The sequence below is a fragment of the Mesoplodon bidens genome (genome assembly GCF_964165515.1).
Source record: "Mesoplodon bidens genome assembly, chromosome: 2".
NCBI lineage: Eukaryota > Metazoa > Chordata > Mammalia > Artiodactyla > Ziphiidae > Mesoplodon > Mesoplodon bidens.
Genome location: NC_138177.1, coordinates 96714342 through 96775289, shown reverse-complemented (window position 1 = coordinate 96775289; position 60948 = coordinate 96714342). Strand labels below are relative to the sequence as shown.

The 60948-nt window shown below is 36.4% G+C and overlaps 1 protein-coding gene across 2 annotated transcripts; it reads right to left on the bottom strand.

Annotated features, from left to right (window-relative positions):
• Window positions 1-6922: 6922 nt before the first annotated feature.
• On the bottom strand, window positions 6923-43977 carry DPH5 (diphthamide biosynthesis 5). Of its 2 annotated transcripts, none has more exons than XM_081220080.1 (8): window positions 43652-43977; window positions 42734-42891; window positions 35253-35377; window positions 28435-28543; window positions 15608-15728; window positions 10565-10604; window positions 8985-9088; window positions 6923-7492 (listed from the first exon to the last, which is right to left on the bottom strand). In XM_081220080.1, the coding sequence occupies exons 2-8, from the start codon at window positions 42866-42868 to the stop codon at window positions 7269-7271; spliced, it is 858 nt and encodes a 285-aa protein (XP_081076206.1). In that variant the 5' UTR covers window positions 42869-42891; window positions 43652-43977; the 3' UTR covers window positions 6923-7268. The 2 variants fall into 2 exon arrangements, with proteins under 2 accessions (XP_081076206.1, XP_081076205.1); XM_081220079.1 differs by lacking the exon at window positions 43652-43977 and adding an exon at window positions 43114-43291.
• Between the last annotated feature and the right edge of the window lie 16971 nt (window positions 43978-60948).

Sequence of the window (60948 nt, the reverse complement as noted above, 5' to 3'; positions counted from 1 at the left end):
GAAGCTAATTCTAACATTTACATAGAAAGGCAAAAGAACTGAACCAGATGCAATTTTGAAAAAAGAAAAAAACTAGAGGAATTACACTAGCTGTTTTTAAGGTTTACCATAAAACTAAGAAATCAAGACAGTGTAGTATTATAGAAGGGAAAGAGACATAGACTGACAGAATAGCAAAGAGTTCAGAAATAGATTCACACAAATATGGTCAAAACAAATATGGCCAACTGATTTTTGACAACAGGGCAGAAACAATTCAATAGAGATGGTCTTTTTAAACAAATGGTGTTGGAGCAATTGAATATCTATATGCAAAACAAAAACAAACAAAAGATGAACCTTCATCTAAAACTCACACTTCATAAAAAATTAACAAAATGTATTACAGATCTAAATGTAAACTGCAAAACTGTAAAAATTTTAGAAGAAAACATAGGATAAAATCTACATGTCCTTGAGTTTGGTGATAGGTCCTTATACATGGTAACAGCAACATGATCTATACAAAAAAAAGTAATAAACCTGATTTCATCAAAATGAAAAACTTTTGCTTTGCCAAAGACATGGTTAAGGGAATGAAAGGATAAGCCAGAGATTGGGAGGAAATAATTGCAAATCACAATCTGACAAAGAACTTGTATCCAGAATTTATAAAGTACTGAAAACTTGGGACTTCCCTGGTTGCCCAGTGGCTAAGACTCCATGCTCCCAATGGAGGGGGCCTGGGTTCTATCCCCAGTCGGGGAACTAGGATCCCACATACTGCAACTAAGCCGGCACACCGCAACTACTGAGTCCACGTGCTCTAGAGCCCATGCTGTAACTAGAGAAAGCCCGCACACTGCAACGAAGAGCCCATGTGCTGTGATGAAGACCCAACGCAGCCTAAAGCAAGAAAGAACACTCAAACCCTAACCATAAGAAAACAATTCAAAGTGGGCAGAAGGCATGAACAGATGCTTCATTAAATAGGATATAAAATGGTAAATAAGCACATGAAAAGATGTTCAACATCATTAGCCATTAGGAAAATGCAAATTAAAACTAAGATGACATACCACAACACACCTATCAGAATAGCTAAAATAAAAATATTGCCAATATGAAGTGCTGACAAAAATACAGAGCAATGGGCACTCTTACACTGCTTGCAGCAATGCAAAATGACACAGCCACTCTGGAAATCATTTTGGCAGTTTCTTATAAACTTAAATGTACATTTACCATATGACCCAGCAATTGCACTCCTGCCTATCTTCTCTAGAGAAATAAAAACTTAACGTTCACACAAAAGCCTGTATGTGAATATTTTAACAACTCTATATGTAATTACTAAAAATTGGAAAAACCCAAATCTCGTTCAAATAGTGAATGGATAAACAAACTACAGTGTATCTATACATGAGACTACTACTTAGCAATAAAAAAGAATTAACTTTTGATACATGCAATAACTTGGATGAATTTTAAAAGCATTTTGTTTTGAAAGAAGCCAGTTTCATTTATATGCCATGCTCAAAAAGACAAAACGATAGAGAAAGATCAGCTCAATGGTTACAAGGGATTATAGGGGGGTAGAGGGGTGAATATGAAGGGATAGGGTGAGGGAGTTTTTCTGGGTGATAGAACTATTCTGTGTCTGGATTATGAGAGTGATTTCACTGTATGATAGTTTAAAATAGCATTAAAAATAATAGTATTAATAGTATTAAAGGGCTAACAACTATTAAACAAACAAATGAATGTAGTGTTTAGGTGTTTCAACTTAAATGGCCAAAACACTGGGATTCCACAATAGCAGACCAAAACCAATATCATTCATCCTTTTTCTGCTGATAAATAGTGCATATTTTTCATTTTACAATTACATTTAAATTGAGGTTAAATTACATACAGATTAGAGTTACCAGATTTAGCAAATAAAAACACAGGCACTCAATTCAATTTCAATTTCAAATAAATATCTTTTTTTTAGTATAAATGTGTCCCAAATATTGAATGGGACATATTTGTATTTAAAATAATTATTCATTGTTTATCTGAAATTCAATTTAAATGCATACCCTGTGTTAACTGGTAATCCTAACACAGAAAAATTCACAGATCCTAAATCTATATAACTGAGTGAATTTTGATAAATGTTTATACCCATACAACCAAAAACCCTATCAAGATACAGAAACTTTTCATGACCCTGGTTTCTTTCTGTCCCCTTCCAGTCACTCTTCACTCTCTCCATAAGTAACCACTGTTTTCTTTTAATTAGTTTTGCCTGTTGCTGTACTTCATATAAATGGAAGTGTACAGTACTATTTTGTATCTGGTTTCTTTCACCTAACATGTTTTTGAAATTCACTCATGTCTGTGTGTGAGTCAATAGCTCATTCTGTTTTATGGCCAAGTAATATTCCATCGTAAAACACACAATTTGTAAATGCATTCTCTTGTAATGGACACATGGCTTGGTTCCAGTTTGGGGCTATAAATGAATAAATATACAAAGTTATAAACATTCACAGACTATTTTTTGCCAGTATGTTTTCATTTCTTTTGAGTCAATACGTAGGACTGGTTTTGCTAGTTCAGGGGGCAGTTGTATGTTTAATTTATAAGAAACTGCCAGTTATTTTCCAAAGTAGTTGTGCCGATTTATATTCCTACCAATACTGAGATTTTCAGTTACTCCATATCCTGGTAGCTTTTACTACTGTTAGCCTTTAAAAATTCTGACATTCTATTGGCTTTAATTTTCTTTACTGTTTGTCCGTTTCCTATTTCACCAATTTCTGCTCTTATGTTCAGTATTTGCTTCCTTCTAGTTAGTGCTTAATACGCTTTTCTTTTTCTAGCTTTCTAAAATGAAAACAGATCGTTGATTTTAAAACTTTTCTATTCTAACGCAATAAATTTCTAAGCACTGCATCTGCATAAATTTCTAAGGTCTGCATCCCACAAATTTTCACATTTTATGTTTCTGTCTTTATTCAGTTAAAAATAAATATTGTTTTATTTCCAAATATTTGGGACTTTTACAGACATCTTTTGGTCAGCAATTTAAAATTTAATTCCATTGTGGTCAATGGCCAAGCATATGGTCTACTTTGGTGAATGTTTCATATGTGCTTGAAAATAACGTCTAGTCTACGACTGTTAGCTGTAGTGATCAGTTTGACCCAAATTGTTGGTGTTGTCCAATCAATATTTTTACTGGTTTTGTTTACTTCTATCAGTTGCTGAGACAAGATTGTTAAAATCCCCAACTTTGTAGATTTGTCTATATCGTCCTTCAGTTTTGTCAATTTTTGCCTCATGTATTTTCAAGCTGGTATTCAATGCATACACATTTAGGATATGTCTTCTTCATGAACTGCCCCTTTCCTCTTTATGAAAAGTCTTTCTTTATCTCCAGTATACTCCTTCTTTTGAAGTCCATTTTGTTTTATGTTAATAGAGCCCCTTGTTTTCTTATGCTTACTGTTTGTATGGTCTATTTTTTCCCCATTCTACTTTCATCCTGTCTTTATATTTAAAGTTTAATGCTTAGAGACATTTAGTTGAGCCTTTTAAAAAAAAATCTAGTTCTTTTCATCAGACTACCTAATTTACATTTAAGCAATTATTGGTTTGTTTGAATTTAACTCTACCATTCTACTATGTGTTTTCTCTTTGCCCTATGTTTTTTGACCTTTATTTCCTCCTTTCCTGCCCTCTTTTTGTTAACCATGTATCTTTCAGTATTCAATTTTAATTCCTTAATTTTTTTTTACCTCTGCCATGTGTTTTTTTGATAGTAGTTGACAAGGGATTACAATACATACCCTTATCAGTCTACTTACAGTTAGTATTCTACTACTTCAAATAAAATGTAACCACCTGCATAACTATAATTATGCAACTGTATAATTCCCTTTACCCCCTGCAACTTGTGTTATTATTTGCATATATTTTACAGCTACATATATGCCACAATGCTATGTTAGATTGTCAGTTGTCTTTTAAAAACATGAAGCAAAGAAAACCTGATAGTCATTTATACTTACATACTTATTATTTCCTTCCTTCTAGCTGATGTCATTTACCTTCAGCCCCAAAATTCTCCCTCGGCTTTCCTCGCAGTGCAGGTCTGCTAGTGACAAATTCTGTTTTCATGAAGATTGCTTTATTTTGCCTTTATTTTTGAAGGGTATTTTTACTGGATCTAGAACACTGGATTGATAAGAGTTTTGTTTTGTTTTTGAATTTGTGTAGATTTTGTCTTTCCATTGTCTTATGACCTCCACTATTTCTGATGAGAAGTAGTCAATTTTTGTTATTCCCTGGTGGGTTCCCCAATACCACTTTTGGTGGCTTTTAAGATTCTCTCTTATCTTTGGTTTTCATCAGTTTTAACTATGTGTTAGGTGTGGTTTTCTCTACATTTATTCTGCTTTGAGTTCACTAAATTTATTGGATCTGTATATTCATAGTTTCACCAAACTTGGGTAAATTTTGGCCTTTACCTACTCGTATTTTTTCTACCCTATTTCCTTTCTGTTCTTCTTCTGGGGATCCAGTTACATCTTTGTTGGACTGCTTGATATTGTCCCACATGGCACTGAGGTTCTGTGCTTTTTTTTTTTTCTTCCCTCTAACCTTTTTTCTTTATTCCTCAGATAGATATCAATAATTTCTATTCATCTATCATCTGCACTCTGTTGCTAAGTCCCACCGTTCGGGGTTTTTTGTTTGTTTCCAATTCTCTGCTGAGAGTACCATTTATATTAATTCATTACAACCACTTTTCCTTTTCATCCTCATAGTTCTAATAGATGCTTTGAAATCCTTGTCTGCGAATTCCAATATCTGGATTATGTTGGGATCTCGTTCTACTGTGTGCTTTTCTCTTTTTGACCATAAGTCATATTTTCCTGTTTCATTGCATGCCTCATAATATTTTATAGTATTCTAGGCATTGTTGATAGATTGATTCATTTTGTTATGCTCCGGAAGAAATAAGCTTTGTTCTAGCAGGCAGTTAAATTATTGGCTAATCACCTTGATTTTATGGAAGCTTGATTTTACATTATGTTAAAGATTTTGTCTTTAGTTTTAGCACAAATCCTTAGTGCTGGGCACAGCCTTTTCTGATAATACACAACCATTCTGGGGATTTGAGGGAAAGTCTAAGGTACTTACCAAGCCTTCTAGCTTGTTGGGATTCAAACTCTGTTTTCTCTTGCAACTGAGAGCAACAATCTCTGCTCAGCTTTTTCAGCCTTCCAGCTATGGCTTTCCACCTGGTTCACTAGAATCTTCCCTGCACATGCACAATGCAGGAGTTAGTCAAAGACTTAAGAGGAAATCATATGCAGATTGGAAGTCTCCTCCATCAGTGCCACCTTCATTTCTAGAATTTCCTCCTTCAATTTACAGCTCCTCAAGCAGCCCCCAATTCCTCCAATACCTCAAGTCATTAAGACTGCAACTTTCTCTTCAGTTCCAGCCACCCCCTCACCAGACAGACTGGTGAATGCCCTGAGGGAAAAGTCATATAAGCATAGTTCTCAGGCTGCTTCTGGTCACTCCCCAGTGCCTTTAGACAGTTATTTATTATATTTTTCCAGAGTTTATAATTGGGAGGGTTTGTACATTACAACTATTCCACCACTACCAACACCAGAAGGCCTTCACTTTATAATTCTTCATTGTTTAATTTAACACCTTAGAAAAAAACAATACAGAACTGGTACTTAAATGCCCGTCTCTCTCCTTTTTCATCCAACATAGTGAAAACAGAATGTTTCACATATATTAAAATATCTTTTATCTCAAATGAAATGAAACAACTCAAAATAATCTCTTCTTAATTGATGCTTCCAGAAAGTAGGCAAGTAGTTGCTCAACTTCCTATGGATCTACTGAACAAAGAGTTCAGATAAGTTGATTAGGCCATGAAAACACAGTTGATTGACCTTGAACAAGGTCGGGGTTAGGGACACTGACCCTCCATGCAGTTGAAAACATCTCTGGTTCCACATCCATGGATTCAACCATCTGAGGATTCAACCAACCATGGATTGTGTAGTACTGTAGTATGTATTTAGTGAAAAAAATCTGCGTATATGCAGACCTACACAGTTCAAGCCTGTGTTGTTCAAGGGTCAACTGTACTCAGAGTTAGACCAACTAAACTAACATGTAGCAAAGCTATTTCTGTTATAAACTGACAAAGTATGAGACTTCATAGTCACAAAACATAATAAATGGAGTGTGATTTACAACTAGGAAGAAGAATGTGGCTACTTGCATACATACAGAGGCATATTAACTGTTAACTGATACGATAAATCTTGACCAATCCATTGTTGTTTTCAAACTTAAATATTTTAAAATTTTATTTTGTAGTCAGCAAGTTTTCCATTTTTCAGCTTGGATGTGAAGGATGCTATTTAAAACCAAATAGCAACTGTACATGGCTGGCTGAACATTTATAATTCAACAATTATATAACCTCCAAAATACAGCAGAATATGAGGCACATAATTAGGACGTCAGCTAAACAAGACAAGGCAATTCAAAAGGATGTCACATTGTGGCATGTGCTCAGCTGAGCTTTAAGTAAGTAGGACTGTTGGGTGGGGACTTATTCTTCCCACCTCTGTTTATATGCATTAATACCAAATGTTGTCAGGACAACTTATCTTGCAGTCAGGACATCTGACTTTTTTTTTTTTTTTTTTTTTTTGCTGTACGCGGGCCTCTCACTGCTGTGGCCTCTCCTGTTGCGGAGCACAGGCTCCGGACACACAGGCTCCACGGCCATGGCTCGCGGGCCCAGCCGCTGCGCGGCATGTGGGATCTTCCGGGATAGGGGCACGAACCCGTGTCCCCTGCATCGGCAGGCGGACTCTCAACCACTGCGCCACCAGGGAAGCCCCATCTGACTTTTTAAGAAAGAAGAAAGCTCCACCTTGTATAAACTGATTTCATAAACAAAAATTGCTTTTAAATGACTCTGTCGATGGATGTCTATCTGTAAGTTTTCCAGCATGGTCTGCTCCATGTATGTACATCCTGAAAAACTGCCAAAATAGCAGCAAAAACTGATGATATCATAGGGAAAAAACTCATTGCCAAAGGAAACCAAGCATTGTTGAGTCAGCATCTTTCTTCTTGGTCACTCGTTTTATACTTCTTAGGTAAACCAAAAGACCTGTTTGATTTGTTATACAAATATGTGTATTGCATATATAACTGAAATTAACATCTAACAATAGAAATGCCTATGTTCAGAGTCCATCAATGCTTTGGGATTCTGAGCTATTTTCTGGTATGGAAAACAGACTTAGCATCTCCACCTCCAGTGGATGCAAGCTGCCTCCTGTGATAATCAAGGAATGTAATGGTCCTCCCAAGTCCACAGTACACATTTGCTGCAAAGTGCCTGCTGCAATTTTCTGGTCTTCAGCTCCAACCCTGGCTAAGCCAACACAGAGTGTCTCCTCGGTGACTGCTATTAAAAAAAAAAAAAAGATACCACCATTCAATTCAGCAAATGCATTATCCTGAATCCATTCAAACTAACACTAGTACCAAAGTACATTCAAAGAAGACCCAAATATATTACATCTCCTTAGTCACTCATTATGGACACACTATCTACTGATTTATCTAAGGCTTTTCTAAATTATTTGCACTACCTGACATATAAAGTAAAGTAGTACTTCCTAACTTTATCCTTTCAGAATTCCAAAGACTTACCTTAGTTTAAATTTTTAGGACTTGAATAATTCCTGTATCCATACTCTATTGCATAGCATTTGTCTTTAAGTAGATTCCGAGTGGACAATGTTTATTACATGCTTATATTTTAAATAAAATGTTTGAGATATATTCACATTGGCCAAGATATACTGGAAAAACCAGGGGATTATGAGCTAAATACACAGATTTGAGTCTGTGCTTGGCCACCTAGCTATGTGACAAACTTCAGTTTTTTCATTTTTTTTTTTAGTGGAATACCATCTGTCATAAATGGTGGTTTAAGGGCTAAGATAATAGATATGAAAGTACTTAGTAAACTACATAGCCCTTAACAAATAATAGGCATTATGACATTCCTTATGCTTTTAAGTTCAAAATAACCAATATTAGTGAACTTTAGTATTATTCACTCTGGCCTGACAGCTGAAGGGCTGACCCTCTTGTGGTTTTGTTTAGTTGGGAAAGCTGTCCTGATTGAAAAATGGTCAAAATGGGGCACATCATTTCTACAAGGACAAGCAGGCACGTAAGGAACTCTGTGCAAAGGTATGGATACAGAGCACCCTTGCAGATTATTTGTTTCATGACTTTAACAAGGCCTACTGAGGCCAATGTTATTCAAGAATCTATTCATGTATCTTTTCTATCAAGAAATAGGTGCTCAAAGCCAGTCAGCACCTAACAACAGAATATAATGACAGATTCATTTAAGAATGTCTCAATAAAAACCTACTGACAGTGAACATTTTATTATATACCACATCTATTAATACTATGTCTAGATATTAGGAATATAAGGATAAATTCTCTTGTCTTTATCCTGAAGAAAACTATACCTGGTCTAATTGCTGAGAATGAGAAAAAGTAGAATAAGTATACTTTTACAGGACAGAGTTTACCATAGATTTGGGCTAAAATGGAAGTTCTGTATTTTACCAAAATATTTATATGTTAACATTTACATAAAAGCTGATATATAGTTAATTTGTAAAAAATCCTTACTTTCTAGAATGATATTAATTTTACTAGAGGGAACTCCATTATTTTTCTTTCAGTAGAACATTCAGCTTATGAGATTTAAGGTAATGTTGAAAAAAAGTGACATGGAAAAATACAATGCAAACACACTGACTCTCACTTCAGTGGTGCTGGTATATATATGTGTGTGTATGTCAGACGTTACATACACATCTCAGTGTAACAGTAGGGGAATACGAGAGCCCTTTTAAGGTTCTTCATACCTGGTTCTTCTCCTCGTATTCGCTGATTCTGAACAATCTCCAGAAGTTGCTGGGCTGCTTGGTTTACACTCATATAACGAGGAGGTTCATAGATCTTTCTTCCCCTGTAAGTGTAAAACTAGATGCCACTGTTCTTAGCCATGAAATTACACAATATATTTTTAACACAGTTACTCCCCCAGGTATACTCAATTACCATAGTCTACATTATGTTTGAAGCGGTCACTTGTTACCCACTTTAAGTATACATTAAAGCACGGATACAGTGATCATTTATCTTAAGTTTCTTAACCTTTTTTCATTGTTCTACTTCAAATGCCCTCTCATCTCACTGAAATGCTGGCAGAAATAAAAGTCCAACAACTTAAAAGATAAATGTTTAAATCAAAGTTACTTTTATTCGAAGTGATACTTCAGGCAAAAATAATTCAAAATAAGCAATTTGTTCTATACCTTAGTTTAATCAGGTTCTATAGTGTTCATTTTTATTACCATGTTTAAACCACATATCCCTCTTTTCACATCTTCCTCTAAAAAAAGTAAACTAAAGCGATAAATATCTCAAAATCTTGGAGGATAAGATGTTTACTTCCATATGCCTCAAAAGCCTATCACATTTGCCCAATGATCAAAATAAAAACACTGCTTTTGCAGTTTACAAAACAGTTCATATAGATTATTTTACTGACTCTCAAAACAATTCTGTAAGTCAGCACTCTCCAAGAGGAATATAGTGCAAACAGTAAACATAATTTTAAATTTTCTATAGTCTCTACATTAATAAAAGTAAAAAAAAGAGAAAAAAATAACTTTAGTATGTTTATTTAACCCAATAGATCCAGAATGTTATATTTCAACATTTATTCCTATAAAAATTATCAAAGATTGTTTTTGTACTAAGTCTTTGAAATCTGGAATGTATTTTATATTTTAGCACATCTTAATTCAAATGTTAAATTTTCATTGGAAATACTTGATCTGTATTTAGATTTCATAAAATTCATGGTTGTAAAAGTAGATTTACATACTGAATTGTTCTAAATATACTTAAGTGTTTTCTATTAACTAAGTTGAGTATGTTTTAATTTAATTAAAATTAAATTATAAATTCAGTTCCTCAGTTACATTAGCCATACATATTTAAAGTGCTCATTAGTTACATGTGGGTAGCAGCTACTGTATTGGACACTGCACCTATAAGCAAAAGGGGTTAGTACTTCCATTATACAAATGAAGAAAATACAGCTCAGAAATGGAAGTAACTTGCCCAAGAGCACATAACCAGAGGCCAACTCAAGACTCAAACCCGTGTCTTCTGACTCCCAATTAACTCATTCCATAAATACTTACTGAGTGCCTATCAGGTGCCAACCACTGTTCTCAGTACTGACCCAAGAAATCTATTGCTATTTCTACTCTATCTATCACACTGCTTATCATTTCATAAGATTGAAAGTATTTAATTTTGCACTGTTACTGAAAACTGATTTTCAACAATCTTTAGAACCCATGTTACTTAAGTAGAACTTATTGTTCACGGAATTAAAGTAGATGTAAGCATTCTCAGAATAAGAACTTACTTGATTAGATTTTCCAAAGACTGCTCCTTTACTTTGATGTCTGTAGGAAGTAAAAAATAGTTCTCTTTTAATTAACTACTTTATCCAAAATCCTACGTGTAAACTTCAACTGAGTCACCTAAGTTTGTGGTAGACATTATTTCTCAAGTCTCCAAAATGCTAATTTGATTGAGTCTATGACAATCGTTCCTCACACTTGTATCTGGCCACTTTTTAAAGGAAATATGAAGAAGGGAAGCTTGTGGTTGTGTAAAGGTCATTAGTTAGAAAACAAACATGAAGTTGGCCCTGAGACCATCCTGAAAGGATCAAATTTCCTCTTGGAAAAGAAGACACAGGAAAGAGTTAGATAAATATTGGCATATACACTACCAAACAGCTAATCAAAATTTTTGTGTTCATTTCTATTAGGTGGTAACTTCATAGAACCAACTGAAAAGTCTTGTTATGTTCCTCTTCTTACCTATTTTTCAGGCACTAGAATATAAGCTTCAATGCATGTAACATAAATAAAAGAAAATTCCTACCACATTTTGAAAAGAGACTTTTGCTTTCTTGTGAATGGTAAGACATGCCTAATAACTTATGAATACTTTAATACCAAGTATTCATAGTTTAATTGGGATTTCCTGAGCACTGACTGGTAGCCAGGTACAGGGCTACCACAGCGGCCAAAACCCACGTAGTCTTTGCTCTAATAAAGCTTGACAATGCAAGCATCACAAAGATTTGATCCTTTACACTTTTTAATCACTGATGCTCAGCTAAACAATTCGGTAGAAGGTAAAAAAGCAGAATCACTCTACATCCTCACAGGAACTCAGCACACAACAGCAAGAGCGACAGCTGCTTCCTGTTCTACATGCTGAAAACAAATGGTTCAGTCAAAGTTTGTTTTTGCAAAAATAAATATAGTGTAACTGAGGGGTCTTTCTGATAGACTTCTACAGCTTTCCCAAGTGATTATAAAAGTTTTTCTCATAAAGGATACTAAGTATTTGCTTGGAAAATACTCCAGAGATAATCCCTTACATGTATTTCTAAATGTTCTTGGAACCAGCAGTGAATATATTTTTCAGGTTCGAAATATCATTAATTATTTAATATTGCCACTTGTCTGGCACATATAGAAAAAAAATGCGTATCTATTGTTGAAATATGGCCTGCAATACAATTAATTATATATGTCAACTTTGAGCTCCTTTACACAACAGTTGTAATATATTTTTTTAATTAAACACATTTATTAATGTATTCACCTTGAGCTTCTGAAATGTTGTCATACTTAAGTTTTTAATTTAATATCTTCAATATTTTTACTTCTTTACTGATATGCCCTACAGAATTTGATTTTAAAAATTAAGAGGGTTGGGGAGAATTTTTACAGGCAAATGCTTTTTAATTGAACATAAGACTGCATTAGTGAATTAATCTCAAGACAGACCTATCTTGATACTTTTCCCTTGTCTTCACACAGGCCATAATTATTCCTTTCTACTTCTACTTGCTAGAATGTAAGTTTCTCCTATTCATCTTAGTACCAGCACCTAGCATAATGCAAGTACCTAGTAGATACTCCATAAATTCTACTGAATAAATTTGTTCACATGGCTCTACTACCACCAGCCCATCTTAAATTATCTACCCTTTAAGTAGAGTAAAAGTCCCAGCTCTTTCAGAAAGCCTTTACTGACTTCCTCTTAAATGCTCTTCGTACTCTGAAATATCCAACCAATTAATGCTATATTTTATTAATCTCTAATTACATTATATGTATCAGTCTTATCCTTCCAAGTAAATTTTAAATTCTCTATGGTTTCTTACCATGACATAGTCTCACTAATCCCTACAGGGCATGGCCCATAGCAGGCATTCAATAAATACGTACTAATTTGAATAATGAGAATTCCAGGTGATTAAATGATGAGATCTATGGTTTGAGAATTTGGAATCATGATATCTTATACTTTACACCTTGTTCCTGTTTTTGTTAATGGAGCAAGGAAAATATATTGTTTAACCTTGTTTGTTTTTTCCCAGGAAAGCCAAGAAAAGAGGCAGCTCTTAGAGAAAGTTCAAGAGCCAAAGTTCTGGTTTGTCCTTCCTGCCTCTCCATACAATAGAACTTAACTGTTCTATAAACTTTCATGTACACAGCACATTAGTTCCAACTAGATTTCAAAACCCTGAGGGCAGGACCCATGTCTTAATACTTCCTTAGTATTCCAGAAGAACCTAACTCCACACTGGGCATACAGTAAATACTCAATAAATACTGTAAACTGATTTTCTGTCCTTACAAAGCTTCCAAAAGATAAATCCTATTTTTCCTCCTTTCCCCCATTTTTTATGATACATCAAGATGTTATCAGGTAGCTTGCCTCTTAAGACTACTTTTCTCCCCATTCTGTTTTAAAACCTCTCAGTTCTGTTGTAAAACACACACACACACATGCTTTTTAGTGCCTGAGCTCCAATGAATCCTTATTTTTTATCCCTCAGTTGCATATACTTCTACTTCTGCCTTTTATAAAAGTCCGTTTAACAGCTGTCCTTCTCACATCCTTCTAGTTTGACTTTCTACATACTGCTGGCCTTAATTGGATCTAAGTTTAAGATAACATGATGGAAATATCTAATGGCATATTCCACATGAATTGACAAGTGTGTTACAGTTGGCCTGCCAGTAGGAACTACAAAAAAAGGAAAACTAGCATCTTTCCACATGGAAAATCTAAACACAAAACTATAAAGCTAATTAATAATGAATTACTAAACTGCCCTGGTAATAAACTAAAATAAGAAAACATTATTATACCAGTTAATTGTGGGATATAGGCATAAGCCAAAAAAATGTTAGAGGAGCATGCATGGCCTGATCTAGATCTAGAATTAATTAGATGTCAATGTTAATGGAGTAAAAAGGATGTATTCTAGCTGGAACTGAATGAGCTAGCAAGAGTTAAAACACTTTCTGTGCCAATGGGTAATAAGATCCAAGTCTGAGAAAATAAGCTAAAAGTAAACTTCAACCAATTAACTTCCATTACATATTTGTTGAACAGCTACACTGTGCCAGACTTCTAGACATTAGGAAGAGGGGAATGAGCAAGATAAAGTCCCTGCTCTTATGAAGTAGGGAAGAAAACCAACAAGTTAATAAAATAATTCAGATGGATGGTAAGACTTAAAAGAAATAATACAAGGTAATAGGAAAGAGAATCACTGGAGGATACAGGGGGTACCACATCAGATTAGGTAGAATTTCACTTTAGATCAGGAGTCAGTAAACTTGTTCTGTAAAGAAGTAGGTAGTAAATATTTTAGGTTCTGAGGGCCACAAGGTCTCTGTCAAAATTACTTATCACTGCCAGTGGAGCACGAAAGCAGCCACAGATAATACATAAATGAAGTAGCATGGCTATGTTCTAATTAAACTTTATTTATAAAACAGGCAGTAGGCTAGATTTGATCCACGGGTGCTAGTTTGCTAACCCCTGCTAGATAATTTCTGATTTCTACCCTATAAGAAATGTTAAACATTAGTAAAACTTTTCTACAGTCTTCTCTTTTAAAAGAGACATATTGATTGAGGTTCTGATAATGTACAAATTATATATTATTGAATAATAGAGAACTGTCTATATTATACAAATAACCTAAATGCCTTTGGCAAATAGGAATCTTTTCTAATGTTCTGAATATCTGTACTTACTACAGAGGCCAAAACCATGGGTTCATTCTTTGCCCTGATTCTGTGCTATGTGGCAGACATTATTCTGCTGTGACTTCACACACAGTATCACTAAAACAGTGCAATTCAATGTATGATCCGAGGACTGATGCCACTATGTAAGAGTTTTGTTCCCAATAAATGATTAAAAAAAAACTACAGGAGTAAGAATAAGTGTTTACAAACACTTACAGTAATTTGACTTTGACACAAAAGATTAGAAACTTAAAAGTAAATAAATATATGTATTTATTTTTACGTATATTTATTTTATATATGTGTGTGTATATACACACATATCTACACACACACATGTATAAAAAAACTTGGTCCTTCACCACAAATTGAGAAGTACTGCTCTAAACACTTCCATGAGGCAAGAAAAGATTATTCCTATTTGATAAAAATGAAGGCAAAGGTAAGGACTGTTTACAATATTCTCTAGCTAGTATATAGCAGCACTCAGATTTTGTCTTCTGATCCCAAGTATAAGTGTCATTTCAAAGTTATCAAAGATGCCAGTTATTTCTTTTCTGTTGACTAGCCACAGATTAAAGCTCTGGTTATAGCATTTTTACAACACACACTGTAGAATAGGAACTGATAGCAAATGTGAATCAGTACAATTCCAGTACCTCTGCTGACAAACGCAGCCCATCCCTTCTGAAGCTCTATCAGTACCACCAGCTTAGTGTACAAAGACAGTGATCCCAGCCATTTCCACACTAGGTAGGAAACAGAATTTGGCAGCATAATACAGTGAAAAGAGCTGTGAATAACAGGCTATTTGGATTCTATGAATTCTGCAACTAATAATCTGAGTGACAGTGGGAAAATGATTCAATATCTCTGGGCCTCAACTTCATCTGTAAAATAGGGCTTCAGTAAGATGATCTCAAGAGTCTCTTTCAGATCTATAATTCTGTGATTCTGATAGCATTAATACTGCAGTATTCAAAGGACACTGTAAGGAAGACAGGATGGAACGTGGTAAGAATAAATGCTCAATACGTCTACTGAATTGCTGTAAATTGACCAGAACAGGGTCTTAATGGACAAATGGGTAAAAGATGGCGAGGATCTATTAGGGCATAAGTAGGCAGCAGCACGAACTATGGCACATATGTAGGAGTAGCCGTATCATATTTGGAACAGAAAATTCATTTCTCCACAGAGTACGGGGGAGAGCATGCCATGCATAGAGTAGCTAGCCTGTATCCCACAGAACAGTTTCACCTTCACACAAAATCAAAATGAGAACAATATGACAACTCCATATTGTCATCCTAAAGAAACTCCACAGCCCTTACCTAGTAAGCATAATGTGTGCATGCCGTTTTGTCTGTTCTTCTTCACTTTGTCAAAAAAGCTTTCTGGTCTCCAAGTGTCTGTCCAAAAAACAACAGACACTGTCTCTCCAAACCTATACAACTAGAAAAAATAAAAACTAAAATTAATTAATGATGGAACAATTCACTACTATTTCATAGACAACAATAAAAATAAAAAGCAAGAACCAAACTTGAGATGGACTGGGTATCAAGTCTGTCACACACAAAAAAAAAGGTAATAAAAATTCTCTTTGATCCACAGCAGCTGGTGTCATTCTGATGCCCTTTCAGTTGGAGATTTCTAGTATTTCTGCATTCAGTATGGGAACATATGTAACTACTTCATGATTTAGCTAGGTAGCTGCTAAAAATACTGAAATACAAAGAACCCAGAAGGAAGCCAAAAAAAAAAAAAAAGACTTTTGAGCAGTCAGAGCACAGTTCACAAAAATATTATCCTCACTTTACAGATGAGTCCACTGTCAAGATCAACTGACTTGCCTAAGGTCACACAGCTAGTTAGCAGTGAAAAAGAAACTCAAACCTAGATCTGAGGAAGAGCTCCTTTCTACCATGACGTCTCAGTAAAATTCATGCACTGTATACTCACTGCAGCCATTCCCAAAACCTACTCCCCTACTTTACCCACTGTTTATTCCCTCATTATAGAGTTCAGTGATAGGCCTTTTCCCAGACCTCCTCCTTTCCCCGCCAAGAGGCCCACCCACTCCACTTGACCATCACACAACCAAGAAGCTTGCTTTGTTCCAACTTGCTTCTAGGCTGGCTGCACATCTCACTTAAGTGAGTCCAACTCCAAATCTTATGCTGAGAAAATCTAGTTTTGAATTTTAGTTCCTCAACTTGTTAGCTGTGTGACATTATTCTTTCTAAGTCTTAATCCTTAAAATAGGAACAGTGATAACACATGTCCTTCCAATCCATAGGGGTGTACGAATCAAATAACATGTAAAAAGTTATTCGAACTGTGAATAATATGCTTATATTAGTTCTTATCCAGGCACTGCACAAAGGATTTTATTTTCAAAGACTTAATATATGGTAAAACATAACACTGAAGTTGTTATGTAAAGATTTAATTGTTCAATTTAAAGAATGCCTGAAAGAATTTTTAGTAGAGCTGGAAAGCACTAAATGCTGGAAATTACATCTAGTCCTCTGCCGTAAATTAGCTGTGTAATTGAAACAGCTGTGTGACTTCAGGAGCTCACCTAACTTTTCTAAGCCTAAAGTTCTTTATTTGAAAAATGAAGAAACTGGTCTGGAGAAGGGATTATCATCCCCAGGTTTCTCAGTTTTCAGAACCTGCTGCAAGACGCATATATGGAGGAAAGAGAGAAGCTACGACATTCAAAGTCCTCCATCCCTCCATCACTAAAGAACCTCAACTTTTCTCAATTTTTATATGTTGAGGGCTTAGAAACTATCACCGATATTCATAATGGTGACTTTGAGATCCCAAGGGAAGGTTCATCATATTCCTTATATGGCCACAACCTCCAACCTACCTACCAATAGGCTTTATTCCCAAAGTCCATTTGAAAATTGTCCGAAAAGGTATTTCCCCATAGAAGCCATGCTATCCAGTGGCAGTCGAATTCATAGATTAGTGTACAAAGACCCATGTAACTCTCAGAATTCAGTCATAAACCTTCCAGCCACACCTAACATGGTTTCTCTGTAATAAATGTATTTAGAGTTCCAATATAAGATCCCTGGAATACATTCACCCAAGCTACAAGGACTAAGCCTAGCTCTGTTGAGGGCTTCTGTTATTGTTGTTGTTCTATAAGAGGCAAATCTGTCCAACAAATATTTATTATAAATCATCCACTGTGTGCCAGGCATTATACTAGGCATAAAGTGAGAAGCAAAGCAGAGCTCCGGTCCTCACGAAGTATGCAGTCTCACTTATACCTGACATAGCAGGCAAAAGCTCTGGAGTCATGGCTCTGGTTCCTACTAGTTGGATGATCATGGTGACTAGTTCGGTGACTTTCAGGAGGAACTCCCTTGCAAAATGGATATAATAATTATAAACCTAATAATGTGTTTTGTTAAGGATTAAATGACATACTGTATGTAGTGCCTAGTGCCATAATAAAGACTCAATAAATGTTAGGAATTTGATAATATAACAACGATAATGTTTATAATGATGATATGAAGATGTTCTAAAATGCTGTGTTGTGCTATAACCCAACTGCTCTCCTTACTAGAGTGAGCTTAAAAATATTACCAAACATTTGAAACTATGTTTATGATTTAATTCTGACAAGTTCAATCGTTTACATTCTTAAAAGGATTTTTGGCATCTCTGATCAGATTTTAAAATATTAACATTACTCTATTAAAAAAAACTTTAAAGGAAAACCATTAGAGTTAAAGAAAATTTCATATGCAACCATATATAAATACTTTAAAAAGCTTTTCAATATTTTTAGAGTCATGAAAATATAGTCATGGAGGTAAATTCTTCATTCAGAAAGAAGGGGATAGATGATTTAAAAGAGAATTGAGATGCTAGTCACATATAAACATTAGTTAAAACACTTTATGTAAAAGCGTCTTTCAATTGTCTAATTTGGGGGATTAAAGAAAACCTCACATAAGCACTGCTTTCTAGGACCCTGATTTATAGACTGTAACCATTTCCATGGCTGTGGTACAAACTTCTTCAATGAATTCTGGAACATTATGCAAACAGTTTCGCCATTTAGATGTCAGTACCTCAAAGAACAGAAAGGCCAATTCCTTTGTGTTTCACAATTCAAGGACTTACCAGTAAATTACAAAAAGAAACAGGAACAGAGTCATACAGTGACGACGAGAACTGAGCTTACAGAAGCCTAAGCACCCACCATCCTAAAAATGTAAGCCTTTTTGCTTGTGATCATTTCCCCCCAAACCATTATTGATGCAGATCTACATTTAAAGATTACAAAAAGAACTGTTTTCAAAAACAGTAGGTAAATACAGGCTTTCTGTGTGTGTTTTAACCTAGAGTAAGTTATAAGGAAAGCAGTTTATCTAACTTGATATTGGATCATGTTTTTTATCAATTGAAGACAAAAATTCAATTCAAAATGATTTACTTAATTATATATAAGGCACTAGTTAAGAGTGAAAAGATGCACAAGAAAGACAAATATGAGGTAATAAATAGTAATAAAAAATTAGATATAAATTGTATAAGAGTTCAGCATTTCCCCCACAGAGAGCGCACCTGAAGGTAACTTCTGAATAGACAGGATATAAGCTGGACCTTAAAGGATGGGTAAGATTTACCCTGGGGAAGTTGAACATGCAGAAGAATGAGATGATGTGAACAAAGTAACAGAGGTGGGAAATCCTGGGCAGTATTTACAGTGGCAGTAATCAAGTATCTAGAAATAAGTATTGCCTGACTTTGACTCTAACAAGTATCTCTAATTCCTGACACCTTACCAGGTACCAATTCCTGTCAATTCTAGCTCTACAGTTTATCTAGAAACTATTAACTTCTTTTCCCTCTACCTTAGTTTGAGTTCTCAGTACCACCTGCCCGAATGACCTTAATAGTCTTAATTCATCTCGCTGCCAGTATTTCCTTTCTTTCAGAAGCACAGATGCTTTGAAAACTCCATTTTATAATTATATTTTAATGCTTTGGTATTTTATATTGAAATGAAAATATTTTGTGATTTTTAGGTTAAAAAGTATCTTTTCTGGATATGGAAAAATTAGAAAATTTAACTTGCTAAGAACTCTATCAAGCCCCACATGTATCTTTTATATATGTATATACTAATCAGATCACTTAAATCTGTGAGGTAAAAGAAAGCTGAGCCAGCAGAATTGTCAAAAAATGTACTACAAAACCATATAATCAAGAGTTACTAGTTTTTTATATAGAATACTTGTTTTTAATCTTCATATGCATTTTGCTTAACATTGATAAAACACTGACTTTTGCTAACAGTAAGAAAGATTATACACATGGCTACAACTAGGTACACAGATAAAGCTGAATGACTATGTAGACAGAAGAGCAGCTAGATTTATATTTTCACATATAAATGAGAGAACCCACATACAAATTAAGTGAAAGAATTACAACTTGAAGCATACAATTCCAAAGACAAGATCCAACTTGGGGTAGGGGGTGGGGAGGGGGGAATAAATAAATAAGCAATTCAACTCAGCAAATATTTGTTACACATTGATTATATGTGCATGGCACTGCAATAAAGTACCATGGAAGATGTGAAGATAAGTAAATTAAGGAGTTTATAATATGGTAAGCACATAAACATATGCAAGCAACTGAATACTCTTATAGGATAGAGATTTACCAGGATTGTTTGAGTAGAACGGCACAATCAGATCTACAATTTAAGCAGAAAACTATAAAGTGGAAGAGAATGATGGGAAGGTGGCTATTAAAATAATGACTAAAAAAAGGAAATGGAAAGGAAGGAAAAAAATTTTAACATGCTCATGATTTAACAGGTGGTCAAAAATAATTCCAAAGTGACTAAAAGAACAGAGAACTTATTAGATGAATTCTTCTAAGGTTACATAGTAATGTAGAGCTCTAATACCTTTATTACTTAGTTAAGTGCTCTTTGTACTCGTTAGGTTTTATCATTTCTACAATAGTGCCTGGACAACAATGAAAGCAATTTAACGCTTCTGAAAACTAACAGTAAGAACTACTACAAGGTCAAAAATGCTGACTATCACAATGAGTGTTGTGTTATTTAAAAAAAAGGAAGGAAATGAGTTCTTATTTTTTGAAAGTAATATACATTTTTTTCCCAAAGTAAATATGTATTATATAAACAGAGGAACATATGGCAATAATCAAGGTCACTCATGCAACAGTCAGCGAAAGTGGAAGCATTTCATAATGATGAGAAAATTATACAACCTTTTTCCCTGAAGTCAGCCACAACTGATAATGCAGTTTTAAATGCAGAAATCATTGCTACCTAGTTTCAAACTGTCTTATTTATCTTTCCTTTAAAAATGTCTCAAAATCATTTCAGTCACCAAACTTTTACAAAAGAATTAACATATTCTATCACACAAATGGCTAACAATAAATGAAAGTACCAGGCAAAAAAATTATTTTAGGAACTGTAATTCTTTTTTAGCCTGTCAGATTCAGGAGAATGTACACACAGTAAGTGCTAAGTAAAAAGACTGAAAGAAAACATACCAAAATGGTAACTATGGTTACCTTCAGGTGGTGAGACTATGGATGCTTTTATTTTCTTCTTTATACTTACTGTATTTTCCTGATTTTCTATGCGTATATATGTTATTTGTTATTAAGAAAAAACCTTATTTTGTAAGTGGCTCTTCAAAAGCAGCAACGATAATAAAAGCAATTCTGATTCTGCATGATTAAGCTGCTAACTGCCTAACTTGAAGATTTCAAGAGAAGAAGCACTTGTTCCTCTTGTCTTTTGTGTACTGAGAAAAATCTCTGATTTTTCTTTATCAGGAATGTCTAAATACAACCACCTTGCCTGGCTCTCGACAAATAAATGGATTTTTCTTTGACTAGAAAAATCCTCAAAATACAAATAAGTATTAGAAATATCTGTTACTTAGGAATTTCAAGTAACATGATTTTAAAGTATACATGTTTATAACTAATATTTTAATTGCAAAAAATCTTAAAATTAACTCAATGAAAATTTGAGTATCTAACATATCTTGGTTTATGTATCCTTTGCCTAAAGGTGGAAAACAGGCCCGCTTTTTTTTAATAAATCTTTTTTTTTAAAAATTATTAATTTATTTTTGGCTGCATTGGGTCTTTGTTGTTGCACGCGGGCTTTCTCTCCAGTTGCTGAGAGCGGGGGCTGCCCTTCGTTGCAGTGCGCGGGCTTCTCATTGTGGTCGCTTCTCTTGTTGCAGAGCACAGGCTTTAGACACGCAGGCTCAGTAGTTGTGGCACGTGGGGTCAGTAGTTGTGGCTCGCAGGCTCTAGAGCACAGGCTCAGTAGTTGTGGCACACGGGCTTAGTTGCTCCACAACATGTGGGATCTTCCCAGACCAGGGCTCGAACCTGTGTCCCCTGCATTGGCAGGTGGATTCTTAACCACTGCGCCACCAGGGAGGTCCCAACAGGCCAGCTTTTTAGCTTCCAAAACTATAGGATATTAGAACTTAGCTAGTTTAGTATTCTTCATACTTTTTAGTGACAAATCTTTTTTCCAAATGAATTCTTACATAGAACATCACTGATGTTAAAAATTGAGTTAAAGATAATGACCTGGCTCCTCAGGGGTTTATTCTTTGTGTTTTGGTGTCAATTACTTCATTATCTGCAGAACCCTAAAGCATCTTCATAAATCATGGTGCACTTTGAAAACCACTAGTTTTGTCCAACGTTCCTCCCTGTTCCCACCTCATCCCCTTGTAGTTAAGAAACTTAAGATCCAGAGCAGTTAGATGACTCCTTAGTTACCACCTGAGCAAAAAGTAAAACCAAAACCTTTTAACTTACAGTTAAACTCTAAACCTTTTCCATTATATCCATTATACCTTTCCTTTACTAATTCTTCCCAATATGTAGTCAGTTTTTACCCAACATACTTATTGTAAGTCTTGTGTTAACTAATCTCTAGATAGCCAAGGTTTCTGTGGTATGTATGTATGGATTCACTTGTGTTTCTGTAGTACCTTGCAGATGCCCCAAAGTGCCTCCATGACTCTCTAACTCTACCTTTCTCTCTTTTGGGAATGTCTTTTAACTTCTTGTCCATCTAGAAAACCCCTTATAATCCCTTTTCTAAACCACTTTACTGAGGTATAATTATCATACCATAACATTCACTCATTCCAAGTATACATGAAATGATTTTTAGTAAATCTAAGTTGTACAACCATCACTATATCCAGTTTTAGAGAATTTTTATCACTCCAGATCCCTTATGTCCATTTATACTTAATCCTTGTCCTCATCCTCAGCCTCAGCCAACCATTAATTGCTTTCTGTCTCTATAGATTTGCTTTTTCTGGACACTTTAGGTAAACAGAATCATAAATTATGTGGTCTTCTATGTCTCACTTCTTTCACTTAACATACATATGCTTATTATCTATGCTGGGACTACCAACTGTTCATAAGAAAAAAGGAGATACTTCAGGGAAATATCATGCCTTCGAGAGTCTGGGAATAAGACAAACCCAATCGTATTCTTCTACATAATCAGTTCTAAGATTGATAATGGTCCTGAAAGCATAGGAAGACTGGCACAGGGTTCTTAGGACAGGAGGCAACTTCTCTAGAAACGACAAGTTAATACAACCAACCAAAATGAGAAAACACCTGGGCAATGGTATTAGAAGGGTCCAGCCCCATGGGCAAGTCTATGGGGTTAAGGACCATGATAACTGTGGTAGTGAGATGGTAGGATCCATTAGCATATAGAGTCCATTTCCTTTCCTAGGATTATCAGTAAGGCACAAATGGCTCTCTATATCTCACTAAATCTCAATTCCCTTAATAGACACTGCTCCTATGTATCTACTTCTTTTAATCGTCTATTGCACCCTACCCTCTCCATGAAGTCCAAGCCCCAATCACCTCTTCTCTAAAAGACTGCAATAAACCTACTAATTGATTTCCTCACTTCTAGTCTTCCCTGGCAGAAATTCCGTCTCCACATACCAGCCAGAGATATCTTTTTAAAACACTTACCAGATCAAGTATTTGCTCTGTTTAAATCCCTCTAAAGGCAGCTAGTCTATATCACTTAGAATAAAATCCAAATTCCTGACAGTGTATTAGCCTAGTGAGCCAACCCTACCCACCTATCCAGCCTCAGATCACTCCTCTCCTTGCCTACTACTCTCCAGCAAGCCTTCCTTTGGTTCCTTTAACAAGCCAAGTTCATCTCCACTTTAGGGTCTTTGTCCAAACTGCTCCTTCTGACTGGGATATGGTTGTTCCTTCTTGATTCATATCTAATCTTAAATGTTACCACCCAGAGAGACCTCCCCTGACTATCCAACTAGAGTAGTGACCTAGTCACTCTCTAAACTAGCAGTCTACTTGAACTTCTTATACTTGCCACTACCTGACTTTATTTTTTAAATTTGTTATTGCCTCTCTTTCCTACTAGAATGTAAGCTCTTTGAGAGCAGAGACCTTCTTGGTCAGGTTTACCACCATATTCAAAGAAACTCAGTAGGCAAACAATAAGAAGACAAACTATTTGTTGAATAAACAGACCACTATTCCTCTTAATGATGTCTAACTTGGCAACCTCTAATATACTTTCAATATAACAACAACAACAAAAATTTCATTAGGTATATGGGGTTTGTGGTAAGGAAGTGTATTTATGGCATGCCTAGAATAGAATGCATATCAACTGGCTGTGTATGTGTTTGTGTGTGTGTGTGTGTGTGTTTGTAGAAGTGTTAGTCTATGCAACTACTTACCTTCATAGATACTGATAATCAAGAATCTTCTGTTGGTTAATAAACTACAAAGTTAATAAAAAATACTCAGTGGTCGATTCTGAACTATGCTGCTTTAGAAAACAACAAAAACAAAAAAGATAGTTCAAAAGGAGCTGATAAATGATAGCTAAGAAAATTGTACCCATTCTCAGGTTAGGAATTTCATACTACTCCTCTTTAACCTAAGGTAAAGATGTTGGAAAAGTATATACTGTTCAGGTCTGTAACCTTACCCAAGTAGAACTTCTGTTTAACAAGAAGTTTAACTTCTTGTTATGGCTGTTTTTCAATTCATAGGAAAGCTCTTTCACATAGATGACAGAATGCCTTTCGAAAGTGGTGCCCACTTCCCTTTTAGAAAATTGAGCAAGAGAGCATGGCAAGGTAACCTGTTAACACTCTACATTTAGCAAGCGTATTTCTGGGAACTAAAATCTACTTTTCCAATTCTGCCATACTAAAAGAATGATAGTGCAGTTTTTAACTTTCTAAGAAATTTTTTATCTGTCTAGGTTGATGAATCTCAAAGTGTGGTGCCTGCACCAGCAGCTTCAGCATCACCTGAGAACTTGTTAGAAATGCAGACTCTCAGACCCCTACTCCAAATATACACTGTATCAGAAAATCTGAAGGGAAGGCTCAGGAAACTCTTTAATAATCCCTTCAGGTGATTCTGATGAATACTAACGTCTGAGAACCACTGGTATAGGTTATTGTTTTTCCATAAATGCTAGTCCAAAGAGTAAAGAGAAAAAGACTAGCTATTATAAGGAAGGGGACTTTGCCAAAATTTTTGCATTATGCAGGATATCCATATACATTTATTTTAAAATTTAAGTGTGCTGTGCATATGATTATTTTTTTAAGTCTTTTATCTTAGAAAACTATACAAAGGAATCAATAATTACCTCCTTCTCCTGGGATATGAATACCTTGGGTGGTACAAGAATTACACTTCCATAGAGATTTCATAAGTACAAAAGACAGAAAATAGAAAGGTACTTCCTGTTTTTCACACTAGTAGTAAGTCATTTCATATCCAGATTAGGGAACAGAACCAAGATGGGGAAACAGTACTTTGTGGCTGCTTAGAGAAATCCCATATAAAACTGAGAGAAAGGGAAATTTAAAATAATAATAATATATGTAAATGTGGATATGATCTTGGGGGCTTATATGTATGGAGACTGTCAATTCTCATAGTAAATTCCTCTCAAATACCTTCACCCATTTAAAATAAGAGAACAATAATACTGTACTTCTTTATCAGTGTAGGGGATCAGAGGGAAAGGGTCACCCTAGTCTAGCTTTACCCAGTCTGGATACAGATTTACATAATAAAGACAAAGATCTTTTAAAATACTTATGCCTTACACCCTGAGAAAACCATAATTCAAAAAGAGTCACGTACCACAATGTTCATTGCAGCACTATTTACAATAGCCAGGACATGGAAGCAACCTAAGTGTCCATCGACAGACGAATGGATAAAGAAGATGTGGTACATTTATAAAATGGAATATTACTCAGCTATAAAAAGAAACGAAATGGAGTTATTTGTAGTGAGGTGGATGGACCTAGAGTCTGTCATACAGCGTGAAGAAAGTCAGAAAGAGAAAAACAAATACCGTATGCTAATACATATATATGGAATCTAAAAAAAAAAAGAAAAGGTTCTGATGAACGTAGGGGCAGGACAGGAATAAAGACAAAGACACAGACACAGAGAATGGACTTGAGGACACGGGTAGGGGGAAGGGTAAGCTGGGACGGAGTGAAAGAGTAGCACTGACATATATACACTGCCAAATGTAAAACAGAAAGCTAGTGGGAAGCAGCTGCATAGCACAGGGAGATCAGCTCGGTGTTCTGTGACCACCTAGACAGGTGGGAGGGAGACGCAAGAGGGAGGGGATATGGGGATAAACATATGCATCTAGCTGATTCACTCTGTTATACAGTAGAAACTAACACAACATTGTAAAGCAATTATACTCCAATAAAGATGTTAAAAAAAATTTTATGCTTAAAAAGCAAAAAACTCTAAATAATAGATTATTAGAAGATAATTTAGAGCAAAATATGATGGAAAGGGGCTAACTAACCTTCTTCACCAGAAATAAAAATAAAACCAATATGAAAAAATATATATAGTCCCTTATATATAGTCCAATAGCTTAAGATTTATACATTTTTGTCTATCACATAATTTATTCCTCTCTTTTTTTCCTTTCTCCTGGCAATCATTCTTAAATGATTAAAAGATAGCATGTCTAGAGGAAAGAATATTGGACTGAGAATCACTCAAGAATCTGAGAGTCAAGAATTCAATTTATTCCGACATAGAAATGTTTGGAAAAACTTTTACGTGTAAAAAAGACTTGAATTGGCAAGGTTTTTTAAGTATGCATTTTCTTAGAAGACAAAACAGACAGCAAAGTTCTTTGCCAATTTAGACGTAGTCATAACTAAGACGAAGTAATGAATACTGAAAGGTGAATCATTTATACTTTTTCTCTGGTTCTTCAGAACCAAAGTCAATATTTCTGGGATGCCTGGCCAGGATTAGTCAATTAAAGTGAGCTACTCTTCATAGGTAATATAGAAAATACAGGTCCCTCTAAAGCCACAGACACAGCATTGGGTACCAAGGCGAATGTAGCTTCTTGCTATAAACAGCTATTTTTTTTTAATGGATGAATTCAATAGCATTTTACTGACCCTCAGAACAAAAGAAAAGTTGTGTTTTTTGAGATTTCCTATATATACAACTAGCAATTGAATTCAGAGTCTAGGTGATCCATTGGCTGTGAGTTGTCTCTTTGTGCCTAATAATCAGCAGCTCTTATTCTGTGTGGTATCACACCTTTAATTTGGGACACCTAATTAGTGTGTAGAAAATTAAAAACTGCATTTATCAGAATAATCATGCCATTACTTCATAACTGACAGTAGCTTTTATCCATGGGCTTCACTAAAGCATAGAAGTATTAATTAAATTTTATGGGATTATATTTCCTTTAAAATACGTGTGTAGAAAGGATCAAGCTATCTTTATATTTCCCAAGAGATTGGAAATACATAAATGATTCCCAAAAAATCTTTACTATTTTTTCTTTTATTTGATTTTGAGAATATCTGGGAGATTCTTGACTACTTTTCTAATGGACTCTCCATATATATGATCAAAATATTTAAGGGCCTCCCTGGTGGCGCAGTGGTTGAGAGTCCGCCTGCCGATGCAGGGGATACGGGTTCGTGCCCCGGTCCGGGAGGATCCCATGTGCCGCGGAACGGCTGGGCCCGTGAGCCATGGCCGCTGGGCCTGCGCGTCCGGAGCCTGTGCTCCGCAACGGGAGAGGCCACAACAGTGAGAGGCCCGCATACCGCAAAAAAAAAAAAAAAAAAAAAAAAAAAAATTTAAGATTTCATTAAAATAAAATGCCTGTTTCATATTCATAGAGAGGAAACCAACCAATACATGCCAGTAGTTCTCAGTTCATGCTGTCCCTTACTTTGTAAACAGCTATTTTAAATTATGCATTCCAGTAAGATATATTGGGAAATACCTATTTCATACACTCTAAGATGCAAATTTTTTCCTCTTATAATACATCTGAAATAGGAATGTGTCTTAACAATCAATAAAGTCTTAAAACTACTGTTGGCCACAAGCAGTCACAACTGTCATGGATTATATATGTGTGAACATCAGAACACAGATATCAAACTTGTAAAATGAATGTCAGCAGCCTGGAAGAAAATATTAAACAGTTATGGAGTGCTCCTTTAACTCCTCAGAACCAAGATTTCTGGGCTAAAAACAACTAACTTTACATATCAATAATTGCAAAGCTGGCTTAAAAGCCTAATATCACTGGCTTTTAGCTCTTTCATGGATTATTTTAAGAAATGCTGCATCACCGTGCTCTTAATAGCACAGAAAACAATATTGGGTGGAAAAACATGGGCCTCAGCAATGCAGAGTAAGTCATCTGGAATAATTTTAAAAGGTTTTAGGAATACTTAACCAATTTAATTTGGTTATATTCCCTTTTTTGTATATTACAATTTGGATATAAAATTAAAATCTTTCTCTAGCTAAATTTCAATGATCTATTCCAGTGAGGGGAAAAGAAGTCTAAGCTATGGGAAAATTATTATAAAAAAATCTAGTATTAAAAAACTTAATACAGTCTTATATAAAATAATAATGTCTTATAATTCATGAAATACAATAAAATCTATGGAAATTTGCAGAAAACTAAAACATTTTTGCTAAATACCATTAAAAAAACCCCATTCTTTTGTAGTATTACCTGTAAACCGCAGCAGCCTACAGCATTCATTATGGAAGCATTGTGAATAACTCGGTAAGGGATTCCCAGTTTCGTTGCTCTCAGAATAAGATCGCTATGTGTTGTAGCTCTGTAGTGAGAAAACATCAGGTTGGATTAAACTAACCACGGCTGACTTTTTAAGACAGTAAAGCCACAGCATTTCATGAGCTCAAGTCAATCAAAGGGTCAAGGACACTGCTTTCCCTCAAATATTTCGAGGCATCTGCATAACACTTTCATCTGGGCTTCTGGGCAAGAAAAGTTTACACAGGCCCTGTACAATGTTGAACGGCACCTTTAACACTCTTAAAGGGCACCTTTAACACTCTTAAAGCAACCTTGGCAGCTACAGAAAAAAAGGAACTTTTAACTTGCTCTTTTCGTCCTGTTAACACCTGCAAAAGACATCTGTGGAATGTTACTCAGCAACCGAACTCCTGAGTAGCAATTCTCAAATGTTTTGGTCTTAGGGTCCCTTTAAACTCTTAAAATTTCTGCTACAGAGTTCCAAATTATGGCACTAGACTTCCTCCTTGATTTCTGCTCTATTTTGAAGGCTTTGTTTCTGTATAAGGCACAATTTACAGAACATTTTCACAGCCTGTAGATCAGAGTTCTGACTGATGTATTCCTAGTTGGATTTTATCTGTCTAGCAGTCATTTTATTTATAACTGTTTTCAGCCTGGTTGTTACTGTGCATAATTAGTATGTGTAAGGGTGTGCCTATTCTGCCTGCTGCCTTCCCTTTTTTGAGATAGATCTAACGATTATAATTAGATAGATTGGGGTAAGAGAGAATACATGTAAATATAAATATGGATACAGTGAAACCTAACCCCATATCAATTTAGAACTGCATTATTAAAGGCATTTTTCCCCCTTGATGAAAACTCAAGGCCCTACTGGGGAAAGCAACATTAGCATGTTTGAGAAACTACATACAAACAAGCAGAACCTGTCAACTGGTCAATGCATACCAAGTAGGAAGATCAAGGGCTTTCACCCCATGAGGCAGTCAGAAACAGATTAAAGAATGCCCACCAGGGAAGTCTGTTTTAAATCACACACATAAAATACAAACTACTATAAAAATAATCATTAATTTGATTTAAAGTAAGCTTTTAAAAAATAATATAAATGCCAGTTATAAGCTTTTAATATCACTTTCAACAGAATTTCACTATTTAACAGTAAGCTAAGGGAAAACTGAATTAGTTACTTGGTGAGTTATTTAAATAGATGAGCAGAAAGAAAAACTGGTTTAAAATTATTCTCTTTTTATCACAAGTTCATTTAAAACGACCAGATGTGGTTGGTGTACTATGAAGATTTAATGACCTGGCAAAGTGATTTGATTTTGTGAAACTGATATAAATGTGATTAAATTAGCCTTTCAGATTACTGCTATGAAAAACTGTGATAAAATTGGTATTTTATCATCACAATTACCTAGATTATATTGTTTCATTAAAAAAAAAAAGAACTGTACGAACCATGGGCTTAACACCCTTATACTGGGCATTCCTCCAGGTCCATGGCTCATGAAAATGTTTCATTGTAGTGACTGGGAAAGTGTGTGCGTGCATGTGCACGTATGTGCACTGCCATGTGTAAAGACAAATTTATTACTATTTCTGGGCATGTGGCTCTATCTAAAATCATATATACTTATATACACACACATATGGTTCTAGATAGAGCCACATGCCCAGAAATAGTAAATGTTTCTTAATAATATACTTGGAATTGCTCTGAAAGCAATTTCAAAAGAGATTCAAGAATCTTGTGATCAATGGAATCAATAAAATGAAGTTCATAAAGGTGACAATTTGAATGTATAAGACTTAGTATGTCTATTTTAAATTTTATTTTATAATAACATTAATTTGCAGAATGGAAGCAATTAAATGATCCACGTTCAAGCACATAGGAGACAGGTGAATAAAGGTATATTTGTGTGTGTGTATGTGTGTGTGTGTACCATGAACATATTACAGAGCATATTAAAATAGCAAATGGAATAAAAACAGAACCATCTTTAGAAAGAACTTGGTTTTTGTTTTTTAATTAATTTATTTTTGGCTGTGTTGGGTCTTCGTTGTTGCGTGGGCTTTCTCTAGTTACAGTGAGTGGGGGCTACTCTTTGCTGCAGTGCGTGGGCTCTCATTGTGGTGGCTTCTCTTGTCGCAGAGCACGGGCTCTAGGCACACGGGTTTCAGTAGTTGCAGCATGCGGGCTCAGCAGTTGTGGTGCATGGGCTTAGTTGCTTCGCAGCGTGTGGGATCTTCCCGGACCAGGGACCGAACCCGTGATCCCTGCATTGGCAGGTGGATTCTTAACCACTGCGCCACCAGGGAAGTCCAGAAAGAATCTGTTTAATGATGACCCTGTTCAACTGCTCTTTATGGGGACAGAAAGCTTAAGACTGTCATCTCTCACATGACTGAGTCAGATCTACTGATGGAGAACATTTTTAGAGTCATTTACATTATTTATGTGATTAACTTCCACACTCCTTTTAATAACCTAGATAAAAGGGCAAAGATGAGGGGCTTCCCTGGTGGCGCAGTGGTTGCGAGTCCGCCTGCCAATGCAGGGGACACAGGTTCGTGCCCCGGTCCGGGAAGATCCCACATGCCACGGAGCGGCTGGGCCCGTGAGCCATGGCTGCTGAGCCTGCGCGTCCAGAGCCTGTGCTCCGCAATGGGAGAGGCCACAACAGTGAGAGGCCCGCATACCACAAAAAAAAAAAAAGGGCAAAGATGAGAACTACACCAACTGACTTAACTTACTTTCAATTACCTTCTCCATGAATTTAAGATTGGTGGAGATAGACGGTTCTGATGGACGTACAACAATGTGAATGTTCTTAATGCCACTGAACTGTACACTCAAAAATGGTTAAAATAATAAATTTTTAAATATTTTTAAAATATTAGAATTTTAAAATATTAGAAAATTTTTAAAAATTAGAAAAAAGAATTCAAGATTGAGTAAACAATTTTCCCTTCTTTTTGAAATTTTTATTCAAATAAGTAGAAAGGGGCTTAAAATTAAACAAAGTACTTTTTTTTGGTCTTATATATACATGGAAGAATTTCAGTGCCTTGTTGCATTCTGTATTGCCTTCCTGGTTTATCCATTTAATTAATTCAAATTCTAATTCTTCAAGGCCCAATTAAAGTTTACACATTCCTTACCACCTGTCTCCAGCTACTATATCCCAACAGTAATCCAGTGGATAAATGAAAAATAACTACAGTTACAGTAAATATTACATAAATCCAAATACAAGGTTATATATGATTAGTCACTGACATAGGGAAAATTAACTGGCTAGAAGTTAAAAAAAAAAAAAAAAAAAAGCACTTACTCCTGAATAAAATAAGGTAGGATTCATGGAAGAGGTGGCATCTAAGCTGGGTCTTAAAGAATCTACTATTTCACTAAATAGAAACTAGGAACAACAGTCTGTTTAAGGAAAAAGCACGAGCAAAGACATGGAAAACGAATACTGCAAAACATTTACAAAATGGCAAAGTTATACAATTTGGCTCTACCACAGTCAAAAAGAAGAGTAGTCAAAGGAAGAAGTAGATAGACTGTTAAAAGATTTAAGACCACAAAGTCACTGAAGGATTCTGAGTAGCGTCACAGCACTTTCTCTGGGCCTCAGTTTTTTCATTTACATTGAAGTTTCCCTTCCACCCCTCCTTCCACCCCAACACCCCCCATCCTACCCCACAATCTTACCCCACAATCTTCAACTATTAAACCAGACCTTGCTCAAGCACCAACTCCTCCATAAAATAAAGCCTTTAAGTTTACACACACTTTTCTATCCTCATCTTCTACTTTACCTTTCAGCAGTACATCAAAGCTGACCACTCTTTCTTTTCTAAAATATTCTCTTTTCTTGGCTTCTGTGACAGCACACTCTATCGGTTTTCCTCCTCCTCTGCTCTTGAGAGACCATGAAATGCCAGTTTCCTAGGGATTGATCATCCTAGGTCTTCTGTTCTTGCTCTTGTTCCTTCCTAATGTGATTCCATCCACTACTCAGGTTTTAAATACCATCTAGATACTGATGACTTCAAAAGTCATATAACCAGGATAAATCCTCCCTTGAGCTCCAGTAGCAGATATCAAATTGTCTATATGACATCCAAAACTTAAAACATTTCCAGAACCAATTCTTGTTTCTCCCAGCCCTTTTTCCCGCTGGTTTTCATCATTTCAAAAAATGGCATCATCAACTACTCAGTTACTAAAGCCAGAATCCTTGAAGACTTACTTCTTTCCTTTTCCTCATCTACTATGTACATCCGAGCATTTTTCCTTCTAAATTTTTCGCAGTTTGTCTTTTTCTCTCTTCTACCAGAGCCACCCTTGCCTCCCTAAAACCCACTCACCCAAGCATTTAGAGTGATCTTTTAAGAATGTCAATGAGATTGTGATTATTTGCTGCTTATAATCCTCTAAAAGTTTAGCACTGTACTTCAAACAAAATCCCTACTCCCTCCAAAGCCTTACATGTCTGGATCCCACCTATCTATCTAACTCCTTCTCAGGTCCCTTTTTCCTTCACTCACTGAGCTCCAACCACTCTGGCCTTTCAGTTCCTTGAATACATTCTTGCTGTTCCCCTCTGCTTAGAATGTTCTTCCCTTCTGCTTTTCCTTTTACTTTTTAGATACCTGCTTGAATATCACCTCCACATGAAGGATTTTCCATATGACCCTGCATAAATAAGTCTGTTCCTGTTAGTCTCTATTTTTTTTTCTTTACAGATTTATTTTTAATTTATTATTTTTTCTTCAACTAATGTCAGTCTCCCTTACTAAACTGTAAACCCATGAGTTATCATCTAATATATATCCAGCACATAGGAATGCCTGTCATGAGATAGGTGCTCAAAAGATATTTGCTGAATGGATGTCAGTCCAAATACACCTGGTCCTCCTTTGTCATGACCCCAGGCAAAATATTAACAATTCTTTCAATTAATATTTGATTGATGTCTACTATAAGCCAAGTATTGTGAAGGAAGCTAGAGAGATAAAAATGTGAAGGACAGCCTACAAATCTAAAGAGTAAATATTCAAATAAAAAAATACTTTGTGAAGTAATATATGAAAACTAATATGAATAATATGTCAGCAGTTAGGAAGAGATATAACTTCTGGTTGGGTTAATTAGGAACAATATCACAGAGAATGTGATGTTTGAGTTGGGCTTTGAAAAATGAGTAGGTTTCTGACAGTCAGAAACAGGGCAAAGGGCACCACAGATGAGGAAAACAGTTTGAACAAATGCGTGATGGTGAGAAAGCATGACGATCAGGGAAGGGCAAACTGGTTGGCGTGAGTGTGGGTTTCAGTACAAGACTGGCAGGACACCAGTAGAAGAGCAGGCTAGGCAGTATTTTTCATGTCTGGCCAATGATGGAGCTAATAATAGTCTAATTTTGAGCCCGGGTGAGATTTTAAAATTGTGGATCTACAAACATGAATTTGATCACAGCATAGGTAATGAGTTAAGGATCTACACCTGGACCAGGTAAACGGCTACTATATTAAATTAGTATAATGAGACCTTGGATTAGGTAGAATAGTGGCTGCCACAGATGAAAGGAATGAAAGGATATGAAAAACGTGGTAAAACAAAAGTCAACAGCAGTGCTTCTCAAACTGTGTGAAAGGCCAATATTTTTTAAGTTCTAAATTGTCATGGAACATTAGTTTTGTAAAATGCAAAAAAATTAACTATTAGAAAAATAAAATATAAAATAATACAAAATACATGCTCCAAATTTTTATTATTAGTTTCAGCAGAGTTAAAATTATTTTGTAAAACTGCTATAAAAGTTTCTAAATGCTTACTTTCAATTTCTGTAGTTATCTCATCATGGACTGGTAAGTTTGTGGGCTGGCAATAGCCTGCAAATCTCACTTCAAGTAGCATTGGTTTACTGGACTTCATCAGTGACTGGATACCATTTGCAACTAAGTATAATAATGATACATAATCTCTGGCACCTCATATTGATATAAATTACTTTCTCTTTGACAGACACATGCACATGTAACTCCATTGTTTTGAAAAATATCCTTGGTGGTGGGCTCACAGTGATTTAATTGTCCTTATGTTCCTTAAACCTGTGACATATATCCTGGGTCACCAGCTGGAGAAAAAGAACTGTTCTGTTTGGCTTGACATTAGAGATTGATGATGCTTGGCTAGACAAGTATAAGCCCATCTTTTTAGTAATGGGGAAGAACAGAGCTCCCAATGGATATAAGAAATTGAAATCTGAGGCTTAATAAATGATAAATTCAAGGCAAGTAAAGTGACAACAGTATTGCTAAATAGTAGATGATTAAAAAAGAAAAAAAAAGCCTAGGACAAAGCAAGCAGAAGATACTTGCACTTACCTGCAAAATAAATGGCAGGTACAACTCTTGATAATGTAATATACTTATTTAATAATGATATACTAGTTTAGGTTATTTGATGCCCTAAGTGACTTTCTAAAAATATAGCTGAAGCAACGATATAAACTTTAGAGTTGACACTTGATAATCAATATAAATTATACATGATGACATCCTTCCCAAATAAATTTTCTTCATTAATCTCAAAGATAATGAAAGTTTAAACTACAAAATTTTAGACAGCGCCTAGGTAAATAGTCCCCTATCAGGACCTGGAAGATAAAGTTTTAAATGTAATAAAAGAATTCTTAATGATTAAAAAAGTAAATAAATTAAAACTCAAAATATCTCCTTTGACTTACCCAAATGGATCACCAACTACAAGGAATGCAACATCACTGATATCAGCATCCTTTAAAATATTATTTGCTTCCTGTTCCACTTCTTCTCTATCAGCGAGAATCAATTTTCTTCCATAAAACTCTTCCTATAGATTTAAGTCCAATATAAAAATGAGACACAGGTGACCATTTCAACACACACACACACACACACACACACACCTCTCTCACACACACAAAACAGTCTTTGTCTGGGGCCTGTGCAAATCTTGGCAACCATCCAAACAGAGATCATTGAATACAACTCTTCAATGAGCTAGCCCTCTGTATCATGTTGCAATTAAACTCTGTCTTTGGGGCTATCTTAATATCCCAAGAGGAGGTAGACCTCCTAACACCTCAGGCTCTTTGCATTTTAAATTAACCTCTAAATTTGGGTCTAATAGACCAGGCTGAACATTGTAGGATGAATAGAGAACATGTATGCATGAGCCTGACTTCAGAAACACAGTACTGCAGAATAAATATATTAAACAATAATTATACACATACATGGTAGTTGGGTTTGATTAAATTTTCCTTGTGAAATCTATGAAACCTTGACTAAAAAAGAAGATAATTTCAATGAGAAACAGTAGAAAATTAAGATTTAGTTGTTTACAGAACCAGCAAACATTCCTGCATAATTGCAGGAAAGACTAATTTAAAACTGTATTTCCTAGTTCCTGCTAAAAAAGGCAGAGTTGCAGGAGCAAGAAAAGAATTCTAAATATATAAGAAGTCTCCATACAAACTGCTTTGTGAACGAATCCCCAGAAGTTCAACTCTAAAGCACAAACCCAGGAGGCTGACCTTAACTGGAATGGCAGCACAGAAGTAAGAGTGTGCTAGTGGTCATGCGGTAGTGGTTACAACCTATTATGCAAGGTCATGAATCTTATAACTGATTTCCTGTGGAGTAATATATTGAATATAACTCAAATATAGTAAAAGTGGATGCACAGATAAATAATACTATTTCCTACATGCTGAGAAGTTTATTTTTGTCATAAGGATTATATCATATGTCAAAAGTTATAAGGATTGCTGTAATAGAAGAGTATCTGCTACTCAGTAATATTTGTCAAGCAAATGAGTAAATGAACAAATGATTAAGCATTTGAAGATAAAGGCTATAGTTCCAACTGTGATAATTACTTCCTAATATTTAACTAGAATCTGTTCCTCAAATGTGAAAAAAGATTCTTTCCTTTTCTCTGAATATCTTCTTAGAGATAATGTTCCAGAAGTTCCCAGTGACAATGATGTTTTCATAGATGAAAATGTTTTTTCACTTGTACCACATATTTTTTCTTAATCCTTCCTTTTTATACATCTTACTTTAATTTTGTAAGCCCAATAAACTTAACAGTTGTAGAGGGGACTTCCCTGGTGGTGCGGTGGTTAAGAATCCGCCTGCCAATGCAGGGGACACGGGTTCGATCCCTGGTCAGGGAAGATCCCACATGCTGTGGAGCAACTAAGCCCATGCGCCACAGCTACTGAGCCTGTGCTCTAGAGCCTGCAAGCCACAACTACTGAGTCCACATGCCACAACTACTGAAGCCTGCGCGCCTAGAGACTGTGCTCTGCAACGAGAAGCCACCACAATGAGAAGCCCGCACACTGCAACCAAGAGTAGCCCCCGCTCGCCGCAAGTAGAGAAAGCCCACGTGCAGCAACAAAGACCCAATGCAGCCAAAAAACAAGACAACAAACAAACAAAAAACAGCTGTGGAACATTTATAAACATTTATTTATATATATTCAAACAGCTGTGGAACATATGTAAGAGAACACACATATGATTACTGAAAACTGAAGGAAATAATGTTCTTTTCTGAACTCCTAACATTTCTTAAAAATCAAGGAGTCACATGTTACTAGGTTAATGCTGGCAGTAATCCTATCCAATATTTTATAAATGACTTAACAACAGAAAACCCACTCTCTCCTCAAGACTTTTATCATGATCACTTCATATTTATCACTTACCCTAACCCAAGAAATATTTCATTAACTAATTGAAACAACAGATTATTTATTTTTTTAAAACATCCTCCTTAAAGAGAAACACACATTAACACCTCAATATAATCAAAGGTTCATCCTCTTTAAAAAGAATGTTTAAAAAAAGGAAGAGATTGCTAAAGCAGAAATAGACTGGTACTACATTATTTTTATCTTAATCACTTATTTATGTATTCGTTCATCCACTCATTTGAAAAATATTTCTGTGTACGACCTCCATGCCAAGCTCTATGCACGATGTTGGGAAACAGTGTGAATGAGACACACATGACCTCTGCCCTATGGAGCATAATGTCTAGCGGGGAATTAACTACCACATTATATGTGCTATAGGGACATCAAAGCTAGTCAGGGTCAGGAAAGGAAAATTTAAAAAACAAGCAGCACCATTTAACAAATGATTTTAAATTTATACTATATATTATCCAATGATTGATTAGACAGTTTTCATATAATCTCAGTCCTAATCTTCTCCATTCATGAAAATGAAGGTAAAGCTCAAAATCGTTCTTAGTTTTACATTGGTGGGTTTTGTACATAGGGAAGAAAGTAAAAACAGCTAAAATTACTTTTGGGTATTTCTGGAAGGATACACAAGAAATTAGTAATGATTGCCTCAAGAAGGAAGAACTGGGATAGAAATCTTTTGATGTATATACCTTTTAGTATCTTTGAGTTTCAAACTATTTAACATATTACCTAGTCAAAAAGTAGAAGAGTAGAGGCTCAAAGTAGCATATGGAAACACATGCAAGAACAAAATCTTAAAAAGAAAACAAAAACACTAACATTTAAAGTAGGAATGGAAAAATAAGGAGCTTACAAAGGGGACTGAGAAAAATGAAAAAGCAGGAATAAAACCAATAGAGAGCCATGTCTTGAAAGTCGGTTTCAAGGAATAGTCCACTATGTCAAAAGAAGTAAAACAGACAAGAATTCAATACTATCCTCTGGAGTTCTCAGCTACTAAATAATTGTTCAATAAACAGAGAAGTATTTCAGAGAAATGGAAGTCAGCTTGTAGGAGTCTTGAGACATAAGGGGGTGCGGGGGGACAAGAGAAGTATACTGTTTTTTCAAAAAGCTTTGGAAAAAGGAGAGAGAAACAGAATAATAACTATGGGGAAAACAGGTTTAAAAAAGGAGAGTTTTCAGAATGGACAATACACTTGATCCTTGAAGAATGCAGGGGTTAAGGTGCCGACCCTTCACAAAGTCAAAAATTTGAGTATAACCTATAGTCAGCCCTCCATATCCGTGATTCCTCCATAACCGTGGATTCAACCAACCTCGGATCAAGTAGTACTGTAGTATTTACTATGGAAAAAAAACCCAAATATAAGTGGATCTGTGCAGTTCAAACTCAAGTTGTTCAAGGGTCAACTGTATTTGACCCTTGAGAGGACAAAAGAATATTAATATAGATCGAACATAAAGAAGAAAGAATAATTGACAGGAGTAAGTTTCCAGAGGAATGGAGAGAAGAAGTTTGAAAGAAAACCCATCTAGATGGCATTAGACTTGAACAGGAAGAGAACCTCATCTTACAAGTCATTTTCTGAGACTGGAGGGAGGACAGATTCAGATTCAGGGCAAGGATAAATAGGAAGCTAATAAAGGTCATAGCTGATGGCCTCATTTTTCTCAATAAAAAGTTCTTTACTGTTCTCTCCTATCCCTCCAATCTCAATCCACAGCAGTTAGATAGGAGGACAAGGAAACAGAGTTGGCTGGTATACCCAGGTGAAGTAGGTTAGGAAGAAAAGAGAAGGAACAATGATAAATGTAATTATCACTGCCATACTCTACGTATGAAAGTTGTTAAGAGAGTAAATCCGAAGAGTTCTCATCACAAGGAAAACAATTCTTTTTCTTTTACTTTGTATCTATATGAGATGATGAATGTTCACTAAACTTACTGTAATCATTTCATGATGTGAGAAGTCAAATCATTATGTCACTTATACACTTTAAACTTTTACAGCGCTGTATATCAATTATATCTCAATAAAACTGGAAGGAAAAAAAGAGGGAAAAGATACACCAGAGGAAAATGAATGTTATTTTGGTGTTGCCCAAGAACAAGTTATAGCAAATATCTGTTTTTCTCCTCCCTGCTTTTGCTCACTATTATTTTTTCTTCAGCAAGGAATGTTCTTTCTCTTCCCCTTACCAAATCTTATCTATAGTAATATCTGTCTCTCGCTCTTCCCCTTATCAAATATCATCTATAATAACAATATCTGTAATAATACATTTACAATGGGCTTACTCTGTGGTCAGGCACTCTTCTAAGAACTTATGCATATGAATTCATTTAATCCTTACCACAATTTATGACATCGGAACTATTTTTATTCCTGTTTTACAGATAAGAAAAAGAGCAAAGAAAATTTAAATGACTGCCCAAGGACACAGAACATTAGTTGATTGCAGGACTTCACAGAACTGCAAATGAGGCATAGATAAGCAGAGATGAATGAGCTCCTCTGCTTTATGCAGGATAGCTAGGGCCCCAAAGTTAGCCCTCGCAGGCCATGAGCAGCTTCCTCCATTTATCGTGAAGAGCTACACAAATATTATTATTTTGTATTTGGACCATGATTTAAACAAAAGAAACAAAACAAAACAATTGAGATGTGTCGTTTTAAAACATCGCTCAAATTCCATCTGTTCCATAGTATTCCCTGATCAGCACAGCCTGAAGTGACCTTCTCTCTTACATGTACCCCAATTGTAATTAATACCTAGTAGCTACTTGATAGCTTCTACTACTTAATTGGTGAAAAAGTGTTGGCTTAAATAAAATAATCAAGTTCTTGTCAGCAATATAATTTTATAGTTTCTCTCTTCCACTACTGTCATGAATTGTTATTTACATCTTCCAGTATTATTTAAGTTTTCCTGGGTAAATGCAGATGAATCATGACCCAAAGAACAAAGATCATAGCTTATATCTCGTTGTATAACGTATATAGGTGCGTTATAACAAATAGGCACATAAGATAATAATTTAGCCACAGAAAGTGCCTAAAGAAATCCAAACTGTATATACCAAAACTAAAACTCTTTCCTGGATTCACTGTCTCTAGTTTAATTAACTTCTGAATAATAGGGAATATATAAACGATACTACCCATCTGGCAATTTGAAAATAATAGCTTTCAATGTAAGAACAGATAAATTCTAGATTTCTTTAGCAACATCCATGTGTGCCTTTTTTAAAAAAAATTATTTTGTGTAATTAGTGATAAAAGAAAGCATATATTCATTACAGAAAACAGAATTTTCCCATCTGTTTTTCACTGTATAATAACTATCTAGAGTTATTGAGACCAGATTGTATGAGCACAACTTAACAACTTTTTAAGTAATTTGTTTAAAAAAGAAAGAAAAGGTAGAAATTAAAGGAAGAAAGAAAGTGGCTGAAGATAAAGTGGTTCTAAAATTTTACTGGGCAATATAAGGCATGATTCTATTTATTTATACCTTACTTTATTCCAGAAAGGATTCATTTAAGGTGGCTGATGTATGGAAAGTTGTTCAGGGAAGAACATGAATTGAGGACCCAGAGGGGCTCATGGAGAGCAGGTCAGTGGAATTTTGTGACAGGGAGGGATCCAGGATTGACCACTTTACTTGAATTCTAACTTCTCTGTAGGTGTTCTGTGACATTATATTTTGTGAAGCTATTATCTATCCCTAAGAGTACAGAGACATAGTATGGTCAAAAGTGGTGGATCTCAACTGAGGACTGCTTTGGCCCATATTCTGGCTCTATCATTCACTATCTGTATGACCCTGGACAAGTTTCTCTGTGCCTCTAAAACTGTGAACAGTAATTAAAGAGTAATAATCCTGTTCTACATGTAAAGTGCTTAAAACAGTGCATAATAAGTGTTCTAAAAATATTAGCACTTTTTATTGTTGAGGAATAGAATTCTAGTACCTTAACAAAGTACATATAATTTACCTGTGAGTTTGAGCTCAGCCCCAGATCTTGACCCTGTATGTAGTAACTCTACAAAAATGTTTTTGGAAAAATAAAATAATACTTTAAAAAAATCATAGCAACCAAAATTAACATTTAGCTAGCACTTAAATTTGCAAAGCACTTTCAAATACATCATCTTAATAAATGATATAATCTTAATAGCCTTCCAACTGATTATTATCTCCATTTGACAAATGAAGAAACTGAGGTTTAGAGACGTTTGGAAATGTATCTGTTAACAACTCATGTTTTCTGAACACTTTTGTGCCAGACGCTATGCTAAAATCCTATAAGGTAGGCATTTCTGTCCTCTTTTTACAAAGTAAGAAACTACAGTTAAAGGGCTTGTCCAGGGTCACATATTAACATGTGACAGAGCAAAGACATAAAACCAGGTCCAATTCTATAAAACTACTGATTTGTCTATATTCTCTAAAAAGATTTTAAGTTCATTCTAATTATCCTTTATCACTAATTAAGAGAGGAACATTTCTATCGTCTTGAGCTTGGATATTTTAGCTCCATCCTAATAAACTGGAGCCAACAAATCAAAGCTGGTCATTAGACACAACTTTTATTTCAACGCATGGCCAATCAAGTAGCAGTCCTTCTTTAAGATTTTAAAGAAACTCTGAGACCTTCAGAATTCTCTGGGCTGTGAATCTGAGAGGCCAGAAGACCTGAAATTCTCTAGGTCACCTTTTTCTCTGGAAGACTTGATAGACCAGACAATCCTAAAATGTTCTCCCTCCTCCTATAACATGGCCATCAATCTTTTCATCTTAATTTACATTGTATTTGAAATTTGACAATGAACCTGAATTTGACCCCTCCTCCAAAATTTACTGAGCCCTTAACCAAAGCCAGGTAAACGTATGATACACTAGCAAATTCTACAGTTACTAAGTTCCAGGCTGACTCAATACATCCAAGTGTATGGGTATAAGCCTTACTGGGAGATGTCTATTCAAAGGTTAGATCTCTCTGGATATGATACAGACAGAAAGGTGATTACAATTCCCTATGGAAATACTTCAAAGGGGGGAGGTTTTCAGCTTGGTTCCTGAATACATAACCAACTCATTAAGGCTGTGTCAGCACCTCATTAGCACTCAACTCAGAAAGGATTTCTTGGCTATCTCATGAAATACGGGATTCTGATAATTATCCCCAGGAGTGTAAAATAACTTTCCTATTTAATGGAGAAAGCCACACAATTAGACTTGTAAAGTAAGAAAAAGCACCCTTTCATTTTCCAAGTCACTTGGTTAGGGTGTTTTTTCCATTTTTGTACCCCTCAGATTCTTAATATAAGCAGGGCATGTGTTTTAAAGGGTTTGAACCAACAGACCTGAAAAATTCGGCTCAGCTTGGTGTAATAAAAATCAGCTGTTAAATATCGTTCTTCCCAGGAGGCTGGAAAGCCTTAAGCACCTACCAGAACTTCCTTCCCTACAGTCAGGACTGAGGTATAGGCTTCCAGATACACTCGACTGCAGCGTTTTAGAACTTCCAGCCCCTTGACTGTGATGTCCTTGGCATCTCCCAGGCCCAAACCGATCATGTAAAGCATTTCAAAGTCCAGGGGTAGGGCGACTGCAAAACGAAATGAATAAGAAAATCAAGTGTCAGCTACATGGAAGATGCCTAAAATCTAGTGATGAATACTTAGACGAAAACCAAAAGAGCATGAGGGACGGCATGTCACAAGGAGGGAGGTTTAAGAACCTTACTTCAAGCCTTTTAAATAAGGATTGTATTGTTTATAAACAACCCTACCCGCTTTCTCTCTTGTTACACAAACCTAGGAGCAATTACCCTTTGAGAGAATCGTAGCTGGGTCACCGTCCTCCCCAATCTCCTATCTGCCGCGGTTTCCCAGAAGCAGCTGCCCAACCGGATGATTTGCGCAGAGCAAGGATCCACGCTGCAGCCTCACCTACGGCGCCGCAAAGCGCCGGCGCTGCGCTTTGCGGCACTTTACGACTAGCTGGAAGTGACGGCTTGTTCCGGCACCTGGCGCGGGACCTTGTCCCGCCGCGACTAAGAATGATACGGAGGTTGCTGGGGCGGGGAGGCGAAAGGTCAGCTGGTCGGAGGGAGTCTGACCAGTGCCCCCAGCATGACCTTTGGGAAGGGACGAGGCCTGCCCGCGATCCCCTATGTTTAAGCCCCCAGCCTGGGACCGGCTAAGTGCAGGAGCTCTTCGCCCGCGAGGAGAGCCGGCCGCAAAGTTGGCCCGAGGAGCCCCACGCCCTCCCCCTCTCCTCCTCCAGACACACTAGGGGGTGGCGGGTGGAAGGGGTTTCCCTAGTCTGCCCCGGGATTGCCCAAGCGCGCATGTTCCCATCCTCGCCTTTTCATTTGGCCGTAGTTTCACCAGCTGCTTCCCTCGTGAGCTGCCAGCTTGGCGAACTCGTTGGTGAGTGTTAGTTCAGATTTCCCAGCGGGGCGGTGGTTCCTTGGGCTTGTCCCCAAGACCTCATTCTGGAGTGCCCCAAGGGGCGTGACGGGAATCTGTCTCAGTCATCGTCAGTGTCGGGAAGCCCAGGACCCTCCTGTGCCCCGAGAAGTGACCTTTAAGAATGCTCAGGGATTTCAGGCCTCGTCCCAATGCTTCCACAGGGGGAATTCTTAAAGTGGTTGGTTAAATGAAGTTCCAATGTCGAAATGATTTGTTTTGACTGAATATGCGCTTCCTAAGGTCACTAATGACCTCATCCAAGTTCAGAAGACAAGTTCCATTGCTTATCTCAGTAGACCGTGTTGATTATTCAGAGTTTTCCTTGTGCTTCTCCGACAATGCCTTGTGTCTTATTTGCTCAACTCCGCTTCCTTTAGCCTAGGCTTATCTTTTCTCCCAGAATTTCATCCACCTTTTGGCCTTCTTATTGTGTACACTCTTAGTGATTGGTTCTATCCACTCACATTATATCAATCCATTCCTCAATAAACAAAAATAAACTCAAAATGTCTCATAGATGTAAGTGAAAAACTTGAAACTTCCAAAGGAAAACAAAATATTTGTGACCTTAGGCAAAGATTTCTTAGGTGCAACACCAAAAGCATGATGCAGAAAAGATAAAATGAAAAAGTACTTAAACAAAATAAAAACTATGGTCTTCAGAAAACACTGAAGCCACACACTGGGAGAAAATATTTGCAAAGCATATATCTGGTAGAAAAAGACTTATATTGAGAACATACAAAGAACTCTCAAAACACAATAATAAGAAAACAAATTAATTTTTTAAATGGGGAAAAATTATGAGCAGACACATCCCCAAAGAAGTTATATGAATAGCAAATAAACATTTGAAAATATGCAAAACATCATTAGACATTAGGGAAATAAAAATTAAAACCACCATGAGCTACTACTACACACCTATTAGAATGGCTAAAATCAAAAACAAAAACAAAATCCTGAATATTCAGTCTCACGATTTCAAATATCTCTCTGTTTTGCTGACTCAAATTTCAACCTCCCGTTCAGACCTCCTCCTCAGCATCCTGTATTTAACTTCCTTCTGGAAATCATCTAGATAACCCAGAGGCATGTCAAATCCAACACATCCAAAGCTGAATCCATCACCTTTCAACTTGGCTTTTCCTTCTGTGTTATCTACTTTGATGGGAAGACATTGTTATCTATCGACTCTTATCCAATCCAGACACCTGGAAATCACCTCACATTTTAATCTGACAATCTGCTGGCCTTTCTCAGTAGAAACCATACCTACCACCACAATCTTGATTCAGGTCCTCATTATGTCACTCCTGCAGCTGCTCACCATGTCTCCCTCACATTCATCCTTCTCTCAGGAGCCAGGGAGATCTAGCTAAGATATAATCTGAAAATGTCACTCCACTTCTAAATCCTTATCAGGCCAAGAGAAAGTCCAGGCTCCTTTATATATCCCACAAGATCATCCATGATATGACAACTGCCTATCTCCATAGCTTCATCTGTCTCCATTACATACCATGAAATTTTCTCTAGCAGTACAGTTCTGTGCCAACAACATGCTGCTCTGTGCCTTTAGTCAGGCGGCCACCTCAGCATGGAATACCCTCTCCCATTTTCTCCTGTCTAAATCACTGCTACCCATTCTTTAAGACTAAACTCAGCAAGCAGTCCCAGAGATCCCCCAGCTAGGTTAGGTATCTCCTTTTTCTTACAGTAACACTCCACACATATACTTATTGGTCAATTTAAGTGTTTTGTAATTGTGTATCTTCTTTACCAAACCGTAAATTTCATGAAGTCAGGGACTGTATTTTATTTATATTCTCATCCCTAAGCCTTAGCACAGTGTCTGGCACATGGTAGGTATTCAATAAATCTTTATTAAATAGGTCATTATCCACTACTAGCTGAGCAATTTCTTTGAGATGATGTCTTTTTCTGTCTTTACAAAATGCAGGGAGTGATATGCTTTTGATGACTACCAAAAAATCATTGATAGAATTATCAAACATAAAGATGCCTTGCTTATGACACTTTAGAAAGTCATTTATGTTGAAAGGCTTATGACACATATCACATATACTTTATACACACAAAACATACATACCTAAGCATATAGCTGATTAAATGATATCATATTTAGTATGTAAATTTTCCAATGTACTGGTCATTTTTTAACATGTTTTTGTTTTGATTTTCTTTGAGTGATTTCAAACAGCTTCACAGGGAAAGGGCATTGCCAAAAAGAATAATTAGTAATCCAAAGAAAGGTATACTTTATCTCCTTTCAGGAAATCTATATTGAAAATGAAGTTATTCTGAGTAGGTAAAGAAATATTGTATTTTTAGATACAGAAGTAATTTCAAGTCTTACTTTTCAAAATTCAGTTAAAGGAACTTACTTTCACTATAGAATTCTTGAACAAACCAACCTTTCTGCCTGCCTTCATTTCTCAATAGCAGTGTGAATTTGGAGGACTTTTCTGGAGGTAGATTGATAAAGGTGTTATGGCAGTCCTTTTCCTCCTCAACTCAATATAAGCGGCAAAAACTGGTCTCATCTTTTTTTGCAGAATTATTCTGTGTGATTTGGTTTCTCCCTTGCCATGTAAAACAGGTTTCAAGTATGACTGCATTTTCCCCAACAATTTATCATTAAAAATCTCAAATATATAGAAAAGTTAAAACAATTTTACAGTAAGTGTCCATACAGTGACCTCCTAGGATCTACAGTTTTAACATTTTGCTGTATTTTTTCAATCATATATTTATCCACCCACTCAGCCATCAACCCATGTTATTATTTTGTTGCATTTCCAAGGGAGTTACAGACATAAGCACACATATGATTGCATTCTGCGTGAAAGAGAAACCCTTCATCTAGGTAACAGATTAACAAAACATACATACCTAAGCATATAGCTGATTAAATGATATCATTTCTTCATCTAATTTCAGCAGGGCCTTGAGAATTTTTCTTTAAAACAGTTTCAAATTACTTTTTAATCAACACTAACATTATTTTGATGATAATGAAAGCAAATAGAATATTTATTTCTAATGTCATAGCAAATATGAAATTTCTGTGTAGCAGAAGAGAGGGGCATGGTTATAGAGAGCCATTATTCTAGGGGAATAAGCCTTTTTAGTGTAAAGAATAACAAGGATACATGGGGGGGCCTGAAGAGTTTTCTGCTTTCTATTTCTCCTTTTATGTAGGACAATACCAAATCATCCCTGAGGGTAAACATTCATGCCTTTCCTGAAAGATCTTTAAGATGCTTTAAAACCTTTGTTATAACTCATTTTTGGTACCTTCACTGTCAGAAATTCTTCTTATAGCTAATCTAAGACCTTCAAGCAGTAGTCACAAAATGTGAAAAAGAGATGCAGATAGTCATAAGAAGTTAATACTGATGGGTTTTCCATTCCATTGTCATACACACATCATATAGTAGTTTTATATTAAAGTGATAACACATAGTTGAGACACTGCATTACATTATGAACAAATTGTAATTACCTTACATCTGAAAGGAGTCATCCATCAATTTTCCTATTTGAGTTCATTGTGTGTCTTTTGAAAAGAAGATATCAGGGCTACTGAGTAAACTTCATCTGACCTTATTGTGAATAGAGAGTATTATTTTACTCTGAAGCTGTTCCCAGAGATTGCCTCTTTGTTAGAGGAAATTTTGATTAATATTCGTAGAGCTTAGAAACCCTGAATTGATTGTCATTATTTTCTAACAATTCACAAATAAGTTATAATTAAAGTTAGCATTGCTTCAGAAGACAGAGTTATATTTACTAAGATCAAGAAAAGTTCTGAAGTTACATTATTGTGCATTTGCTTACTCGGGGGAAAAAGGTAATTGTTTATTTAGTGATCTTGCTTATCTACACATTTTACATGATGTGATCATGTAAAATGCACAATAATATTTTTTTTAAAAAACCTCCATATCCATAGTGATTTTCTGTGAAAAATATGGAATTTTTACTGTTATTTTTAACCCTAGCTTAATAGATTGAGAGAGTAACCATGTGGACTGATTGTAAGAAAATCACTTACAGCCCTATATTTTTGTGTAAAGTAACTCCCCAAGATGTTTCCTTGTGTGTGTAAACTTTTTTTCTTCATTTCTAACCCATTTTTATACTTGGCAATTCCTTCCTCCAAAGAATATTGCTAAAAAGGTAGAATCAGGGGTACATAGTTTCACTCTTTCTACGCTTAAGAAACTACATCCTGCCCTTTTAAGATTTATTTAGGGAAACATATCTCAATTAGCCAAGATTTGGTGGGAGAAGGAGGGTGGTTCCCTTCACTCAAAAGCCAAAGTTCTTAAAAGTAGTCTATCAACCCACACACACCCCCTCACTCTACTACTCTTGTATTTCTCTGACCTCACTTCTTGCTATTCTCCCTACCCGCACCCCCCCCACCCCACCCCAGATATCTGTGTGGCTCTGGCTCCGCTTCCTTGAAGTCTTTGCCCAAAATTTACCTCCTCAGTGAGGCCTAATCTGTATAAAACTGACACTTCCAATCACTTCATCTGCTCTTTACCCCAGAGCACATGTTCATCTTCTAACATAACTGTATAATTTACTTACTTATTACGTTTATTCTCCATGTTGTCCTAGAATATAAGCACCACAAGGGCAGGGATTTGTTGTTCCATTTGATTTACTAATGTGAAGGAAATACCTAGAACAGTGTTTGGCACATATGCTCAATAGATGTATGTTGAATGAATGAGTGCATATCTACGTATGGTAATATATTATAAATACATTTTTTATTCATAAGGGAAGAACTGTGCAGAGAGAAGTTTGCATAATTATTAAGAACTCAGGTTTTCATGTCATTCAGACCTTGGTTTAAGTTTAGGTGTTTTCTGTTCAGTAGTGTTACTGAACCAAACTTGGGTCTGCTTACCTGTGCACAATAAAGCCAATCTACTGACAATGAGTTGTGGTGATGGGAAGTGCCGCATTTATTGCAGGGTGCCAAGCAAGGAGAACAGGCAGCTCATGCTCAAAAGACCCAAACTCCCCAATGGCTTTCAAGAAAGGGGTTTAAAGGCACTGTGAGGGAGGGGACTGCAAGGTACATGATCAGCTCATGCATAGTTCTCAGATTTGTTGGCATCAAGGTAAAGTTTCAAGCATCATCAACCTTTGGGTTTCAATGGGTCTAGGGTCTATGTGTGTGTGGTCAGTGTATTTTCATCTGATGGTGGTCTGCTTCCTCTAAAAACAACTTAGGAATGTGTGTCAGGCCTTTATATCTTTCAGGGAACCAGGAGTTCAGTGATTCTGCCATGTGGCAGATTTATAGTCTAAACTGTTACCAGTTTCCCAGCCCAATGGCTATTTGTCTCTACATCTTCACATTTCCTAACCATTAACTCTTGAGTCATCCTTTTGAGACTCAAGGGAGGCCTGGGAAACTAAAGCAAAAGCCTTTTACTTCAAAGGACAGGGACACAGGGGCTTGTATATGGTTTCAGTAGTTCATTTCCTTTCTAAACCTCAGTTTTCTCATCTGTGAAAATAGTGATAATAATACCATCCCTCATAGGATTATTGTGAGGATAAATGAAAGAATACATATTAAGGACTTAGCATAGTGTCAGGCAATTAGTAAAGATTCAATCAACACTGGCAGATATGGAGTTTGAAATTAATTTTATAGTAATCTACAGTGTCCATCAGATTATGAGAATCAGCCCTTATCTCCCACCTACATTGGTTCTCATTCTTTTCCTCATTCACAATAGTTCTCTGAAATCATTACATAGTTCATTATAGACCAGTCCTCTAGATGAACTATTTTATTGATTCACAAAGCGTCATCTTAAGCAAACATTATTATTATACTCCGAGGTACTCTTTCTGAGAAAAACTTTGTTTCTATCATTTAATTGAGTTTAGCACTGTAAACTTGATTGGCACCAAATAAATGTTGCTTGGCAATATGTTAATACTTAAAATAGAAGATGGCTAGCATGCAGATGGGCTTTGTTTCTTAGTATTATAGTAAACAAAATCTACTGATGAGCAGAGAAGATGTTCACTTGGGTTCGAAACAATTTTTAAAAATTTTAGATACTCAACAACAATTAAAAAAATAATTGTGGTACATTCATACAATACAATACTATACAGCAATGAAAAAAATGAACTACTGCTACATAAAACAACATGGATGAATCTCAGAATCTCAACATGGATAAGTAAAAGAGTACCTTGGAGATGGGATGTAGCTTACATACAGCAAAGTCCACAAAATCTTAAGTGTACAGTTTGATAAGTCTGCTCTGAACATTGTATCTGACATTTGTTGGACATAAGCACTCATTTCTCTTGGTATATACCCAGGAATTGGAATTGCTAGGTTATAGGATGCATGTGTTTTTACTTCAGTAGATGGTGCCAAACAGTTTTCCAAAGTGTTTGTACAATTTACATTCTCACCAAAAAGAGATGAGAGTTCCTGTTCCCCCACTTCCTTGCCAATACTTGGTATGGTGAGTCCTTTGAATTTTGGTGAGTGTGTATTTTTATCTCATTGTGGTTTTAGTATGCAGTTCCTTGATAATTAAGATGTTTATCACCTCATATGTAATTTTTTCTTGAGTCATTCTTTAATTTCTTTATTCTTTAATATTTTAAAATAAATTTATTTATTTATTTATTTTTGGCTGCATTGGGTCTTCATTGTTGCGCACAGGCTTTCTCTAGTTGCAGCGAGCAGGGGCTACTCTTCATTGTGGTGCGCGGGCTTCTCATTGAGGTGGCTTCTCTTGTTGTGGAGCACGGGCTCTAGGTGTGCAGGCTTCAGTAGATGTGGCACATGGGCTCAGTAGTTGTGGCTCATGGGCTCTAGAGCACAGGCTCAGTAGTTGTGGCACACGGGCTTAGTTGCTCCATGGCATGTGGGATCTTCCCGGACCAGGGATCGAACCTGTGTCCCCTGCATTGGCAGGTGGATTCTTAACCAGTGTACTACCAGGCAAGTCCCTGTTTATTCTTTAATATTAAAACAATATCAATTTTTGTATTGGATGAAAGTGGTTTTTTGTTTGTTTACTATATGATTCCATTTATATAAAATTCTATAAGAGGCAAAAGGTTAGTGGCAGAAAGATCAGTGGTGTGGCCAGGGGCCAAAGATGGGAGAAAGGATTGACTGCAAGAGGCATGAGGGAACTTTTTGAAGTGATGAAAATACTCTAGATCTTGATTGTGGTGGTGGTTGTATATTTGTCAAAACTCATTGAATTGTATACTGAAAATTGATCAGTTTTACTGTATGTAAATTATACTTCAGTAAAAAGCTGATTAAAAAACTGAAGTAGGTAAATATAGTTTGCTCATGAAAAAATAGAAAATGTGATCTTGAAAGAGAAAGGAGGAACATTCTATTACAAATCAAAATAGATCCCCTTTATAGTTTATATATTTCAGTTTCAGCTTTTAAATAGTAAATTTCCCAGCCTCATCTCTTGTGCTGAACATTAGTCTCTAGTGATACCAAACTTGGTAAGAAGTCCTCCATGCACACTATATTGTTTCTTTCTTTGCTGTCATTGGCTTATGCTGAACACTTGCCTGGAACAGCTTCCTCTCTTGTCCTCCCCTGAGATTCCCACTTCCTCTCTCCCTCACCTGGCTAACTCCTACCTACCCTTGAAGACTCGGTGTGGAATTCACCTTGGATGAAAGTATTTTTAAAGACAGTGTTAATTGAAAACATTTCAAAGCAAGTTTATTTATTTTTAAAGATAACAAACACTGTCATTTTTTAAATCTCCTTGCTATACTTAAGCAATATTTCTTCTAGCTCATTGAGGTATAGTTGACACATAACATTGTGTAAATTTGTGTACAATAAATTTACTTGTTTTTTTAAAGCATAAGTATTTATTTCTCCCATCACAATGTTATTTAAGTGGTGAATCTGTACTTGTAAGTAAGTAAACCAATTATAAACTAAGATACTTTTGGGGCTTCCCTGGTGGCGCAGTGGTTGAGAGTCCACCTGCCGATGCAGGGGACACGGGTTCGTGCCCCGGTCCAGGAAGATCCCACATGCCGTGGAGTGTCTGGGCCAGTGGGCTCGTGGGCCATGGCCGCTGAGCCTGTGCGTCCGGAGCCTGTGCTCTGCAACGGGAGAGGCCACAACAGTGAGAGGCCCACGTACCACACACACACACACACAAAAAGTAAACTAAGATACTTTTTTCAGTGGGAATATGTGTGCACCAATGACTGTGTGTGCCTAAAGAATATAGTTATTCCCAGAGAGAACACCTATAGTCAGGATGCCCATTCACTCTGGCTCTGTTGCCAGTCACTACGTGAGTTTGGACTGGTTTTGCTCTCAGTGAAGTTGATGTTTTTAGCTAGATGATTTCTAAGACACACTCTAGGATTCAGAAACTTCCTTCTGTAGAATAAGCAGGTTAGAATGGAAAGAATACTAGACCAGGAATCAACCTGAGCTCTGCACCTGTGGGCCTTTGCTTCATTTCATGGTTCTAAACTCCAGTAAGTTTCTTTGTCATCGTACTCTTTTCCTACCTTCCCTCCTTTAACAGATTCTGATATAAAACAGTGAGCAATGCAGCAATTCCTTAAGCCTGGAAATTAGCATAACCAGAATATAAATTTTTTAAAACCGTATAAGTTGTTATTAAATGTGTACACTAATAAACTTTGTAGACATTGAGTTATTCAGATTTAATAATATGGTCACTTATGATACTTAGTGTGTTTTTTTCTATGATAAATCTAGAAACTTTTTAAACCAAAATTAAACCCCTGTCTTTATCAAGTTGCAGAATTTCCACAAAATTAATTTTCTTGGAATAGATTTGGTTTGCATTTTCTAGATCCTAGGCAGGCATGGGATATGATTCACCCTAACCTTATTTCCTTGCGTTTTACTTTATTTTATTTGGTTTTTTGCTTGTTTTACAGTAGTTTTCTGCTGTAGCTGAGTATCATTGTTTCTTTTCAGCAATTTTCATCACCTCACTATCAAAGCCCATTAAATTTTCTGAAAATAATGGCTTATTGGGATCCAGACTCAAATAAGATCTATTTTAATCTTATCTTTGCTTCTGGTTGTTGCTCCTCTTTGGACATTCATTAAATAATATGCACTTGATGAAATTTTAACAGTAGTATCAAAGATATTATTTACTCCATGAATACCAGTTGTAGAAGCAGTAGAAAGCTGTGAGTAAGAAAGAGCTTGGGCTTTGAAGTGAGACTACTAGACTTGAATTCTGGCTCTTCATACTAGCAATTTGTCCTTAGGAAATTTCCTGAATCCTCAGATATATTATGTGTAAAATGAAGATAATAAAGGTACTTATCTCATTGAACTGTCTTGTGGATTAAATGAGGTAATACTAAATGTAAATTGCTCTGAACAGTGTCTTGTACTTAGTAATCATTCAGTTCTTAGCTGCCATTATAAATATTACTACCTTTAGGTTTCTTGTGAGGATTAAATGTGATCATGTATGTAAAGTGTATATGAAAGGCCTGCAACGTTGTAAACAATTAACATTAGCTGATATTATTACTAAACGAAGATTTTCTCTGGCCAGTTGGTTTTAAAAATTTTCTTTTTTTAAAAATTAATTAATTTATTTATTTTATTTTTGGCCGCGTTTGGTCTTTGTTGCTGCGCGTGGGCTTTCTCTAGTTGCGTCGAGCAGGGGCTACTCTTCGTTGCAGTGCACGGACTTCTCATTGTGGTGGCTTCTCTTGTTGGGGAGCACAGGCTCTAGGCGCGTGGGCTTCAGTAGTTGTGGTACTCAGGCCCCATAGTTGTGGCTCACAGGCTCTAGATTGCAGGCTCAGTAGTTGTGGTGCACGGGCTTAGTTGCTCCGTGGCATGTGGGATCTTCGTGGACCAGGGCTCGAACCCGTGTCCCCTTCACTGGTGGGCAGATTCTTAACCACTGTGCCACCAGGGAAGCCCAATTTGACACAGTTTCTATGTGTCCAAGTAAAACTGCACTTTAGGACCGTTTTCTCCCCTCCCCCCACCCAAAAAGTGAATGTGCCATTAATATATTTGTACTCCAAAAACATACAGATTTCTAGGCTAAAGCTCAAAGTTTTTAAAAATTATAACTTAGCTGAAATATTATTTGTAATGAAAGGAAGCAAACATGGTATTAATAACCATAAAAATAAATAAAGGCTTAAACATTTTTTTCTTAAATAATGATGTAATGACATATTTTCCTTCCTAATAACTTTGTTCTATGGCAATTAAAGTCCATCAGTAAGTTGGGGGTGTTTGGGGGCATTGTGGTGTGAGACTCTGGGGCCAATCCTTTTCTTAAAGAAGCTATAAGAATTCTTACATAGAAATTACACTCAGAGTCATACTATCTTGATACATTGCTTATACCTTGTTCCTAAGGTATAAGAACCTGCATCTCTATCTTGTTGTTTCAAGACTTTGAACTGTACAACTGATTTCAGTCTTCTGAGAGACTTAATTTCTTGCCCTCTGACCCATCTCTACATGAATGAGTTCCCTTTTGCAAAGCTAGACCCCTGCAAAGTTAATTACTCACCTGTCTGAAACCATCAGGGTTACTGAGTACTTTTGAACAGGTCGTGCACTGAACAACTTTAGAAAGTGCCATTCACACAGACTACATACAACTGTACAACTGCACATGGTGGCCCAGTGACCAGTTTTCTATTTCTTAGACTATTGTTCACCTGCTATGCCCCTGCCTGGGTAGGTACCCTGGATCTTGCATTACTTGATTTCTTTGTTTGTTTTTGTTTTAAAGTAATATTATATGCCATATCATTATGTACTAGATAGAATAGCACTTTTAAAGAGTGGTCTTCATTAGATAGCATGTGCTGAGATTCCTGCCCAGTGTTTGTAGTAGTCTTTAATTATTTGATCTCATCTGCTTTGTATATTGCTTCTGGTTAACTTGCCTCAACTTTCACAGCCACTCATTGCTCAGTGCTGTTGCATCCGCCTGGAACACTCCCTCTCTACTTTATCCCATAGGAATCTCATCCTTTAAATTGTAGTTTAGAAGCCGCTCATCTATAGTATCTCACCGGAGCTGCAATTTTTCCTTTCTTCCTCTTCTGATTTCCTTTAATGTTTTATTACTGTTGCATGTTACTTCTCTAGTTAGACTGTAGATTTGAAGGGCAAGCACAGTGTTTTACTTGTCTTTATCTTCTCTATAACACCTATATCAGTGCTTTGCTCATAATAGGTGCTCAATGAATATTTGTAGAGTGTCTTGGTGAGACTGCCGCTTAACAAGAGCCATCAAGTAGATATGCTTAATGGAACTGAGACGGTAGAGGCTAGAAGCAGGGAAGTGATTTGGTAAACTCTTGTAGTGATTTGTGCGTGAGGTGATAATCAATCTTGAGTCTACTCAATGGCAAAATAAGTTGAGATGCACTGATTATATAAATCAACGTGGATGACCGTGAACATAAATGGGGGAGGGGAGGACAGGGATTGATTAAAATCTGTTGTTGATGCAAATTGGAACCTGTTTCTTACGTTTAGAAGTTTATGTCAGATGTCAGGAGAATAAAAATAAATTCATATCTAAGTTAACAGTACTCTGCATTCACTTTAGTAATGGTTAAAACCACAAAGAAACGTATCCTTAAAAAACCTTTGTTTAATCTTTCTAAGGCTGTCATAAATTTGATTATTTTAAATATGAAATGCAGTATTTTGTGAAATTCAACAAAACCGGAATGAACTGTGGGATTTTTTTTCCCCACTTGTAACCAGCTGGACACAGGAATAAATAGGCATAGTGAGAGTTGAGATTATTACTCATTTCAGCGAATTATTTGGAATACTTTATGCCTTTTTTCCCAAAAGCCCCCAAGAGCTAGACTTACTCATTTCTGGAGGATCACATTTTTGGCAGATTCTTGCACATTCATGAGTGTCCATCACATGCAGAGATTTAGCTTAATTCCTTTCACAACTAATTTGAAGCCCTAAATACCTAATTGACCTTAATTGTGCCTGGTTCAATACAGCAAATATTTATTGAGTATCTGTTGTGTGTAAGGCTATGTGTCCTGTATTCTTAGGGAAAGAGAAAAGCATAAGTTACTATCTATGCCCTCTAGAAATTATATTCAGGTGGGAAAAACAGCATAAATAGCTATGTTCCATAGTGATAACGTGATAATAGGCAGTGATACACATGCTATAATAAAGGCACAGGCAGTGTACAGTGGGAGAACAGAGGGAAGAAGGGATTAATTAAACTGGATACTGCTCTAATAGCTTGGTCTAATTCTGTTCCTTTTATAATATCTAGGTAACACAAGGAAGCTCTTTCTGGATGCTTGACTGGTCACCGGATAAGCAGAGTTTATTTATGTCACCATTTCGGGGAGACTGTGTTGGTGGGTGTTGTCCAGGGAGCCCAGCTAGCTGCAGATGAACTTCAGCCTTGCAAACATATTAACTGGATTTTCCAGGTTACCCAGAATACCAGTTTCTTAGCAGTGGACTAAAACTAACCACATTTATCTGTTTCAGACATACAAAAATATAGGTGTCATTTTGTCAACTTTGTTAGTGTTTGGGGAGAGGTAGGGGATGTATATTCCTAATATGGACATTCCTTTTTTCGGATACCATCTTGAAGGTTACTTGATGACCATACAATCCATACAGGAAAGTCGGTATTATTACCTAGATTCCGGGAAGACATAAGGAAATATCAATCTTCCACACAGTATACAGGCATAATGGGATTCTTGAGAGCCCCATTTTTATAAGTTCCCAGTCTGAAGCCTGTTTCCTGGACATAAATTTGAATCACTTGCCCTGAGGGGTTGGTATGCAGAAATGAGTGACTCACCTTTTGAGGATTCCAGACAGCTAAGTACCACCATCCTTTCAGAGTGTTTTGTTGTTGTTTTTTGCATGAAAACTGCCAAAGTCCTATTGAAAAATTTCAGTTATAGGATGAGTTCAGTCAGTTTTTGTGGGTTATTTTTCTGAATCTTTTCATAGAAAAATGAATACTAGTTTAAAGTGTTGTAAATACACCTCAACAATATGGCCATGCATTCTGCATACTCAGCAGAAACAGAATATCCACTTATGTATCTATTTCAATAGTTAATTCCTGGGCTTCCCTGGTGGCACAGTGGTTAAGAATCCGCCTGCCAATGCAGGGGACACGGGTTCGAGCCCTGGTCCAGGAAGATCCCACATGCCGCGGAGCAACTAAGCCCATGCACCACAACTACTGAGCCTGCACTCTAGAGACTCTGAGCCACACCTACTGAAGCTGCGCACATAGAGCCTGTGATCCACAGCAAGAGAAGCCACCACAATGAGAAGCCCACGCACCGCAGTGAAGAGTAGCCCCAGCTCACTGCAGCTAGAGAAAGCCTGTGCACAACAACAAAGACCCAACACAGCCAAAAAATTAATTAATTAATTAGTTAATTAGTTAATTAAAAAATAGTTAATTCCTGGCTTCCTCAGGAAAAGGAAACATGGCACGGACATAATTCTTATTCTTTGAGCCTGATATTATGCATGGCATTCCTCTGTAGAGAATGTATATAAATTGTTGCCTATTTTGTATCATTTTCAAAGATTAGCAGGCTCAATAGGAGCAATTGTTAGTGAATTTCCTGTCCTTGTAAGTAGTTCGAGTTGTAACTTAAGTTTTCTCTTTGTAGTGCCATCCCTACCATTGTGTTTTTTTTTTCCTACTCAATACAGTATTCCTCATATTGTTTGTTGAACATATATCCCTGTACCCCTTCTCTTAATCTCTTCTCCCACATTCACAGAGCCCTTGCTTCATCCGCCATGCTCTTTCCTAATTTCAGTGCTGGCTTTTTCCCTTCAGCATATTAGAGTGTACCCATCTTAAAAATAATCAGAACAACCTTCCTCTAATTGTTGCCCCATCTAGCTATTATCCAATACTTCTTCCCTTCACACACCATGTTTTGAAAAAATAGCCAGACATCATCTCAAATTCCTCATTCCTGCTATTTTCTTAATCCATTTAATCTGATTTTCATCCCTTCTACAATGAAACCATGTTCTTTAATGACCTGCGTTACCTTCTGCTGCTGGATCTCTGTAGCTCTGTTGATCCTTCCTTGGTTTGTGACACCATTTCACTTCAATTTCTATGTTCTGATTCCATCTACTCCTCAAATGTTGGCGTTCTTGGGATTCTTTCCTTGCTCTACAGACTCCAATTTGATGATCTTATTCATTCCTGTAGTTCCAAAATTATCGTTAAAGTTATAACCTTTAACAGTGATTGTATTTTCACTTACAGTAGCCTTCCTGAGCTGCCATCTCATATATTCAGCCATATATCTGCTATACTTACTTGTTTCACAGTATCTCAGTATGTACAGAACTGAACCCTACTCTTCCCACCATGGATGCTTTTCTTCCTGGATTCCCTTTAATGAAGAGAAGCACCATCCAGACCAAACCCTGATGCCTCCCTAAGTGCTTACCCCCTCAAAATCAAACGAGGCTAAATGTCTCTTGATTCTAATTCCATCTTTCTATCCTAATTCCAAAGCCTACTGTTTTTGGCCAGAATTACCTCATCACTTCTTAAGACTGATTCCAATCTCATCTGATATTTATTCTATTTATAACATTGCTTCAATTTTTTTTTCCTGAAACACATCTTTTATTATTTTATTCCCCTTCTTGAAATCCTTCAGTGCTTCCCCATTACATTTAGGATAAACTCCAAACTTCTTAGCATAGTAGTATAAGACATTTTATGTTCTGGGCCCAGTGTTTCTCTCTAGCTGCAACTCTTACCTCTGCTATGTGCAGTTCAACTTTGTATCCGGTCCCAGAGGGCACTCCACTCTCCACCTTCCACGCTGTCCTCTTTCCCCTTTTTACCCTTCCTTCTGGCCATTCCCTGCCCAGCTCTCAAACTTCAATCCTAACAACACTTCTTCCAGGCCTCTGCTTTTCTTTCTCACCTACTCATTTGGCATTGCCATGTTTCCTATTCATGTTTCTTTTATCACACTGATTAATTCTACTGTAATGGGTTGTCTGAGTCTTTCCTACACTCCCTAGCAGCAGGAATCATGTATTATCTTTGTATCCTGCTAACTAGAATGTACCTATGGAATATACTTCATAAAATCTTGTTGGATAAAAATGTCTGATGTCTGATTTACTTCAGAAATAATCACTGCTATCTATAATTGCAGTTCTTTTTTAAAAAATTATGTAATGCATAACAAGTTTACTCTTTAAAAATGGTCACAGTTCCACTGAACTCAAAGAACTTAGAGATAAGGGAAAGTAGCTCAGGAATACAAGTGGCAGTAAATATGGTAGAGCCTTTGCAATGCAATTCTGACTCTACCCATAGTTAGGCCAAATTTCATAGGTTAAGGGCACAATCTTCCACAAGACTGCCCTCATTTCATTCACCAGCTGCAAGCTCGTGAACTCCCACAGCTACCCTCGCTTCTGACCAACTGATTACAAATTTGGGAGTTTCCCATGACCCCCTCATGTTTGATTATTCACTAGAAAAATTCACAGAATTCAGGAAGGCACTAAATGTAAATTATAGTTTTATTATAGCAAAGAAGATGCAAACCAGAACCAGCCAAAAGAAGAGACTCATAAGGTGATGTCTGGGAGGGCCCAAAGTGTGAAGTTTCCGCGTCCTTTCCCCATGGTGTTAGCTACCCACCTTACATTGATGTGTGACAATGCTTAGTGTATCACTAAACAGGGTAGTGCATCTGAGCTTCAGTGTCCAGAGTTTTTACTGGGGTTTCATTATGTGAGCATGATTGACTAAATCGTTGGCTATAAGGTTGAACTCAGTCTCCATCCCCCCCCTTCCCAGAGGTTGTGCTGATATTATATGACTCAAGGTCCCAGTTTTCTAATCACATGATTGCTCTTTCTAACATGTCTCTCTCCCATCCTGAGTCATCTCATTAGTATAAACTCTAGAAGCCACCATGAATAACAAAGCCACTCCAATCACTGGCAAAATTCCAAGGATTTAGAGGCTACCTCACAGAAACTGGGGACAAAGGCCAGCCACATTCTCTAGCCAATAGTCTTAGACCATCTAAAATTAAAACATCTGGCCACCAGAAATGAAGCTTGTGCAAAACCTAAATTATATTGATAATCTAGAATTTGTATTCATCTGTCTTTTTTAATCATACCAGGAAAGGACCATGGTCTGAAGGAAATGAAAACAGAATACTGAAGAGATATTTGCTCTCCTGTGTTTATTGTAACATCATTCATAATAGCCAAGATATGGAAACAACCTAAGTATCCATCAACAGATGAATGGTTAAAGAAGATGCAGTGTATGTGTATGCGTGTATGTGAATATATTCCACACAATGGAATATTATTGAGGCATGAGAAAGAAGGAAATCCTGCCATTTGTGACAACACTGATGGACCTTGAGGGCATTAGGCTACATGAAATAAGTCAGACGGAGACAGACAGATACTACATGGTATCATTTATGTATAATCTTTTAAAAAGTTATACTCATAGAAACAGAGTAGAAAAGTGGTTTCCAGGGTCTGGGGATGGCAGGAAATAGGGAGAGGTTGTAAAAGGTTACAGACTTTCAGCTATAAGATAATAACATCTGAGGATCCAATATATAACATGGCGACTATAGTTGATAACACTGTATTGTATAATTAAAATTTGCTAAGAGAGTAAACTTAAATGTTCTTTAAAAGGGGGTGGGGCAAGGAATTTGGCATTCATGTACAGGTTAAAAGTCTTAATGTCACTTAAAAACTGAATTGATAGCATAAATTTCTATTTGGCGAAGTCTGTTAGAGGCTGTCCATACAAGAAAAATTTATCAGAATTAGGAACTTCTTCTGAATTAGATTACACAAGGTGGAATTAGATTACACCTTGTTTAGAGAATATGTTTCAGAAATTGTGCTAATGTGTACATTAAGAGCATATAAAGAGAATAAAACTTGAATGATCCTTCTTATAAAGCTGATGGTCTGTGAAATCTTGTTAGGTTCTGCATCAAACAAGTTAGATAGAATAGACAAAGAAATCTTCCCTAAAAAAGATTTATTTCCTCCATTT

What these genes read in the sequence shown, in the direction of transcription:
- DPH5 (XM_081220080.1), bottom strand. Translation starts at nt 42,868, where the DNA reads ATGCTTTACATGATCGGTTTGGGCCTGGGAGATGCCAAGGACATCACA. An exon ending in CTGTAGGGAAGGAAGTTCTG is followed by an intron (nt 35,378 to 42,733) that starts GTAGGTGCTTAA and finishes TTAAATCTATAG; the next exon opens with GAAGAGTTTTATGGAAGAAA. An exon ending in GTAGTTGGTGATCCATTTGG is followed by an intron (nt 28,544 to 35,252) that starts GTAAGTCAAAGG and finishes TTCTCACTACAG; the next exon opens with AGCTACAACACATAGCGATC.